General features: G+C 47.6%; 1 protein-coding gene across 2 annotated transcripts; it reads left to right on the top strand.

Moving 5' to 3' along the window:
• The first annotated feature begins 8,905 nt into the window (after positions 1-8,905).
• Positions 8,906-59,893, top strand: SLC14A2 (solute carrier family 14 member 2). Of its 2 annotated transcripts, XM_044921078.1 has the most exons (20): positions 8,906-9,073; positions 14,905-15,085; positions 16,039-16,228; positions 20,582-20,710; positions 24,106-24,298; positions 28,529-28,676; positions 29,743-29,877; positions 31,585-31,634; positions 32,139-32,313; positions 43,871-43,900; positions 46,516-46,638; positions 48,781-48,863; positions 49,547-49,706; positions 50,428-50,617; positions 50,978-51,106; positions 51,967-52,159; positions 54,692-54,839; positions 55,495-55,629; positions 56,721-56,770; positions 59,693-59,893. In XM_044921078.1, exons 1-20 carry the CDS (start codon positions 8,924-8,926, stop codon positions 59,891-59,893), a joined length of 2,793 nt encoding a protein of 930 aa, XP_044777013.1. In that variant the 5' UTR covers positions 8,906-8,923. The 2 variants fall into 2 exon arrangements, with proteins under 2 accessions (XP_044777013.1, XP_021542002.1); XM_021686327.1 differs by lacking the exon at positions 43,871-43,900.
• The last annotated feature ends 9,430 nt before the right edge of the window (positions 59,894-69,323 follow it).

The raw sequence follows: 69,323 nt of genomic DNA, 5'->3' as shown, positions 1-69,323 counted from the left end.
TACATGCATGTGTGTGAGTATGAGCATGTGTTTGTGGAGTGTGTGTGCACGTGTGTATGAGTGTGTGCATATACATGCATGTGTGTGAGTACGAGCATGTGTTTGTGGAATGTGTGTGTGTGTGCACGTGTGTATGTGTGTGTGTGCATATACATGCATGTGTGTGAGTACGAGCCTATGTTTGTGGAGTGTGTGTGTGTGTGTGTGCCTGGCAACTGCACTGGGAAGCAGATCCTAAGCACTGCCTGGGCCACAGGAGAGGCCAGGGTGCCCTGGCGTCAGGAAGGCGCCCCAGCAATGACAGGGCTGGGGCGCGTGGGCAGGGTCAGGTCGTAGTGGAGAACAACACATGTGGAAACACATGGAGCCTGAGGCAGCCCCAGGCCCAGAGGAGAGCTCCTGCTGAGAGCAGGGGCACGTGTGAGAGAGAAGCTGGAGAGTGGTTGCAGCCCAGGTGGAGCCCCGTCACCCCAAGGCAGAGCCGTGGGAGAGCGAGAACACAGCTGCCTTCAGTGCCGCTTCCCCTTTCCCCCAAGTAGCCCCAGCCTGTGCCGAGACCAGACCCGCCACCCTCAGGTGTTCTGGGGACATGCCCGAAGCAGCCACCTACAGGGTCAAAATGTCTTCCTAGAAATTTTTTGTTTTATTTTTTTAAGATTTTATTTGTTTATTAGAGAGAGAGAACAAGCAGGTGGAGGGGCAGAAGGAGAGGGAGAAGCAGACTCCCACTGAGCAGGGACCCCAAGATCATGACCTGAGCCGAAGGCAGATGCTTAACCGACTGCGCCACCCAGGCACCTGTATGTTTTTGTTGGGTGGCTCAGTCGGTTAAGCATCTGACTCTTGGTTTTGGTTCTGCCATGATCTCAGGGTCATGAGCTTGAGCCCCGCATCCTTCTCCACTCAGCTGGGAGTCTGCTTGAGATTCTCTTTTCCTCTCCCTCTGCCCCTCCCCTTCTGCTCCTCCCCCAACCCTCACATATGCACGCTCTCTCTCTCTTTCTCTAATTAATTAATTAATTAATTCTTAAAAATAAAATTTAAAAAAATAAACAAAAACAAAAACATAAAAGCAGTAAGCACCCAGTTCCGGTAGCAAGCCACTCAGACATGCAGCATCTCAGAAGCTTTCTGAGCGGTAGCATGACCAAGTCACGTTTTAAGGTAATTCATCCATCACCCGTGACAAGGTGGAGAGGAGCTGGGTTGCTGAAGTGAGGGAGACCAGCTAGGAGCTGACCTGGACAGGAGAGGACCTGGCCCAGAGGGAGAAAATAGATTCACGCAAAAGAGGCCCTTGACGTGAAATTTGACTGCTCCGTGATTGCTGCTTTGGGGATGTGGAGAGGCAGGACCACTACAGCATGGGGAAGGGTCATCCCACTTAAAGAATGTCAGCCGAGAAGGGTATGGTGACCCCCTCAGAATGTCCTTCCAAACCCAAGGATAGCCAAGATCCAAGGAGGAGATCCAAGCAGGTCCAGCGTCCTCTCCTCTCGCCACTCCAGGCCTTGGTTAGGTCCCCAGCTACAGGCACCAACCCTGGACCTGCGGGAGAACCCAGAGAGATAGAGGCCCCGAGGCGCTGACCACCAGCCATCTCTCACCCTGACAGTCTGCAGATGGCCCGGCTGAGACCATGCTGCCTCCCGATTCCCCTCCCGCCCAACCTGACCTCTGGCCCCAGTGAGTCAGGCTCCTCTCAGCCCACATCAGACTCCCTGGGCTGGAACTGCCAAGAAAAACTCTGAGCTCCCTAACAAGAAGCAGCTCTTGGCCAACCTCTTACGCGAGCCAGCTCCGAGAAAGGCACCTCTCACCTTAGCCTAGCTGCTGACTGGTCCCTTCCCTTGTTCCCTGGCCTATCTGTCGAGGGACCAGGGCCCTCCTGGCTTCATCCCCTCCCTGGCCTCCCTGAGCTACAATCCTTGGATCTGTTCTGCCCCCATTCCAGCATCTACTTGGCCCCGAGCAGCTGATTTCTCCCTTTCAACAGCTGTCCACTCAGCTCAGGGATCAGCAGAGCCCTGGCCCGGGGACCCAGCCTGACTCAGCAAGGTCCTTTCGGAGTCATGTCTCTGCCCCTGATCCTGCTGTCGCTGAGATCCACTAGCAAGATGGCAGAGTCTGGGGGCCTTGGTGGGTGAGCCAAATTGAAGGAAAACCAAGAGTTCTGCCCCAGAGAAAGGAAGATTAGGGTCACTCTCAGAAGCGCTCTCATGTAGGAAAGGGAGTACAGCATACTCTGCAGATAGGATGGACGGAATTAGAACCAGCACTGGGTAAAACTCCCAGGCACTGATGTCAGCTCCATATATCGAAGGGTTTCTAGTACACAGAAGACATTCACAATGAGAGCAGCCTACCTCATGGGATCGTGGGACACCAGCCAACTGTCAGAAGCACTAAAAAGTGGAGTCCTTCATTGCTTGAGAGAGGCGGAGAATATCCTTTTTGGTCCTGAAGTTGTAGAAATATATGGAAACGGTTTCCATAATTATATCAATTGCAAAATCTTGAGCACAATTAATTCAAATATTTTGGAAAACCTGCTAATCACATTTTCTTCTGTAGAGCTGCTGTGACCTCCGTAACTCAGCTGGACAGATGATGACATAAATGAGCCCATTCTAGATTCAGCCCTGGATGACACGTTCACTGGCGTACTTACACCCAGTAGGCCCCCGGGGGTCGGGGGTGGGGGGCCTTGACGCTGCATTAATTCACACCAACTCCAGAAACCCCTCCAGTCACAAGTCTCTGCTCTCCCTTGACACCAGGAATGTGCTAGAGAGGACACAGCCCCTCCCAATTGAGCATGGGCATGCTTTGGCTTTGCTACCAGGGACAGGTAGTCTTTCAGAGAAAAGAACCAGGACAAGCATTTCAAAGTTAGTACAATAGAGTCAGAGCCATGGTTTCTAAATGTTGGAAGAAGAATTGGGGTCCAAATATAGGGACTGAGAACCTTCCCAGTCCGGCGTCTCACCCCCTACCCTCATCATTTTATTGCCTGCTGACACCCTTCCCCATGTTCCAGCAGGTTCTACAACCGGGGTTTCCCGGCCCAAACCACGTATGTATTTTCTTAGGCATCTCCTTGGCCTAGAGTGTTCTCCTCCCTCTGGCTTGCTCAGCCAAGTCCTGACGTGAAAGCCTGGGCCCCAGCCTCTTCACTCCTGGGAGCTGGCCCCGCGTCCCCTCTGCCATGGCCTTCCCTCTGTCCTGAAAGTCCATTCTCTCCCCCTCTCCTGCCCTCCAACGCCCAAGCCCGAACGTGAGTGTGCTGTGCAGGGGGAGTCCAAGGGCACACAGTAGGTACTCAACAGAGAGACGGAGGACTTCGTGTCTGGGGACCCCCTTGTTGGAACACGCAAGACCTGGCTTTTTGGAGGGAGATGAGGCTGATCCAACAGCCCTTTCCATCCAGATTTCTGAGGGAGAAGAGGAGGTGTGGGCAGCCAAGCAGATAATTATGTGTTCTTGGAAGCTGGTTTAATGCACTGGCTCAGCTCTGAGCTGGGAATGGGCTCTGAGGCCTGCCGCCTTCAGAAGGGACGTGGCTCAGGCAAGGATTTTGCCGTCCAGTTTTAACAAGTGGCCAACGCCTTATGGAAACTTCTGAAAGGCATTCTGTTTCAGGACAGCCAGCTTGTACTTCATCTGGCTGCTCTAGCCATCTTTCCTTCAATGTGGGAGCGCGAGAAGAAAGGCAACTAGAAATCACGGAGCGCCCACTACGTGCCAAGAACCAAGTCAGCAATTTCACTGCCCCAAGAGTCCCCCTTTGCCCTTTGAAGAGGGAGACACAGAGGCCCACGGAGCCCCTGGCTGCAGAGAGAGAGGGAAGCTGGGCATCTCAGCTTCCTCAGCCTGTGCTCTTTCCAGACACAGCGACCTTCTCTCTACAAGGCCGTTCCTGCTGCACGTCTCAGTCCTACCCCAAAGCCAAAATTCCCCCAGTCGAACAGGATAAACATTCCCATGGCAAAGGAACGCTGTGTTCCCCAGAGGAGAGGCAATCACGTTGTTCCTGCCGAGGCTATGTGTGCTTATGAAATAGAACTGGGCTGAGGGCCGGAACCCAGGCTCCAGGGCAGTCACCCCTCCCCTGCAGCCCCCAGCCGTGCCCTACAAGGCAGTTGGTGGAACAGAAGAGTGGGGAGCCAGGTCTAATCTTGACTTTGCAGCAAGTCACTGCTTTCCCTGGGTCTCTGCTTCCCGTTGCCATTGCAAGGCGACAAGCTTGCTTTGGAAAGTGCCGAGAGTTAAACCCATGTGAGAAATAATTCTTGTTTTGCTTTCCTGGGCATTAATTTCTCCGTCTGTAATTGTAAAATGTTGTCTGCATACAAGAGAGACTCAGAGGTAGAGATGAAAGTGTCTTTTTGGTGATGTCTCTGGAGAGTATGTCTCTTGTACAATCATTCATTCTTTCCATAATTATTAAACACATATTGAGGGCTTATGATGTGTCAGGTTCTCTGCTGGGCAATGCAAATACAGAAATCAGCAAGATAAAACCCCTGTTCTTAAAGGACTCATCGTGTATAAACTCTTTTTGCATCAAAAAAAAAGAAAATGTATGTGTGAAGTCTCATGTCTAGAAAATAATCCTGAATATACCCATTTCCAACTCCTGTATACTTGAGCCCCATCACTAAAAAATATTTCCTTGACGATATTATATACATTGTTCTCATATTTTAACTTTTCTCAAGTCAATCTGCATCTTACCATTTTGATTGGCAGCATTTCTTCTTCATGGTACACCAAACAATGATCATCTTACAGATGATAACATCTTAGATTAATGAAATACATTTGGGGGGAAAATTTACTTTTCAACTGGACTTTTAGAGGAAATTCACAGCCACTGAATTTAACACAAGGTCTTTCCAGAACATTCCTGTTCATCCAGATGTATGGTGTCACGCAGATCGTGTGTCTAGATACCTGATTTCCCCTCACCTTTCATCAGGATGGCTTGGAAGCAATCTGGAAACAAGAGACCAGGATGCTGTATCACCTCTTGGCCACCAGAGGGAGAGAGCGCATTGGTTCTCAGGCTTGCTAGTTTTCCTTCTCCTAAACCTTTCTGGCATGCCCCCTCCAGGGCAGTCTGAAACTCCACCTGTGGGGTCAAAAGAGAGAAGTCCCTCTTCCAGCAATGGCAGTGAGAAAGAGGAGTTGGATCTGAATGATGTTTGCAAATTCACACTAAAAATCAGCTATGGTTTAAATGAGCAACTCCTTGGGATGAGGACAGGCGTTGGACACGGCAGTTCTGCCTCAAAAATGCAGGACTGGTGGGTGGCCCCATGCCCTTCTTAAACCAATCAAGACTCATGAAACCCACAGTGATTCATAAAGTTCTGCAAGGAGGTTTTCCCACTCTAGCAATTACCTGTAGCCTTCTCTTCTTCCTTCCTCCCTTCCTCCCTTCCCTTGCTTAACTACTTATTTATTGAACATCTGCTATGTGCCAGACCCTGTGCTAGGAGCTAAGGATAAAGTAGTAAACCGAACCGAGAAGGTTACTATCCTCATGCATCTTACATTCTGGTGGGGAGATAGACCCTATACAAATAAGTCAATCATTGCATGGTGCAAAAAAGGCTGTAAGGAAAGATACTGGGTGCCTTGAGAGTATGCGAGGAGAACATGGTCGGGAGCTGATCCAGGCAGACATCTCTAACGAGTGGTAATGGAGCCCATGCCTGAGGGAAGGCGGTCCCAGGTGAAGAGCAAGGGAGAGTCCTTCTGGGCAGAAGGACCAGCATTTGCAGAGGCCCTGAAGTAGAAAGTGCTCAGCACCTAGGCCCTGAAAGGAGGCAAGTGTGGAGCTCAGAGATGAGGCACAGGAGAAACCCAGGATGGGCTAACGCATAACAGGAACATGGTGGTGCAGACCCTTATGTGCATGCTTAAGACCTATTTTTCCATCGGCAGCCATTGAAAGGACTAAAGCAGGAACAGACATGAGTGGCATGGAGTAATGATAGGACAACACTGATGACCCTGGGGAGTATGGCGTGGAGGAGAAATCTGAGAAGTGAGGTGTCCAATTGGGAGTTATTGGAGCAGAGGTAGGATGTGATGGCAGCCAAATGATGGCATCCAGGTGTATTTTTTTTTTTATTTTTTTTGAAGATTTTATTTATTTATTTGACAGAGAAAGACACAGCGAGAGAGGGAACACAAGCAGGGGGAGTGGGAGAGGGAGAAGCAGACTCCCTGCCGAGCAGGGAGCCCGATGCAGGACTCGATCCAGGGACTCCAGGATCATGACCTGAGCTGAAGGCAGTCGCTTAACCAACTGAGCCACCCAGGCGCCCACATCCAGGTGTATTTTAGAGGTAGAATCACTGGATTGGGGGAGGGAGGAAGAGGTATTATAAGGAGTAGCTTGGAATGGAGAGAAGACTTGTCCTGGGACAGGCACTTTTCAGGGAGGACAGGATCTGAGAAGGAAACATTAGGAGCTGTTTCCGTGCATTAACTTTATGCTATTTCTGGAACATCCACATGCAAGTGTAAAGTAGACAATTAAATCTGTGAATACAGTGCTCAAAACTGGGTTGGAAATATTCGATTTGGGAGTCATAGGTATACAGATGGAAGGTAAAGCCATGGTGAGAGCTGATGTCAGCTGGGTAGGAGTATCAGTGAAGAGAAAATGGTCCAGAACAGAGCTCAACAGAATGCTCATATTTCCAGGAGGAGCCAGCCAAGGACAGTGTGAAGGAACAGCTAAAGAGAGGATCGATGTAAATGCCAAAAAGAGGAAAGTGCGGGCGCCTGGGTGGCTCAGTTGGTTAAGCGACTGCCTTCGGCTCAGGTCATGATCCTGGAGTCCCGGGATCGAGTCCCGCATCGGGCTCCCTGCTCGGCGGGGAGTCTGCTTCTCCCTCTGACCCTCCCCCCTCTTATGTGCTCTCTCTCATTCTCTCTCTCTCAAATAAATAAATAAAATCTTTAAAAAAAAAAAAAAAAAGAGGAAAGTGTGTCAAGGAGGGATGGTCAGCTGTGTGGATGCCCTGAGCAGTCTAATGAGATGAAGACCAAACCATGTTTTGGATTTGCCAACATGGAGGACTTAACAGCAAGGGCAGCTGCAGCAGAAACCAGTCTGGGCTGGCCAAAGACAGAAAGGGAAGTGCCAAGAGTCCACCCAAGAGGATGGCAAGCATAAACCTAACGTGATGGCGGCCTACCCAGTTAGGCAGTTTTTCTCACACACTGTTCAGTTGCTTGATGAAAGCCTGGACGAGACGGAGGGTTGGGTTTAGCCCGGCCAGGATTTCACCACACAGGCGTAAGAGAGCAGAGCAAGGGTGTTGAGAGAAGTGAAATGATGGGCTGAGAAGTCTGAGTTGGTTGAGGAGGCAAGGGAGGATACGGAGTGGGTGAAGCTGAGGGACTGGAGGTCTCCTGCAAGTGAAAGCGCTGGGCCGGTGGGCGCACTTGAGCAGGCGAGCTGGAAATCCAGAGGAGAGAACCAGGCCTTTGAGACTTCATAGTTTGTGTGGTATCAAGTCCATGTGGTGACCATGGGAATCAGAGGCCGAAAAGAAGAGGTGGAGAAGGTCCCTGGAAGCGAGGAAGACAAGGGTCTGTGAAGTCAGAGAGTGAAGTGATGAGTTAACATCAGTGAGGTCAGTGTCAATGTCCAGACCATTGAAGTTGCTGAAAGTTATTGGAGTGGAGATGAAGATGACTCATAGGAGCCCCTAAAGTCTTCACTGAACAAGTGAATGACCAGGAAGTCGGTAACACAGCAGTGAGCAGCGAGGGAATAGTATAAGCCTCAAAGAAGAGGGCTTTCTGCACCAGCAAGGTGAGCAGGGGTCTGGAAGCAATGGTGAAGAACAGGAATTCCTGTCACGGGAGTAGGAAATAGCCCCGGGAAGGGGCACTAATGCAAGCACAGGAAGGGGACTTCCTCCACTTTGGAAGAGAACCCTGCAGTCCCTTAGCAGCGTCTGCAGAGGTAAGTGTGAGGAAGGCTAGCACCCATGCTAAGGATCTGCAAACACCGTCCTAAGATATGCTGTCTTGCAACTCGGGGGAGGCCGCGTGGAACAGTAGGGAAAACTCCAGGTCATACTGAGAGGGGACCATGCAGGTCCAAACCGCCTGTCAAAGAAACGGTAAAGTAAATGAAGACATCCCTGAGCCGGAGGAGGCTGAAAAAGAGAACAGCTACGGTGGCCGAATAGGAAGAAGTAGGCTCTCCCAGGCGGCAGCCATAGTGAACCAGGAAACTGAGGACCGCGGCCAGAGGTTGCTCCACAAGCTAGTCATGGCATAACCCCAGTCCGGGTAGTGAAGGGAAAGGGAGCCCCACACGGAGGGACCTCAGCCTGGCACGCATAGCTTCTAGTAGATTATACCAGAGCTGCTTCTTCAGTACTGTTCCTGGGGAAGGAAGAGGGGGAAAGTGCTGGAAAGGGCACTGAGGGCAGAGGGAAGAGAGGGGGAGGACTGGAGGTAGCCCATAATCAATACAAGCTCCAGAGCAAGTAAGAAAATGAGTTTCTCTTAGATTCCCACTCCGTTAGAAGACTCAGGCCTATGTGTGGTTATCAAAGAGAAAGTATATTTGCAACGACTACAGTAAGATAGCACAATGGATAATAAAAAAGGTAGAGAAAATCTATTTCCGTGACCAGAAGAAAAAAAGAGTGGGTGGTCAGGGAACTCTTCACAGCACATGTGGAAGAATGGGGGGATTTTGAAATGCAAGGGCAGCACAGGTGGAGGAATGGCCCCAGGCCTCCCTGGCAGCAGCAGTTGGTCCTGTACCTCTGGAGGCCTCCATCCAGCCTCAGCCACATCCCTCCGGGCCCCATCCTGACTCACCATTGTCCCCCTTCCCTCTCCAGTCGCAGGACCTCTGAGCGAGCGGCCTCTGAGGAAAATGTCTGACCCTCACAGCAGCCCTCTCCTGGCCGAGCCTCTTTCCAGCAGATGCAAACTCTATGAGTCAGAGTTTACCAACCCGAGCTGGCCCTCCAGCCCCCAGGATACACACCTGGCCCTGCCCCTCCTGGAGATGCCTGAAGAGAAGGTGAGGAGTGTCCCTCCCAGCACGTCTCCCAGGTAGAGGGAGGAAGGGGGATGAAAGACGCTGCTTTCCCAGCTTCCCAGGACACGCGTTGCAGAGCGGCCTGAAGGGGCCACTGCCCGGGGACGTTCTGCCCCCCGTCAGCACAGGGTCACACCCCTGGTCGGTCCTATTTGGCCTACGATGGAAAATGTGGTTCTGTGTGCAACACGATTTTAAAGACAAGTAGGGAATGCACACACTCACACACCAGTCTTCCAGCCAATCCCCCGAATCCTTCCCCCTTAGACCTGCTCCCTTGACTTACCTTATCGTCGTCTCCCAAAGTAAGGCCTGTGTTCAAAGTTTAGCTTTTAACGCTCCCTGAACTGATACAGTGGAGAGGGACCCAGGACCACTAAAGTTGCTTTTTTTTTTTTAATGAGATATAATTTATAGACCATAAAATTCACCCCTTTAAAATGTACATTTCACTGGTTCTTAGCATAATTACAAAGTTCGCCCACATCACCACCAGTGAATTCCAGAATATTTTCATCACCTCAAAAAGAAACGCAAAATACTCATTAGCAGTCCCTCCGCATTCCCCCTCCCCCACACCTGTCACCCGCCCATCTACCTTCTGTCCCTGTGGATTTGCCTATTCTGTACATTTCATGTCAGTGGAATCATCTAATATATGGGCTTCTGCGAAATGCTTCTGTCATTTAGCATAATGTTTTCAGGTGCATCCTTGTCGTAGCATTAATCAGTACATCATTACTTTTTATGGCCAAACAACATTTCATGGTATGAGTATACCATAGTTTATTTACCCATTCATCAGTTGATGGACATTTGGGTGTTTCCACTTTTTGCCAGTTACAAAAAATGCTACTATGAGCATTTGTGTAGAAGGTATTGTACAGATACATGTTTTTCTTTTTCTTGGGTATATATCCAGAAGTGGAATTCCTGGGTCATGTGGAAACTGTATGTTTAACATTTTCAGGCACTGCCAAACTGTTTTCCAAAGTGGCCGCGTCACTGTGCGTTCTCACGAGCGATGTACACGTCGTGCCCCTCCGCCTCCTTGTCAAAACTTGTTACTGTCTTTTTATTAATAGCGTGGGTGGATGTGAACTGACATCTCACTGTGATTTTGATTAGTATTTCCCTAATGTCAAATTGATGCTGAGCATCTTTGCCTGCGCTTGCTGGCCAGTTGTATATCTTCTTCGGAAAAATGTCTTTTGAAGTCCTTTGCCCATTTTTTCAATTGGGTTATTTGTCTTTTTATTGTGGAGTTGTAACAGTTGTTTCTATATTCTGGATATTAGACCCTTGCCAATTATATGATTCACAAATAATTTCTCCCACTCTGTAAGTCTTTTCACAGTCTTGATAGTGTCCTCAGAAGTACAGTTTGTGATTCTAAGTCTGATTTATCTGTTATTGACTTCTATTGCTTACGCATTTAGTGTCACATCTAAGAAACCATTTTCTTATCCAAGGTCACAAAGATTTAGTCTTATGTTTTATCTAACAGTTTTCTATTTTAGCACTCACGTGTAAGTCTTTCATCCATTTTGAGTTAACTTTTGTATATGGGTTTTGTACAGGTTTTTTTATACTAAAAACTACAAAACATCAAAAGGAATTAAAGACTTAAATAAATGGAAATATATCCTATGTCCTTGGATTGGACATAAGATTCCATATAACAGAATGTGCCATCCGCAAATGGAGATGGTTTAAGTAGGGGTCTAACTTCAGTCTTTTACAAGTAGACATCCAGTTGTCCCAGCACCATATTGAAAAAGCTGTTCATTCTCCATTGAACTGTTTTGACGCTGCCATCAAAAATCATTTGGCCATAGTGCATGGGTTTATTTCTGGGCTCTCAACTTTAACTGATTTGTATGTCCACCATGCCATCTTGATTACTGTAGCTTTGTAGTAAGTTTTTGAAATCAAGAGTGAGTCTCCCAACTTTGTTTTTCCTTTTCAAGACTGTTTTATCTGTTCTGAGACCCTTGCATTTCTGTATTAATTTTAGGATCTGACTTTCAATTTCTGCAGGAAAAAAAGAGCAACTGGGATTTTGATAGGGATTGTATTAAATCTATAGACCAACTTGAGGAGTATTGATATTTTAACAAGTCTTCCAATCCAAGGACATAGGATATATTTCCATTTATTTAAGTCTTTAATTCCTTTTGATGTTTTGTAGTTTTTAGTATAAAAAAACTTGTACAAAACCTTTAGTTTAGTATACGTCTTTTTTGTTAAATTTATTCCAAAATATTTTATTTTTTTCATGCTATCACAGAATTGTTTTCTTCATTATATTTTTGGATTGTTCATTGCCCATGTATAAAAATAAAATTGATTTTTGTAGATTGATCTTCTATCCAGCAAACTTGCTGAACTTGTCCATTAACTTTAATAGTTTTTTGGAATTTTTTAAATAGATTTTTTAAGAAGATTCCATATAACAGAATGTGCCATCTGCAAATGGAGATAGTTTAAATTACTTTTTTCCAAGCTGGGTCCCTTTTGTTTGTTTTTTTCTTACCTAATTGCTCTGGCTAGAACTTGCAGTACAATGTTGAATAGAAGTGACAAGAGAACCAACATCCTTGTCTCATTCCTGATCTTAAAGGGAAAGCATCCCATCTTTACATATAATACATATAATATTAGCTGTGGGTTTTTAGTAGATACCCTTTATTAAGTTGAGGAATTTCCTTTCTATTCCTAGTTTGCTAAGTGTTTTTATCAGGAAAGGTTGTTGAGTTTTTCAAGTGGTTTTTCTGTGTCTATTGAGATAATCATGTGGGTTTTTTCTTTCACTCTGTTAATAATTATTGATTGATTTTTATATGTTGAAACAGTTTTGAATTCTGAGAATAAATCCCACTTGGCCATAATTATTTTTATATGTTACTGAATCTGGCTTGGTAGTATTTTGTCAAGGATTTTTGCATCTATATTTACAAAGCAGATTGATCTGTAATTTTCTTTCTTGTGATGTCTTTGTCTGGCTTTGGTGTTAGGGTAATACTAGCCTCATAGAATGTGCTAGGAAGTGTTGCCTTTTCTAGTTTTTGAGAAATACTGTTACTAATTCTTTAAGTATTTGGCAGATTGTACAAGTGAAGCCATCTGAACTTGGGTTTTTCTTTTTTTTTTATAAAGATTTATTTTATTTTTTTATTTTTTATTCATTTGACAGAGAGAGACACAGCGAGAGAGGGAACACAAGCAGCGGGAGTGCAAGAAGGAGAAGCAGGCCCCCTGCAGAGCAGGGAGCCCATGCAGGGCTCAATCCCAGGACCCTGGGATCTTGACCTGAGCCAAAGGCAGACGCTTAACGACTGAGCCACCCAGACGCCCCTGAACTTGGGTTTTTCTTTGTGGGAAGTGTTTTGTTTGTGTTTTTGTTTTTGTTCTACTAATTTAATCATTTACTTTGTTATGAGTTCGTTCAGATTTTCTGTTTCTTCTTGAGTCATTTTGATAGCTTGTGCCTATCTAAAAATGTATTCAGTTCATCTAGGTTGTCTGATTTGTTAGCATACAATTATCCATTTCTTTAGAATCCATTTCCTCATAACCCTTTTTATTTCTTGAAGGTTGGTAGTAATGTCTCCTCTCTCATTTCTGATTCTGGTAATTTCAATCTTCTCTTTTTAACTTGGTCAGTCTAGCTAAAGGTTAGTCAGTTTTGATCTTTGCAGAGAACTATCTTTTAGTTTCATGGATTTTCTATATTTTTTCTTCTCTATTTCATTTATTTTCATGATAGTGTTTATTATTTCCTTCCTTCTACTTGCTTTGTATTTAGTTCACTGTTATTTTTCTAGTTTCCTAAAGTGAAAGGTTAGGTTGTTGATACAGGATATTTCTTTTTTTCACATAGGTCTTTACACCTACAATTTCCCTCGAACACTGATTTAGCTGCATCCCATAAGTTTTGATAAGTTGTGTTTTATTTTCATTCATCTCAAAGTATTTTTCTAATTTCTCTTCTGATTTCCTCTTTGATCCATTGATTATTTAGGAGCCTGTTGTTTAATTGCCACATTATTTCCCAAATTTCCTTTTGCTTTTGATTTCTAAATTCACACCGTCATGGTCAGAGAACATACTTTGGGGGCACCTGGCTGGCTCAGTTGGTAGAGTGTACAACTCTTGATCTTGGGGTTGTGGGTTTAAGCCCCACGTTGGGTGTAGAGATTACTTAAAAGTAAAATCTTTTTAAAAAGAGAGAACAGGGGTGCCTGGGTGGCTCAGTCATTTAAGCATCTGCCTTCGGCTCAGGTCATGATCCCAGGGTTGTGGGATGGAGACCAAGTCAGGCTCCCTGCTCAGCGGGCAACCTGCTTCTCCCTCTTCCTCTGCTGGTCCCCCTGCTTGTGCTCTCTCACTCTCTTTCAAATAAATGAAATCTTAAAAAAAAGAGAGAGAAAGAACATCCTTTGTATGATTTTAATGCCTTTAAATTTACTGATACTTTTTTATTAGTAAAAATGTTTTACTTAGGGCAAAAAAAAAAAAAATGTTTTACTTCTCTTATGGCCTAACATGGTCTATACTAAGAATGTTCCATGTGCAATAGAAAAGAACGTATATTGCCTTTATGAAAGAACTTGTGGAGGTCCTTACTCTACCACTTTCACTGATACCCTCAAGACACTGAAGTTTTGATGTACGGAGGAGGTTAGAGAAATCTATAGACCATCAGTGTACAATCGAAATATAATGTGAGCCACACATATATGTTTAAATGTTTATTAACCATATTTTTAACAGTAAAAGGAAGGTAACATTAATTTTAATACTAAATTTATTTAACCTAATATATATGAATATATATAATATTGTTATTTCATTATTTAACCAGTGTAAAGTATCACTGAGATATTTTACACATTCTTTTCTCATAGTAAGTCTTCAAAATCCACTTGGAGCCTATCTCAATTCAAATTAACCACATTTTAAGTGCTCAATAGCCAAGTGTCCTATTGGCTATGATAGTGAACAGTGTAGTTTTAGAACAAGCAGTGCTGACCAAGAGGTCCACCGATAGGCTTGAGGGGGTGTGAACTTGGATGGGGAAAATAATTTACCTTTATTTCACTAGCTTCCAATGAACTGTAGCACTTATTTGAATTATAAACATAAGTGATGAACAACAGCCCTATCCGTACGAGGATTGTTGCCCTTGTCACAGGTTGGGTTCCCCTAGAAGGGTGACTTTGAGATGGAGATTTGCATGTAAGAAGTTTACTGGGGTGTGCCTTTGGGGTCAATACTTGGAGAGGAGGAAATGCAGCAGGATTAGGCAGAAGAAGAAATTGGGCAATAAGGGCCCCAGGCGACCCTATAGTGAGCTCTGGATCTCAAGTGGCCCTATAAAGTTGTCCTGAGTTGGCGTGAGGAGGCCCCACATACTCACACATTGTTACTTTGAAATTATAATAGGTATTAGATTGGCCGCACCTGTATGTCTATCACAGACTTTTTTATTTTTAAATATAACTGGTTTTCTTTGCAATCCTGTTTATTTTATTCACTTCCAAACATCACTTCTGGAAAGAAGTCCATGGCCTTGTAAACTGACAGAAGGGATCCACAGCACAAAAGTTTATGAAACCCTGCTGTGAAGAATGTGTAGTCGTCCTGGAAGACTGGCTTGCGTGTGGCACCCTGGACAGCAATAGAGAGTGGACCGGGGTCTTATGATCGTTTATCTTTATCAGAACAGCTGACAAGCTTTCCTATCCCCAAGTGCCCCTGCTCTCAAAAAGACGTATTATATGATAGTTTGTCATGGTTTCTCTTAAAAGGATCTCCGCTCATCCAATGAAGACAGCCATATTGTGAAAATGGAAAAACCCAGCGAAAGGACTAAAAGGAGAGAAAGTGGGGCAGCCCATCGGGGCTCTGCAGGCTTGGGGGACATCAGCCTCTTCCAAGCAGTGGGCTACCTCACAGGGGAGATGAAGGAGTGCAGGGGCTGGCTGAAAGGTAAGCAAATGCCCAGGGAAGAAGCAGTGCCCCCTCTGGCCTGGGTGGAGGAAGCTGCTCCCTCATTCACCTATTGAGAGGACCCCCAGGTGGAGTGCTCCCGCCCTGAGTTGGCCGTGGGTGGGTCTAAGGTAGCCCACTAACTTGGGATTCCCACAGGTTCAGAATGAAATGCACTTCACTGATTTTAGTTCTTTGCAAATTCTTCACCCCTACATGGAATAGAGGACAACCACTTTAGCAACAAAAGAGCCATTCCCCAGTGATCTTTCCTTCCCTTGTTCCACAGCCATTTACTATGTGCCAAGAAAATACCGACATCCACCTCCCCCATATTCCAACATTCTTTCTGTCCTTTCAATGGCTTTCTTCTCCTAGTTTCCCTCAACTAAATACTGCAACAAACACCCCTATCCTCCTCACCCACACCTGTAGAGGCTGTCCTAGAAACCGAACCAGAGAGCAAGGCAGAATATATGTCCCCTCTTCTAGGCCTGGCTTCCCCCAGGTCCTAACTCAATACAATTGCACTGCTGGGCTGAAACCATTTCTTTTTCAGCTCCTTTTCTCCAGACTCCTTTCTTTACTGCTCAGATACCAGCTCTCAACTGAGCCATACGGCACAACACAAAAAGAGAGTTTCCTTCCCTCCTCACCCCTTCCCTTGGACCAATAAATTCCCCTTGGAATGCTCCCGAGGCTTCCTTGCCAACCAAGCTGATGGCTGGAACGGCGTTAAATTGGTCTCAGCATGGTGCCTCAGTCTATATGGCAAAAGCTAACACCCACTGTGGACTGATTGCCTAGCCACTCAGAGACTTGGGCTGGGTACCAGGCTGAATGAGAGGAAATGTCCTGGCCCCTGCATCCCTGTTTGCCTTGGTTGCCGCGCCAGCCAGTGGTCCATCAGGGAGGCCCAAGCCGACCCCTGCTCACGTCTCTGTCTCTTTCAGATAAGCCCCTGGCCTTCCAGTTCTCAGACTGGGTCCTGAGGGGGGCTGCTCAGGTGATGTTTGTCAACAACCCTGTCAGCGGACTCATCATCTTCATAGGACTCCTGATCCAGAATCCCTGGTGGACGATTACCGGGGGTCTAGGGACAGTGGTCTCAACCTTAACTGCCCTCGCCTTGAACCAGGACAGGTAGGTCCCTGTCTGGTTGGTTGTGGGGTCTTGAGATGGACAGGTAGAGAAGTGTTTACAAGACTGATCAGCCAAAATTATCCTACCGGCCAGCCCAAAGTCTCCTGAGGATCGACTTTGAACCAGTCACTGGAGGTCTCTATAGAATTAAACAGAATTAAATTACTCCTGTGCTCACAGCAGGTGACAGCACTAGGCTCCTTTTGACTGTAGATCCTTCTGGAAACACTCCCTGGGAGGCAGGTGCAAAGGAACACTTAAGTGGCTCTTCCCTCATGGAGCCTACAGTCTATTTGAGGCAAGAAATGTCTCAGAATAATAAGAAACAGTATATACTGGAGAGCTCTAAAAAGACAGACGTCTCTGGGGTGCCTGGGTGGCTCAGTCGTTAGCATCTGCCTTTGGCTCAGGTCATGATCCCAGGGTCCTGGAATCGAGCCCCGCATTGGGCTCCCTGCTCGGCGAGAAGCCTGCTTCTCCCTCTCCCACTCCCACTGCTTGTGTTCCCTCTCTTGCTGTGTGTCTTTCTCTCTGTCAAATAAATAAAATCTTTTAAAAAAAAAAGAAAAGACAGACATCTCTAAGTGTTGGGGGGGATGAGAGAGGGCAGCCTTTGAGATGGAAACATGGGACCTGGGAGAGAGAAGGGAGGGAGAAGAGGAAGGGCAGAGTGGAGGCAGGAGGCATTACCCCCCCCTCACCCCCGCACTGGTGGCCACAAAGTCCAGGAACAATAATAAGTAGCATTTTATGTAACTGGACCATTTCCTCAGACTTTGCGCCACTCTGTCCCAGTGTTCTAGAATCGTCTGGGCTGACTGTTAAGGAATGTGTCTTCTTCAGCCCAACCACTTCTGTTCCCTCAGATAGTCCCATTCAATGGGTCTGGGAGGGAGTGTTTTTTTTTTTAAAAAGATCCTTCTGGGTGCTTCTGATGATCAGAGAAGTTTGGGAATGTGCATATTTTTAGTGTTTTTCAATTTGGGGGTCACCCATCCATTTGTGGATCATGAATTAATTGTCAACAGCATTTTTAAAAATTAAAATAATAGAATAAAACAGATTAGAGTCATTCATATGTAGTAAATATTTTGCGAAATTTTTGTTTCATTAATGTTGGGATGTGTTGTATATGTGGGGGAGATGCACAGGGGGACAGAGAGAGAGAACTGGGTCATGCTGCCAAGTATATTCCCTCCTTACCGTGGGTTACTGCCAAAAGATTGAAAAGCACTATCATGCACTATCATGATTCTCACGGCCATTTCACAAGGCAGAAAGTGAAGGTAAGAGGGTCCACACTTCACAAGTAAGAGAAAGGAGACAGGGAGGTACCACAATGAGTGGATGGCCGGGCTCGGGGTGTGACACATGGCCCACATCTTCTAGGCTGAGGTGAGTGCTCTCCTTGTCACATAGACCGTGTGGACAGCAAGGCCAGAGGCTCCCTGGTGAACCCAGAGGATGGGGAGTAATCAGAATTGACTGTTGTAACCAACACCACATTGCCTCCGGGTGCACCTGACATTCCAGATGCCACCAAGGCAAATTTGTGAGTCGACTTGTCTCCCCTGAGAAGCCATTCATGCACCTCTCAGGTGGCCCTGGGGGGCCCCAGGAGGCCATTCCAAATTGGATGAATGAGAAGCTGAATTCTTTGGAGTGCAGGTCTGTGTGTGACATAAAAAGTAGGCTCCAGCCAGGATTTTGTGTCTCTCTTTCAACCAGTAGGTTCCCTATCCCTCCTTACCATCTCAGGGGCCAGCTGGCTTAGAATTGGGCCCCTGACGGGGTTACCTCTGGTCTCACTGCTTCATCACTGTTTGGTAAAACTCACCCGAACTCTGTCCAGCCCACTGCCTCTTTAGCTATGTGACCTTGGGCCAGTGCTTCCCCTCCTGGCCCCATTGTCCTCGTCTGTGAGAGCTACAACTTACTAGCTCACCTTCGAGGAGCCAGAGTCCCTTCCTGCGCTGACAGTCTGATTCTCCGACTTTCTTCCCAACCATAATCTACTGGTAAACTTGCCAGGCCATTCACAGAGCTGCTTCATGGACCTCAGTATTACAGGGGAGACACCAACCACGCCTGCCTAATCCTCCCAAACATCTTTGCTAAGACAAGTATATGCCAGTTTGGCTTCCAAAGCCTTCTCTGATGGGCCCCACCATATTCCCACTCAGTATCCCACTATTCCCAGTTAAGCACTTTTGCTTCTGCCTATCTACTATCCTTTCAAATCCCCCTCCTACAGGGAGCCACCCCTGATTACCTCAGTGCTCTCTGAACGAACCCTCCTTTCTCACTGGACAACCCCAGAACATACCCCAATAACTCTATGGGATGGTTCTCTAATTGCTTTCTGAGGCTTCTCTCCCTGGCAATGTTGTAAGCATGTTCAGGACAGGAAGTCATTTTGAATGCTCCATATTCTAATCATAACCACCACTGTCCCTCTCCACCATCCCTACTCCCCTACCCCCATTCCCCTGACCACCCCTACTTCCTGTCCACCAGTCCTACTCCCCGCCTCCTCCTCCATCAACCCCGTGTCTCGCCTTATCCCTGCTACCCTACCCCCACTAGCCCAGAGACTGTACTTCACAGAGAGGAACTCTAGGTCATCAACTCTAATGCTGCAGTGTCCCAGTGGAACGTGGTCCTAATGAAGACCTTTTTGGCATTAGGGTTAAACCTACCTTTGTATTTCTGATGGTCAGAGTGGGACATAAGGTAATGAGTTTCATTTTGACAACCAAACCCAAAAGCCACCAAAGGTTTGGTAGAGAAGTGTCCTGGGAGGAGATGTCACCAGGGAGGGGCAACTATGGAGGCAGCCCTTAGATATGGCCCTAATCTTGTCTCCCCTGGGCTCCCTTGTTTGATTCCTACTATTCCCCCTACACCCTGCCCCTGGGGCTACTGGCCAGGCCCCCACGAGGGGCCAGCCGTCTTTGCCCAGTTTGCCTGAAGCAACTGGTATTAAAACCAAAAAAATCCTAAATTCTAACACTGAACAGAAATGGGAAAGTGTAGACAAAATGCAATCACACCTAAAAGTTAAGTATTTTCCCAAACATGGGTTTCTGCTTCCAGACAGATATCCTAGTCCTGAGCATTGTGAACCCCAGTGGTCTTCCCTCCCAGCCCCCCGACCTGTCCCCAGCTGCCCCATATGTTCATGGCCTCGGGAGCAGCCCACCCACTGTCCTGTGTCCCATACAAGTGTCCCCCCACAAGGGCCATGTGCTCAGGTTTTCTTGTTGGCAACTGTCTAGAAACTCCCCCTCCCGCCCTCCAGCTGCCCCACTCCCCGCCCCACTAGCTGAGCGGCTCTCCCGGCCCCTCCAGAGCTGAGGCTCCCCTCCTTCCGGACCTAAGCCATGGCCTCTGCCAGGCAGGAGCCCTTCTCTAGCCAGAGCTCCCTGCCTCCCTCTCTTGGCACTTGTGCTTCTAGATGCCCCTGCTGGGCACAAACGGTCAGTCGATGAAGAGCTCTAGCACTCCCACACAGACATTCAACAGCTTGGCAAGGCCTGGAACCCTCTGTGCACCAGACGGATGCTGTTGTCTGTTGTTACACTGATGTCAGACGGATGAGCTCCAGCCTGAGCAACCCTGGGCAACTTCCAGTCAAGGACAGGGACAGAGCACAGCACACAAAGCTCAAGCTCAGGCGGGGGTCTTGCAGGGATTGGCCCAGTCCCTCCCTTACCCTGCTCCCTGTCCCCCCAGCCAGCAGAGTTATGGCCAGGGTCAAGGGCAGTGTTGTTAGCATCCGGGAGAGAAGCTGAGGTGCACATAGACTTCCCTGATGAAATGAAGAGAGGATAGACTCGGGCTTGGATTCTCCCCACCTCTGGGCCTCTCCCTGCCCTGCCGAGGGGAGAGGCACGTACACATCTCCAGCGGGCTCAGCTCGTCCACTCTGGGACACACTGTCGTCCTCTGAGAGAAGACAGATGACAATTACAGCTTCACACCATGCAGTCAGAACGCACTCTCTCCTCCTCTTTCCCTTCCTCCCTTCCTCCCTGTCTCCTACACACACACACCCCCCTTCCCCAGTGTCATACTCAGGTTTCTGTTAGATCTCCCACTATACTTAGCAGTCAGAGACACCCACCCCTGAGAACCTGAGGGGAGAGCTCAGACACAGTGAGAAGCCTTAATTCTAGAACAGCAGGGTAATCAGGGCTGGGTGGGGGTGGTAATCTGGGAAGGTGCTGGCAGCTCTGTGACTACCCAACATTCAGGGGTAAGCTGACTTGTTTCTGGTAGTACCAAGGGGGGCCCTACAAGCACCACCAAATTCAGATGCAAAGTAGCTGTCCCTTCTCCCCCCACCCCCAGGTCTGCCATCGCCTCCGGCCTCCATGGATACAACGGGATGCTGGTGGGACTGCTCATGGCCGTGTTCTCGGAGAAGAGGGACTATTACTGGTGGCTTCTGTTTCCTGTGACCTTCACAGCCATGACCTGGTGAGACACCTCACTCCTTCTGCTCACAGACCCATGGGGCCCCGGGGTGCTTGCGTCTTACACTGACAGGGACATGGACCCCCTGGAGCCCAGTGCTTCATCATCAGGCTGGCTTGTCCCACAAGACACAGTGAAGATCCGTGAATCTGATTGCGACACAGCAGATCATTTTTTTATTTTGAAATAACAAGGACCCTTTAGAGCAGCAATGAGCACAGGTTTTTTATGGTGCTAATAATCTTCTTTGACTGATAGTTTTAATAATAATGGCTAACATTTACTGAGGATTTCCTACAAGCCAAGGAACAGTGCAAAGCCGGGTAGGGTTACTATTGTCCCCAGTTTACAGAAGGGAAGACCAAGTCATGAAGAGGTTAAGTAACTGGCCCCAGGTCACACTTTTACAAAGTTTTTGATGATGAACCCAGAGTCTCCAGGCTTCCTGGGAATCATCTAAACTGTGGCCTGAGAATAGACAGAAAAGCTAAAAACTCACTGGGGACAGAATTAGAGCTCTCTTGGAGCAGGATATCTACAGTGAAAGCACAGAATCTTTGAACAAGAAGCATAAGTTAAGATCTTGCTGTGCAATCACCTCATTTTGCAAAGGAATAAGTCAGGAGGAAGGGTCTTGGAAACAAATATTCATGCTAGGCCTTAGCTCACCTGTGTCTGAGGCAGGTCTGTGGTGCCTGAGGCCACCAGCACCTGAGGGCAGGAGCTTGAGGTGATCCACGGTTGTCCATTCTGTGCCCCGCAGCTCCAAGAGAGGCTGACAAATTTTTAACATCTCTAAGAAGTACATGTCTTTCTTCGGTGTCTGGAGTTACTAAAACCAGTTAGTTTAATTTAGTTTAAGGACTGTTTTATTACTTTTTAGTAGTACTTGTAAATAAATTACTACATTAAGCATTCTGGGCAATTTATGTTTCTTCTTAGGGTTTCTGTCTTTCTGAAACCACTGGGACAAAAAGCTATAGCAGTCATTTCTGTGGAGTTTTCTCAATGTCCCCGCCTGTCTCCATGTCAGGAGTAGCAGACCTTGTCTTCATTTGCACACATTTGCTTATAACAACACAGATGAAGCCCCTCAGCAAGCTCCGCAGCCATTCTGCACTGGGTGGCACTTTGTCTACAGTGCCCACTCCCCACTTTAACAGATAAAAAATCATGGAGCACCCAACTCTGTGCTGCTATTCCAGTGTGTTCACTAATCTATTCATGTAGAACCCAAAATCCAACCCATAAGGTAGGTATTAGTAGTGCCATTTTCCAGATCTATCCAACAAATATTTGCTGAGTGCCTGCTATGTGTGGGGACTATTCTAGATCCTGGGGATACTTGTGAACAAGAGACGGTCTCCATCCTCTTGGAGCCTATGTTCTTCTTGACAAAGATAGAAACAGTGTCCCCAACTAGTTAATTAAAAAGATCTTGTCAAGATTTGATTAGTGCTGTGAGGAAAGCAAAACAGGGGTGAGCGGGACAGAGAGTGATTCCAGACATGAGTGATCAGGGAAGGCCACTATGTAGAGGGAATGAGGGTGCTTTCCCCTAAATGATAAAAGGCAGCTGCCCTCTGAAGATCTGGTGTAGACCCCAAATGGAGGAGTGCCTGTGTTCAGGAAGCAAGACCATGGCGGGCGGTTATGCCCAGTGAACCAAGAAGGAGTGGGCAGAAGGAAGTGAGAGCTAGACCCCATTCACTTTGAGGATCCAGTAAGCTTTTTGATTTTTATTACAACTGTGATGGGAAGCAGTTAAAGGGTTTTAAGCAGAGATGTGATAGGATATAGTTTAAATTTAAACAAATCACTCTTGCCGTGTGGAGAATGGATTTTAACTGGAGCAAGAGTGGATGCTGAAAGCATCGTCAGGAACCCACGGAGAGATGAGAATGGTCTGGACAAGGGTGATATACAGGAAGGTGGTGAGAAACGGTTGGGCTTGGAGTGTATTTTAAGGAAGGTGTAGGCAACAAGACTCGCTGGGAAGCTATGGAGTACAGGGGGTAAGAAAGAAAAGAAGATTCAGTATACTCCTACAGTTTGGCTGAGCAGCTGGGTTGATGGACAAAACTAAGAGGAAAACAGGTTGGTGGTGGGAGACAGGGCACAAATCAAGAGTTCTGTTGGACATATTAGGCTGTAGACTTCCAAGGAGAGATGTTGATGAGGTAACTAGATGTACAAATCCAGAACTTTGTGATACGGTCAAGATTGGAGGGCAGAAGAATACAGAAGATATTTTATCCATGGGACTAAAGGATATCACCCAGAAAAAAATGAAGAAAGAGAAGACCCAAGGCAGAGCCATAGGATCTTCCAATATTTGGATAACTGGCAGAGGAGGGGAATAACCACAAAGAAGAGGTCATGAGGAGCTGCTGGAGAAGCAGGAAGCAAGCTAAGAAAGGGCAGTGTCGTGGTAGCCCAGACAGAAGGTGTTTCAATCCCGTTGGAGTGTCCAGGTGTCAAATGAAGGGAGCAGGGAATGGCCGTGGATTTGGCAGGATAGATGTCATTGGTGAACTGGACCAGAGCCACTTCTGTGGCATGGGGAGAATGCACACGTGACTGAAGTGGGTCCAGGAAAGAAAGGGGGTAGAAAGATGAGGCATAGCAATCTTTTGAGGAGTAATTGCTATGAAGGGGAGCGGAGAAATGGGGCAAACTAGCTGGAGGGGACATCGGGTTAGAGGAGGAGAATGTTTACAGGTAGAAGATACTAAAGCATGTTGTAGACTTATGAGAATGATCTAGAGAAAAAGGAGAGACTGAAGCTGCAGGAGAGAGGGGAGAGAATTGTAGGAGTGAAGTCTTGGAGACAGAATGGATCCCGAAATACAAGGGAAAGAATTGGCCCAATAAAGAAGGAGGGACACTTTCATCATGTGCCAAAGGCAGAGAGGAAGAGGATGTGGGAGCAGGGCCGTTGGAGTGTGTGGAGCTCATGGTTGGGAAAATGAAGTATTTCCCATCTCGTCATTTCTTATCAGCTGCCTCCCACAAGGCCAGACAGATTTCTAAAATGTTATCACAGCCCAGGATAGAAGCTGTTGTACATCTCGATAATCCAAAGGCAATACGTGATATTTTCTAAGGATGACATTTTGTTTTGTTTTCTTGGTTTAAGAAACAAGGAAATATTTATTTTCTAAAGGTTTCTATTCCAAACAAATTATTATACTTTAAAAATCTGTTTCTCAAAGATTCACCTTAAATTGAACACTTTATTCCCAGTCCCAGATAAATCGGACCACTAGAGTCCCAAAGGAGTCAGGAATGGCCGTGCCAAGGAGAGGAGACAGTGGGTGGCACTGTGGCCAGAGCCGATGAGATGGTGTAGACCTAAGGATGCGCACAGATTAACCTTTTGTCTCTCTCATCTTCAGCCCACTTCTTTCCAGTGCCTTGAATTCCGTCTTCAGCAGGTGGGACCTCCCGGTCTTCACGCTGCCCTTCAACATGGCCATGACCCTGTACCTGGCAGCCACCGGCCACTACAACCTCTTCTTCCCCACGACACTGGTGGAGCCCATCTCTTCGGTGCCCAACATCACCTGGACAGAGATGGAGATGTCCTTGGTAAGTTCCCCAGCGGCAGAGGAGTTGGGACCCCTGCTTCTGTCACACACCTTCTCCATAACTAGCCTGTGGATTACCCAGGCTCTCTGCTTCTCCAGACGCAGCTCCGCCAGATGATGGCCATGGGTGAGGATAGGACAGGGAAGGGATGCTGCCAGCTCTGTATGCTCTTTCACCGAACCCTTATTGAAGACCTGATACGTGCCGGGCACTTTATCAGACACGAGGAATACACGGGGAATAAGAGGACAACAACCTCTCTGCCGTTTTGCAGGGTACACTCCCCCAACCCAGGGAAACAGACAGTAAACAAGCGCACAGACGAGTGCCAAGTTGATGCTACACAGCCGTGGGGTTCGGGGAGAAATACTAAGTAAGATGGACGGCTGGGGGGAGGGGCAAGACACTAAAGTGAATGTTTAAAGTTAGGATTTTAAAGATATTAGCAGTAGAAGATGGGGATGAATTTGCATATACTTTCCATCTCAGTGGCTCTCAAGCAGGGGTGATTTTGTCCTCCTGAGCAGGGCAAATATCCGCAGATACTTTTTAAATTGTCTAAACTGGGGGGGAGGGGTGCTACTGGTATTGAGCAGGTAGAAGCCAGGGATGCCGCATGGATCCTATTATGCACAGGACAGCCCTCCCCATAACGAAGAATTATGCAGCCCCAAATGCCAATAATACTGAAGTTGAGAAACTCTGTTTTACATCCAACTATCATAAATGTACATATTCATTTATTCTACTGACGTCTAGACACTGGGGATGAAGAGATATAATAAAAATCTAACATAAGATTAAATATACAGAATTGTAACATTTGGCCTTGTTAATGAACAATAGAGAAAGCTAAGAGTCCCTCATAGGGCAAGCTTATTACGTACCAGACACTGTTCCAAGCCCTGGACTTGGGAACTCATTTAATCAACCCTCATAATAGCCCAATACTGTAAGTACTATCATTATCCCCGCTCCCAGATGAGAAAACTGAGGCACAGAGCGGGTTAGCTGCCCAAGGTCAAACTGCAGCTAGTGCCTGAGCATGAAACGCCTGCTGCAGAGCCCAGGCTGTGAGCCGCCTCCCACTTCGTCCCAGGCAGGACAGGCACCCTCGGCCGGAACAACCACAGTGAGGTGAAACCCTCTGCTTCTCAGTGCAGTGCGCCCCTCACTGGGTACCTTTACTAAGTGCTGGAGTGTTCTTTACCTTCCTCAGAAATCCATCCCCCTCCATCTTTCACCCATTGCTTCTAGCTCGGCTTTTTGGAATAATTCAGAATATTGTTTCCATGATCATCTTTTGAATGCTTGCAAACATAACCCATGTCCTCAATACTGTTTAGACAGTCTGATTTCTGAGCCCTCACCACGCGGCCGAGCATACCTGTACTGTGGGGGAGGAAGTGGGAGGCGGCCCAGAGGGTGGGCTCAGCTCCAGGACTACGGCTCCAGGGCAGGGTGGGCCGCGGCTCCTCCAGGGCCGGCCACCCTCCGACCCCGAAGCCTCTCCGAAAAGGAAAGGCTCCCGAGCCCCTAGCGCAGACGCTGCTGCCAACCACGCAGACCCTTTGTAAAGGTTTTATCTTTGTAAAGTCTTGTCTGGGCCCAGGGCAGGAGTACGAGGAGTCAGAGTTAGGGTGGAAATCGGAGAGAATGGAAAAGACAGAGCCCTGCCTTGAAGGGAAAGCTCACCCTCTCCAGTGGAAAACAGCAGGGGTGGGAGCAGGGGCAAAACCCTACCTCTGATAGGATCGTCAGGGAGCCTCATCGGCAGTAAGGCACATTGCCCTAGGGGCACAGACCTGCTGGCCCCAGAGCCCTGCCCGTGCGGCGGGGTCCAAGTGCCAGCCACTGGGGCCTGTGGGGCTGCCAGAAGGAAGGACCCCCGGAGCCCCCTCACCCACCCCACACTGTGAGGCTCTGCAGTCCGGCACCGAGGGGAGTGCTGAGGGGAGACAGCCACAGGCAAGAGCTGCCTCTTGTTCGTCTTCACCATAAGCAGAAAGTGGCAGGACGCAAATCCACGTGAGCCCAAGCTCACCGTCCGAGCTCCCCATCACACCGCTACTGTGACCCCCGGCTTCTTCTCTTCCACACCATCCACATCCCAAAACCCCTTCCCTCCTTCTCTTTAAAATAATGTTGGGAGTGACTTCCTTTTTGTCCATCAGGACTATTGTCGTTACTGGAGAATAGTCCCGAGGTGGGAGTAGGAAGGAGGCCGGTTCTCAGTAAATTTCCATGCACACCTAACCGCCCTTCACACCTTCATCCCAGAGTGTTGGAAAGCAGGTGGAGGGGAGGGAGGCAGCTCCGGGCCACAGTTCACCAAGCTAAAATATGGATCCCAGCAGAGGAAGCAGCTTTCTGAACCCAGGCTCCATTCCGAGGCTACTTGTCCCTCATTCCTCTCATTCTTGACTCAGAGCCCTGCCTTGAAGGGAAAGCTCACCCTCTCCAGTGGAAAACAGCAGGGGTGGGAGCAGGGGCAAAACCCTACCTCTGATAGGATCGTCAGGGAGCCTCACCGGCAGTAAGACACATTGCCCTAGGGGCACAGACCTGCTAGGTCGTGTTGTAGTTGGAGTTTTCAATTCTGTGTTCCTTCAAACCTGTGTTCCTAGAGGGGAAGGGGGAAGTTGGAACCCCCTCAGCAGCCTGCATTCCTCAGACTTCGGGAAGTCATAGAATATTTACTGAGTAGACTTCTAACCCATTCCCCAAACAGAAGCTGAGTTCCCTGAACTGGCACAAAGCTTTCTCGGGGTTCCTTTAAATAAGATGCACCCCACCATGTCATTCCTGGCACAGGGCTATAGGCTCTGGCCCAATGGGTCTTGGTGATTGAAAGGCCACCCATCTAGAGACAAGGATGAGTAAAGCTTAAAAGCTCAAAACACTATTCTCTAAAGAAATCAGACTGACTCCAGAATTAAATCAGTTTGTTAAAATGTCCAAAAATTCACCCAAAGGGAGACGTGCAGTGAACTCCCAACATCTACAGTAGGTCATGTGTAACTAACCCAGTGGTCCCCAAACTCGGTTGCACATTATAATCTCCTGAGGCCCTGGTCAGGCCCATACCAGTTAAATCATGATGTTGGGGAGGAGCCAGGCATCAATTTTTTTTTTTAAAGATCTCCAGGTGATTCCAATTACAGCCAAGTTTGGAAACTGCTGAGCGAATCAATACATATATATGAAGCACCTAGTATGTACCCAGCCATAAAGGAGACCTCAAAGAGGTCACATCACCTAGTAATGGAGTGAAGACCGCAGAATTTTAAAGCTGAAAGATTATCTGATAAGGCAGGCTCCTCCTGTTACAGAGGTGGACACCAGAGCCCAGCGTGAAGAAGTGACATACTCGCCATCAAGCCATGAGCTCACGCAGAGACCTCTGAAGGCTGGAGCCCTCAGCTCCCAGGCCAATGCTCTCCCTAGCCTGCCAATCTCCCTCCTTTCCTTCTTCCCCTCCTCTGTCAGATGGGGATGGTTCAGCTTGGGCAGAAAAGGGCCATCTGGCTGCCAAACTAACCATCTCCAATTACACCACCAAATGACTCTTAAGCTCAGGGATGTTGGCTTTGTTCTGTTTTCCAGGGTTGCGCACATTACCCTCCTGCAATGCTAAAGGCTCCTCGAGCAGGGGAAGTCCCACCTCCTTCCCAGAGCCCCACAACACCCTAGGTAGCTCTGAATCTACAGCAACCACCTGTAGACTAGGGGTCAAGTTCAGAGGCTTTAGCCTGGCCTTGGCCACCAATAAGTTGGGTGACCTTAGATTAAGTCAATCGTCAGAATGGCCTAAAATATTTCCAGTATTCCTGGAATAGTTGTAGGATTTCGGAAGGTCTAGTGGAAATACCTTAGTGCCCCAAAACCTCCAATGGCAGTCTAGAGAGGAGGTGCCCTCTGGTCCCCTCAGAGTTTCTCCTCTCAGAGCAGAAGCCATGTGTCCCTTAGAAGCATCTGTGTTGGGGGGCCCTGCCCGGCTCTGCATGAGGGATACCAGATGCCTGCTAGGTGGTGGAGTGAAGAGCGATTTGTTCCGGCTGGCATCCTGCCTCCCAAGGTCTCTTACACACTGGAGGGTACCACCGTCCCCCCACCCCACCCTGTTCCAGCCCATTACCCCCACCAGGAATGGCTCAGTCCCGACCCTAAGGCCTGGTCTTTGTGTTATGTGCCCACGCTCCAATGACCCGGATTCTGTTGACTTTGCAGCTGCTACAAGCCATCCCCGTCGGGGTCGGCCAGGTGTATGGCTGCGACAATCCCTGGACAGGCGGCGTCTTCCTGGTGGCTCTGTTCATCTCCTCGCCACTCGTCTGCCTGCATGCCGCCATTGGCTCCATCGTGGGGATGCTGGCGGGTAGGACACTGTCCCATCTCTGCAAGGAGGGCTTGGGCATAATCTTCCTAAGGTCATTTCACCCCTGCACGTGGCAAATGTTCTAGATCTATGATCTTCACCAGCGTTTTTGAACACTGTCAGGAGTAGGGATGTATTTTTCCCTTTCTTGAGTCTCCAAAGGGAGCACACTGCCTCAGCAGGATATGTGGGGAGACGCAAGGGACTGAAGACCTGATCAGCCTGCTAACTGAGACCCTGGGAGCTGGGGGCTGGAAGGAGGGGAGGGGAACTCAGGGAGGAGGAGAGCAGTAGCACACCAAGAGGTATAAATGACCCAGCACTTGAAAATGTCAAGGAAACTAAAAGAAAAAAATTTCTCAAAATTTGTGTTGCTATTTGACAAATGTGATTTAATATTTCTACATGTATGTGTATGTATGTACATGCACGTATATATGGATATGTGGACAGCAGAGCCAGAAATTGGAGTTGGACATATGGGACTAAGATCCTGTCGACTCATTCCAATATTTGTCAGAAACATCTTGGAAACAGAACTTAAAAAAATTCTTTGAAAATAACTTTGAACTTACCAAAAAATTACAAAAATAAAAATGGTACACAAAGCACCCCATACATTCTTTACCTGATTCACCTGTTGTTCACATCCTACCGTTTCACTGTATTATTTCTCTATCTCCGTGTTCCTATATGTGTACATACGTACTTTTCCTCATCCGTTTGAAGCAGACCTTTCTCAGTTGAAAACCTTCTTACTAAAAATGCAGTTGCTGTGGCCAAAGGAGTGGGGAAGGCCTAGAATCCCAACACGTTGACCTCCCTTCACCTTGAAAGTAGTCATACCTCTGTGTGAAATCTCCAAAACACAGTCTGGAAATCACTGCTCTCTTCTTGTTGTTGGTTCCCGAAGACCAGATGCCATTTGTAGAAGCTCCTTTCATGGGAGGAAGGGGGCGGGGGGGGATGCCAGGATTGAGGCCACCCTGAGACCTGGCACCAGCCACAGGGTGGCCTTTGTGCTGGAACCCGGGACTGGCCAGAAACAACACACCTCGTCCCACAGCCCTGACGGTGGCCACGCCCTTTGGGAGGATCTACTTGGGCCTCTGGAGCTACAACTGTGTCCTCTCCTGTATCGCCATTGGGGGCATGTTCTACGCCCTCACCTGGCAGACCCACCTGCTGGCCCTTTTCTGTGGTAGGTATTTGGGGAAAGCCATGTCACTCTGCTCTTCCTTCCCTCCCTGCTTGGTTACGTGAAACTCATGGGGCCCACTAGTCAGAACTCACAACAGTGATAGAAGGACCTGTGGCTTGGGTCCCAACACCAGGAGACTTGAGGTTCCTCTTCTGGCAAGTAGAGTCGCAACCATGCTTACTGCTATTACAACAGTGTTGGAAGTTTACAAGGAGATCACACATGCATTTCCTCATGTGCTAGTGGCAGTGTCCAGGTGTAATAACTTTTCATCCCACAACCCATTACAGAGCACCACTAAGTGCCAGGCCCTAGGCTAGACACAGAAGATGCAGTGGGGACCACATCCTCATGAAGCCACATCTAGTGGAAGAGAAGTAATCACACAATTGTTAAGGCTGTGATGTCTGAAAAGATTGTCGGAAAGACCCAGGGAGATGATGTACTTGGGAGCACTGAGGTCTCAGAAAATCGGACCATGGGAGCTTGATTCCCATGGAGTAAACAGCGTGCTGTTTGGGAAGGGAAATGGGCTGCAGGCCTTATTACGGCTGCCCCCAGCACCACATGGGAGCTCAGTCCAGGCATAGATTGTCGGCCCATTTTATGGGACAGGGAAAGAAGCCCAGAAGGGTTCACGAACTTGGCGTCGAATGCAGCTATTAAAGGCAGAAGCAAGAATCAAACCACAACCCCATCTTTCCACCAGTCTTCCTGCCCTGAAGTTGCCTATATTCTCTGGAAACAGCACGACCTTAACCAGCAAAACTAAAGACAAGTAAAGGGCAGAATACCATCCAGGAGAACTTTTGTTTTTTTCCCCACTCATGTGTGGCGACTGTAAATGTCTTCCGTGTCCCTTATAGTCCCCTCAGCAGCCAGCAGGGAGACGGTAGGCTCGATAAATATTTGTCAAGTCAAAAGTGCCAGATATTTTGAAGCTAAGACTGTAACTGCATTTGGCCTTCAGAGAAGTGGCAGATTCTTGTGGCTAGAACCATCTGGGAAGGCTTCAGGAGGAGGATGGGGTTTATCTCAACATTGCCAGGATGGGAATTGGGTGGGGGGCAGGGAGCACAGAGAAAGTGTTCTGGACAGAGGAACAGAAAGAGCAAAAGTGAAGGGGCAGAAGGAGCCTGTCCAGAGGCACAGGGGTGTTGATGAGCTACCCTATCCTGAGGGCCACGTCCTAGGGTGAACTCAGATGCCTGGCTCCTAAAGACAAGCTCACAGACCAATAAGGTCCAGCCCTTGTGAGACTTGGTGCAGGTCCAAAAAGGTCTATCATAGCTGCTCAGAATCTTGGACGGGAGGGGACTTGCTGGGGGCTCATATAATCTGACCCCTCAACCCCTGGACAGATAATAATCCAGTGACCCGGCCTGTGCCAGACCATCCCCAAGGTCAGTATGACAAGCAAAAGATGCTTACTGACCCCTGACTCTATGCATGCAAGTGGGGACTCCCCATGGAAGTGGGGAAGGGATAGAAGGCTTTCATCTCTGCCCTGGGAACCCACAGTCTGCTGGGAGACTGGCCACACCTACCTGCAAAGATAACTACCATAATAATGTCAAGCAAATATGCCAGATGTCAGGGTCTGCTGCAGACACTGAGGCTGCTGGAGACAGGATGGGCCCCCCTGCCCTTGGGGAGGGTGGGGGCAGACCCTGGGAAGCTGACTCCATGGGCCTTGTTTTTCCACAGCCCTGTTCTGTGCATACATGGGAGCGGCCCTCGCCAACATAATGTCGGTGGTAAGTTTGGATTCTCCTGAACATGCCCCTCCCCCAGCCAGGGCTTTAGGACATTTGCAGTTTGTGGAAGAATCCTGAGTGCATTATGATAGCTAGTACCCACACAACGTCTTTGTCAACGTTCATCCAGGGTTTGTCCAGAGAAGGACTGGCAATTGCATGCATGTGCCTCTGAGGTAGTTGGGGGTGGCTGTGTGTGTGCGCAAAAGGGAGATACAACCGGCAGAGGAGAACCTAGATGGACAGATGGAGGTATTGGTGTGTGGCCGGATGTGGGAAATCATCCCTAGGCTGATTTTCAGCTCCATCATTAAAAGATTCGGATTGTACCCAAAAGTGCCAACATCTCAAATTCCTAGACCAACTCCTCTGATGTTATGAACCCAAAATCCAATGTCATCACTAGGGAAGAAGGATCCCCATCCTCAACTCCTACCACATCCTTCTCCCCCAGGGTCCCTGCAGCCTAGGACCATTTTCAGACCCCAGTGTTTCTTCTTCCAGGTTGGTGTGCCACCAGGCACCTGGGCCTTCTGCCTCTCCACCCTCATCTTCCTGCTCCTGACAACCAACAACCCTGCCATCTATAAGCTCCCACTCAGCAAAGTCACCTACCCAGAGGCCAACCGCATCTACTACCTGAAAGTGAAGAGCAATGAAGAAGAGAAGTCCCCCAGCGGTGACTAGCCAACTCCTAGGCAGAAATGCTCTTTGCCTGGACCTGGTGTCTGCTCCCTGTGGTCTCAGCTCTGGGTCAATCAGCTGCAGCACTCCCCTTCTGTGCCTCTCCTGTTAGAACCAAACACACCTGTACCTCCCTTTCCCTGGTGCTCATTTTTCTCTCTCTGCCCAAATAGCCATAACTATCCATATATGACTTTAGAGGAAGTTGGTATGAGCTTGCAGAGTTAGAAGTAAGACATGTGCTTTCAATGTCATTGTCTTAAAACAAAAACATTTCTCTTTAGTCTTTTAGGAAGATGATTACAAGATGGCCTTCATGGCATGTTTAGCTGAATAATAGATGCTGTAAAATTGAACTTGCTGAGTGGTTCCCAGGCAGACTCGGAGTGGGTGAAAATTCAGGGGATACACGCAGAGTTGAAGGTGCATTGAGTTAGTGGCTGATGAGCACACCCAGCATTACATAAAAGGGAGGGATTTCACATTGATAGAGTTTTAAAGTCAAAGCAGGGACAATTAGAGCACTGGGAGTGTCTAAATAGGAAGTCTCGAACATTCAGTGGTCAGAGTAAGGGCAAGATGCTATCTCATAGCAGGAAGCAATCCATAAAAATTAGAATCCCACATATGACTTCTATTATTAAAAAAAAAGATAAGAAACTTATCTCATTCTCCTATTTGCCTGTGGGTGTTAGAAGCTTTATGAGGTCTATGATACTTAAATGGTTAGCCTGAGTAGAAGGACAAACAATTATCCATGAAGTTCATAATTTGACTTCCCAATTACAGTCATTAACTTACATTCAGTCTCCATTTATATGTATATCAGGGCTCAGCAAACTTTTTCTGGAAAGGGTCAAACAGTAAATGTTTTTGGTTCTGGAGACCTTATGGTGTCTTTAGCAAACACTCACCTGCGTGTCTAAGGCATGAAACAGCCTTAGACAATATAGACATGCATGAGCATGGTTGTGTTCCACGATCAAGCAAGGAAACTAGATTTGACCCAGGTCTGCCAGTGCCTGACATGGATGCTTGCCATAGTAACAGTTCGGAGCTGGTGGGCAGAGGGCAGGCCCAAAGGACACCGCCAAGTTCTTTGCAACAGACACCCACATAGCCATTTCTATGCTGGGTGATAGTAGAAGATTATAGGAAAGTGAGATTAGTATGACCGGAATCAGGAAGATCCGCTCTGAGTCTCCTTGACCCAGTGCACCAGAGGCTGCCATTTTCATCCAGGCCCTCCTTCCCCAGCAAGGTCTGGGAACCACCCCTCCTCTGTCCCCTCACTCTGCTTCCACCTCTGCCAGCAGGCACACCACTGTAAGAGTAAGGAAAAACTGACCTTTGGTGCAGGCGTTGCCAGTGGGAAAAGCAGGGAGGCTCCTAGAATCGCAGGCGTGGAGCGGAGTGTGAAGGTCAGGTGGTCTGCGGAGGATGGGGGTGTCAGTTCCCTGCCAGGCTTCCAGACAGGGCTCAATTACCCAAAAGGGAGGGGAGACCCCCCCAACTATTCTAACAAGAGATAACAGAACCAGATTCCCCATTCATTCACTATGGACAAACTGCGCCCAGAAATCTTTCCTTTCCTTTAAGCCTGTGAAACTCTCCACCCCAAGAACTGGATCTGATAGGAACTGGGGTTTTTGTTGTGTTTTTTGTTTTTTGTTAAGATTTTATTTATTTATTTGAGAGAGAGAGAGAGAGAGCATGAGTGGGGGTGGGGTGGGGGAGAAGCAGGCTCCCCAGGACCCTGGGATCATGACATGAGCTGAAGGCAGACGTTTAACTGACTGAGCCACCCAGGCGCCGGGGAGCTGGGTTTTAACCATGCTTTTATATTGGATTTCCAGGACAGGAAAACTATTTGGCTATAAAAAATCCTTTCAGTTCACTTGGACAAGATTCTCTCTTCTCCCTTCCTTTCCCAACCCACGTCTCTGTCATTAACAAGGTCCCACTTTGGTCACAGGTGTCTGGGTTGCTTTTTTTCTCCCAAGTTCCCACTTCCACCCCTGTAGAAATTAAATGTTAACTGCATTGCCAGCTGCCAAATTCATGGGAGGAAAAATGGATAAAAGCTAAGTGATTCAGAAAGAGGAAAAAGCATGTCCAGCAAGTCTGGAAAAACCACAGGGCCTTAGAAATTCTATAATACATTATGATCAAGATGGCCAGATATTTATGTAGAAATAGGAAAACATCTACTAATTTGAAACAAGAAAGAACTGCCTGGATGAAGTATTGTTAATCACTGAATTCGTTTGCCAAGATATGTCCAGGAGTGATGAAATGTTTTTAAAAAACATCTTTTGGGGCTAAGAGGCAGAAAATCGATGGTATTTCCCAAATGTGGTCAAACAAGCTCCTTCTGGAGCAGAACAAATCTTATTAAGCCAGTCTGGCAGGCAGATGCCACATCTCTCTTGTGGGCATGGACAAGGGTGGGGCAGAAATGAAAATCCCCACCCCTCTAAGAAAAGTCAGCCCCGTGCAGGTCACCCTGCCCGTGGGCCATGGACAGAAGCCCAGATGTCCTCTGAAGTAGATAAAATAGTGGTAGGAGGTTTGGAGAGCTCCCTGGAGTGACCCTGTCCTGCCTTCACCAGCACTTTCCCATCCCACTGATGAGTAGGATGGATGAGTAGGGGCAGGAAACTTAACCACAGAGACACCACCAACATGAGACTGCAGAGGAGTGAGCCGCCAAGAAAGAAGGGAGAAGAGCTTTTGGGTCCACATCCCGGCTGTTTTGCTGTGATCACCCCCAGATTCCGGGTAGCAGCTCTTGGATGTACAAATGGTAGTTGAACATAAATATGGCTGAACATAGTCATTAAAAAGAGTAGGAATATGCTGGCACCAGGGGGTGGTAGAGGAGGTGCTGTCTGAAATTGTCCCTATCACACCATCCTCTCCCTCTCTCCACTGTCCCCTCCCTAGATCTTCTCATCTCCTCCCTCTGACCTCATCATCTCCCCCCCCATTTCCATCTGCTCTCCCCCATGAATGAATTCTGCTGTCAGCCATGAAGTGATGTTGTCCTGCCATATTTTTAAATCATCAATCTCAACTCATCTGTCAATGTCTTCTATGCTAACTGACATAGTCAAGTTTTCTACTTCTTCTTGGTCAAACTTCAGAGTTTGTTTGCTAGGGAATAATCCATTTTCTTTAGATTTAAAACATTGTTGCCCTACTGTTACTCATAATGTTCTCATACAATAATTTCAATCTCTCTTCTTTCTATGGCTACGTCTCCTTTCTCTTCCCAATCTTATGGACTTTTGCTCTCTTTTCCTTGATCAAGTTTGTGATGGGTTCATCCATTTTATTGGCTTTCTCAAAGAAGCAATTTGAGATTTATTTGCCCTACCTACAGTTTTGGTGTGTTTTCTATTTTATTGATTTCTTTTTCTAGTTTTTTTCATGTTTTCTCAAATTTAAATGTTCCTTTTTCCTAATGTTTTAAAATTGATGTAAAGTTTCTTCATTTTAGACCTTTCTCCTTTAACAACAAAGGCATTTTAAGGCTATTAATTTTCCTCTGAGTGTAGCTATAGCTGTGTACCATAGGTTTGGGAATAAAGTATTCTGCTTTGATCAGTTTCAGATAGTTTGTAATTTTAGTTTTGATTTCTCTTTGATCCAAAAATTATCTAAGAATGATTTCTTAATTTCTAGCACTTGGGACTTCGTATATTTTTTAAACTTTCTATATCTAGTTTTATTATGAGCAGAGAAGATGGCCTGTGAAACTATTTTAAAATTATATGAATTCTTCTTTGTAGCCCAGTACTTAGTTGATTTTGGAAATGCAAATGCAAATTTTTGATTTGAAGGAAATACATATTAAATTGGTTTATTAATTGCATCATTCAGTTCTTCTATGTGCTTATTTATTTTTTGTCTATGGGATCTTAATTCTGAAAAGGGCTTATTAAAATTCAACTATGGGGCACCTGGGTGACTCAGTTGGTTAAGTGTCTCTTGATCTCAGCTCAGGTCTTGATCTCAGGGTCATGAGTTCAAGCGCCACACTGAGCCCAGCATGGAGCTTACCAAAAAAAAAGTCAACTATAAATGTATAGTTTCATGAAACTCTCTTTGCATTTCTGTAACATTTGTCTCATATATGTAGCAGCTACATTGTTTGGTGCCTATTGACAATGACTGTCATTGATTTTTCATAAATGTTCTTTTACTATTACATACTACCTATTTTATCCTTGTTCATGCTTTTAACCTCATTCCAACTTATCTGGCCTTAATGTTGCCATACCTACTTTCTTCCTAGTGTTTTCTTATCCCTTTGCTTTAGCCTTTATCATTTTCTTTTAACCGTGTTTCTTAAGAATAGCATTTAGCAATGTTTTATATTTAACCTAATCTTAGTGTTTCTGTAATTTAGTAGGTAATATAACCTCTTCCTGTTTAGTGTAACCATCAATATGCTTGTTTGACTTCTTCCACCTTACTTTACTTTTTACTATTTATTGGTTATTACTGCTTTTGCTTTTTACTCCTCATTTTGCAAGTATGATCATGTTACTTTTTCTTTCTTCCCTTTGTTTATTTGGAAAGTCTACTATTCTTTTCCGTTTCACTAGTTGTTCTGCTTCTTTCCCAACACTCATGATCAAAAGTATATGTCTCTATTATATAAAAACAAGATGTCAAATAGTTTACCCTGGCAAGAGTTCCCATTTCTCTGATGCTCCTTCCCCACCCTGAGGAACTAAAGCCCTTATATACCACTTTCACTATTCTCCTCCCCGGAGCCCCCACTTTTACTTTTACAACACTTTTATTTCTCCAGTATCAACCATCCCTGGATCTTGCTGAGATCATTTATAATTTTTTATTTTTTTCCCTTGCCTCGCGTTTTTGCAAAAATCCTTACTCAGCCCCTATGCCCCACATTCCCAGTAATTCTATCATTGTTCATTTGGCATTTACTGTGTAGAGCGGACATGTTACCTTTTATCACTGTTCCCTTTATTCTTCACCTTCCTTTGTTTCATGATCTTTGTTATGATTCATGTATTACTTGTTTAGAATTCTTGTTTGAGTATTGAGTGTTTTGTTCAATACTATATGAGAGAATATGGGTGACATGTTCTCTGACTCTGCATGTCCACAAAGTTTCTTTCCCTTGCAAGTGAATGGCATTTTGGCTGGGGGTTCCTGGACCACAGCCCTTCCCTCAACTGTCTGTAGCCATTGTCCTTCCATTTTCTGGCTTCCAGGTGTTACAAACAAAAAATCTGATGTCAATCTCATTCTTTTTCCTTTGTAAATAACCTGTTCTTTCTTTCTAAAACATCATAAGATTTTCTTCTTATCAGTAGATTTCAGGAATTTTATTAAGTCAAGCCTAAATGTGTGTCTTGTCTCATCAGTCCTGCCTTTCAATCTGCAAACTCAAGTCTTTCTTCAGCTCAGCAGCTTTTCTTCTAACATTTGTCTGATTATTGCTCTTTCTCCATCTTTTCCTTCTTCTATCTCTGGAATGCCTATTATCCATATGTTCAGTCTCCTCGAGCTCTGCTCTAAGTTGCTTGCTTCCTTCATAATTTTTACCATTTGTATTTTTGCTTTGCTTTGAGATACTTCTTCCATTTTGATCTTCCAGGCCACCAATTCAGATCCCAACAGTAACCTTTCTTTCCTTCAGTTCAAGAGATAGTTGAATTTTTAGTTCAAAAATCTATGTTTCATTTCAGAAAATCTTAGAGATTTTGAATCTTGAATCTCCATGTATGTTTATATTATTCTTTTGTTGTGCCCAAGGCCACTTGCCAACTTCCATGAGCCAAGCCCCTAGAAATTTTGCCTTATTGTCTGACCTCATTCACTCATTCATCTAGAAGACATGTATGAAGAACTGTTAATATGTTACTCAGGACCCTACTTGACCAGGAAAGAATCCGCCGAGTTCCTGGCTTCAAGGAATTCGTTTTATGGGAATTTGCCTGGCCAGGTGAGTAGTCTCACCTGAGGTGAAGATGAGGGTAACACCACAGATTGCCTGAGCCATGTAAGTTCAGAGTATCAGTTTCATTATTTTGAGTGAATTATCTGGTTGGATTGGTCTTCTGTTCAGGAAGAGTATCAAGCATGATGTTAAGGGTCCCAGGAAGATTTCTGTGCCTCATCTCTTGTCCTCTATCTTGCCATTACCTGATGCCCAAACATTCCCAGCCATCCCTTCAGTTCAAGCTTTGAACCTGTTAAAATGTAAACAGTCCTAGAAAGATAACACGGTAAGCATGATCAATCATTTGCATCTTAGGTTGCAGGATCATTTCTGAGAATAGGTTAGATGGAAAAGAAACAAAGAAAAAAAATGGGTAGCATACTTTGAAAGACTCTTTGGCAATGGAGGACATACTAGGTGAGGCCAAGCTGGATGAATGAGGTCTGAAGCCCCCTTGTTTCATCAGGAATGATGATGACACTGTTATATTTGGCTTGGAGAAGAAAAGAAATGGCTAGGGTCATGGCTGTCTGCAGTGTGGAGTAATGCATGTGGAAAAAGTCAACTTACTCAGCATTACTTCAGGGGATAGAACAAGGATAACAGTGGGATTGATAAGCAGGCAGACTTTGAATCAGTAGAGAAGAGCAGTTTTTCACAATGGAAGTTGAGAAATAGTCCTGTGGGACCCTGAGTTCCCTGCTCTGGCAGTGCAAGGACAAGGGCTAGAGGCCTATTGGGAATGCTTGCTTTGGGTGGGGGTAGACCAGCTGACCAGGTAGCCTCTCTCTTCCAACCCTAGTTTCTCCAGTACTCTGGCCCTGGATCTCTACAGAGGAATGGGAAGGAGGCATCACTGAAATGGCAAAAAGTTAATAACATGGAGATCAAATGTACCAAGAGCATACCACTGTTGCCTTTACAGCTTTTCCTACAGTTTACCAAAACGCTCAACGTGCTTGTGTGGATGCAAGCTGAGATGCCAACATCATTCAACTGTGCCTTGTCTTTGAACTGTTCCCTCCTATCATTCTCCCCTCTCAGGGAGTTCTTCTTTGGGTTGGTCTTCAAGATCTGCCCATTTGGAAACGCAAATCTTCATGGCCTGTATTTGTGGTCACATCAAACCCATGTGCCCCAGTTTCTTTGTGCTTCTTATCTGAGTCTGAGCTTTGTTTCCCTGGGTCATAAAGGTTGTGAGGGTCTGGGGACAGCTGTAATCTAAACTAGTTGGGAGTTGGCAGTTTCAGTGTGGGTATGAGTTCTACTCAATAAACCACAGTCTCATTTGGTAACTTGAAAGGCATTCACTTTTTATGTGAGATTTTTTTTTTACTTGCCTGGCTTTTCACACCTCTTACCATTCAGAGAAGATAGAAGAATCCATAGGGAACACTTCTGTCCCTAGTGAAACTAGAATTGCAAGGCCCCAAGGAGGGAGATGAGGGATTGCTAGAAAAGTGTTTGTTGCCCCCTATAAATTGATAACTAGGAGTCCCCAGCCCCCTCATACAGCTGAACAAGCTGATGGAACAGAATGAAGTAAAGGAAGTAGCTCTTTGTAGAACGTCTAGCCCGGCATGCATTTATTCCACCTGAACTCCGGCCTATTCTGGAGAAATCTGACCTCCCCAGCAGTCAGTGCAGCCCTCCTCCTTCTACAAGATTGGAAATATGGAGTTGAAGGGAGCTATGAGCACTGTGAAGAAAACTTAGTTCTGAAGTGAATTCTGATTGAGCTTTCAAGGAAATAATCTGTAGGCATAGACAGATGTCTTGGGGAGCCATTGGTATCTGAACTGCAGCCTTCAGTAAGAATCGTCTGGGACAAGATTCCATCTTGATCTTCTTACAGGACAGCACTTGATTGCCCCACCCTTAGTGTGTATCACAGATACTCTACACGTCTAATTTGGCTCATGAGCTGCATATGAACTTGTGAATGGCTCCTCAGGGAGACTTATTTCCAGTCTTTTCAAACTGGTTAATGATGGCATTTTTCCTGTCACTTCTTGGGCAGATGGATGATTAGGGGGCTGAAGGGAGCGCACCACAAGAAGTATAGGAACCTTCAGGAAAGACCAGAGCAAGAGGGTAAGGGATAGGGCATGCAGAACTGAGCCAAGAGCCGCCAGGTGGGGAACAAGGAAAAGTGTTGTTGGCAGACGTCCATGGGCCCTGAACTAGTAATACCAAAGTAAAGACCCTGTACAGGGGACTGATCTCTAGTCAGCTCCACACCTGTCCCTGGAATGTGGGGCTCCCCAGCTCCTCCCCCCTCTGTTTGCTTTCTTTCTTCAGAAGGACCTCTGTGATCAGGTCCCCTCTTTGGCAGTTCTGAAACACCTGGAATGGTGGGAAGGGGGCCTTTGACGTCAGTGGGGAGGTTGTCTACTCAGGTGTAGCTAATTTCCTCAATGTGGGGTTTTGTTTCTAAACCTGGGTAGGCTGCCTCACAGCCCATCAATAAGTGTGTATGTGTGTGTGTGTGTGTGTGTACTTGTGTGTGTATGGGGGGAAGGTACACAAACCTGGGACGGGCTGGGGGCGGGGGAGGGGGAGTGATGCTTGACCCATCCTACCACAAAGCCAAACAAAACATGTTTAGATTGGGCCCCCCTCCTCAAACTCCAGCCCACCAGACCCCACAGCCCCACGGGATGTGGGAGGGTCACCTTTCCTAATATATAGACCTCAAGTCCTTTCTGCAGGCAGTGGTTAGGTCATGCCTTTCTTGCTCTGAGCGGGTCCCGTGGTGAGTCCTCAGGACCCCTGTCAGCATAAGTCAGAAGGAGGAAAGGTCTGAAGATTTCCACAGAACCAGAAAGACAGCATCTAGTATTGGGCTGTGCAGAAACTTCTGTCGAGATGGCAATATTGTCCCCCAGTCTGTGCCCTGGCTGTACAGGGAACTAAGGGAGTTTATTGAGGTTGGAAGAGAAATTGGCCCCCTGAGGAGACAACACTTAGATGATTGCTTTAAAGGCAAGTACTGGAGCAAATTTCTAATGAGAGGAGCAACTGAGGGAGGACAGGGAAGCTCCTACTACATGATCTCTGGCTCTGTCCCTTTAAAGGAAACCTGCCTGATCAAACCAGGTGGGGCAACCATGGTAGCCAGAGCCAGTCTTCCTCGGGGAGTGTAGAAAGAATCTTTTGTCAGGAAGGCCAGAGTGAGAGTAAGCTGCAGAAAGAACATTTGTCTTTCCTCTCCCTCCTCTTCCATGATACCCTTTCTCAACTGGAAGACGTGTGCCAGGCATAGGGTCAGGGAATGCAAAGTGAACTTACAGAGGGTCAGCAAGAGGATGGGCAGGAGGGCCCCAGGAAGTGAGGGGCTTTGGGTTTAGGGACCAGTCCAGCATCCGGAGTTGAGGACCAGAAACGCCACCCAATCGGAAAGAAGCTTCTTCCCACATCCTGATGGTCTAGATTCCTCCAGCCCTGTGCAGGAAATCAGAAAGAGCCCAGGTAAGAGGTCTTGTGGGGGAGAACTGAACCATAGACCAACCCCCCCCCCCCCCCCCCCCCCCCAGCCAACAGGACCATCTGACTTTTCAAAGGAAGAGAAAAAAAAGAAAAGCCGATGTTTTTCTGTTCCTTTCATCTGTTGAGCTATGGTGTCTGGGGAAGCTAGTCCTAAAACAGGGAACATTACAGAGAACTCTAGAGAGAATTTAGATTCTGGAAGCTTCAAAGCCCTTACCTTGTAGATAAAGAAACCATGGTTTTTCAAGGACCTGTCCAGGTGATAAAAGAGCCTGCACACAAGTCCAGGGGTCCTAACTCACAGATCTGAGCTCTTCTTGCTCACCTGGTGATGGAACCAAGTTAATCCATCAGCCCTCAAATCTCCTTACCACACTTGCTGCCCACTGGGTGAGTCTTCACACTATTTGTCATCCTTTCCACAATTTTGTGACCCACAACTCTAACATAGGATGGTTCCCAGGGCAGCACCACATGGAGTTGAACTGTGGGAGGCTAATGCACTGAATTTGAAAACTTTCTTCCTAGGAGTCATTACCTGCTGCTTCCAGGGTGGAGGTACCTGGTCCAGGCATCTTGGCCTTTCCACTCAAGTCCTGTACCCCTTCCTCAGACGTGCCAATAGAGCTAGACCATCTCAGCATCTACAAACCTCTTAACATCCCCGCTTAACAACCTATCTCTTTGGTGCCCCTCTCTTACACAGCCATCTTAGATTACTATAGACATATTCTATGTAGCTACAGAGAGTAGATGTTTCTGGAATATTCCAGGATATTGAAGTTATCTGATCAGAGAATGGACAACCTTGTATGGTATGTGATCTCCTCCAAAACTGGCACCAAAGGATGTGAGGTTTGGTGAATTGCTGAGGGAAGGCTGTCCTGTGAGGCTTGAAAGGGCCTGTGGCCAGGCATCTCCTGGATAGCAACACCCTGGCCTTGATACACCCCTTCTCTCAAGACATAGATACTTGTACAGTATCTACACCTTCCTTTAAGGCTGGGGGAGAGGGGAGTAAGTTTACTTTCAAGTGCCAACTCTAATTAGTATTGGTTGTCTGAGCACTGTGTTAAGAAGGAGTCTGAGGCTGTTTTGGAACTTACTGGGAGAGTGCTATCACTAATTAGCTATGTTTGCCATAGATAATGGAGAGGAAGGGGGGCGGGGAAGAGGAGGTAAGGAAAAGGAATATAGAAACATGGCTACAAGAGAAGAAGCTGGTGTACAATGGCCCACAACTTTCCTTGGCCTTTTATTGGGTGTCACAGATGTAATGATACACAGGTGGTTTGGAGTGGGGTTTGGGGGAGGTAACTCTTGTTTTGGGGAGGGGTGACAAATGGGTCTTAATGATGGGTTCCAGATGCTCCATATGTTGAACATTGCAAGCAATGTATGGATGGCATCGATCCACCTGCAAGAGACAGTAACATCTGTTCAAAATCTGAGAAAGAAAACTTATAGAAAGAATTTAGGCATGGGCCTGTCCAAATAAAGATTGATTTTCAGTAAGATGGACTAGATCAGTTTTCCTCTTCTGAACGATGTCATACATGGTTTGGGTTTGTTTAGTTCCTCTCAAAGAAAATGCACTAGGTTTCAAAATTGTATTTGACAGGTCGGGTCCTCTACAAAATCTTTTTTAACGCTGGTATTTGAATGGCTGATGTTTTCTGGACATTCAACGTCAGTAAAGGCAGAAGTACTATGGGGCACTACTCTCCAGGAGCTGCGTTTCTGAACAGATACCATGCCTCATAATTGTGCTTTCTTTCTGTGAGTCAACGGGAGGAAGGTGCTGCTGGACCCCTGCCTATAAAAACACAGGATGGTGGCAGTCCTCAAGGGCAAGGGCCATACCCCTGAAATGGCAGTGGGAAGCCACATGCATTGGGACACTTAATAAGGCTCTTCAGGGAAGGAGAGCCATGACTCCTTCACCAGGCAGGCAGGCCAAGGAGTTACTCAGCCACTAAGGTTTACCCATGGGCTATCAAGGACTGAGCTTTCCAATCGTGGGCCACAGCTCATGCCACGCTGGGCCCACAGAGCCCCCACTGGCCCTCTAAGGACCCAGGTGGGCCTGGTGGGCCCCAAGTCCATGGGGGCAGGCCCTCTGGCCATAAACAGCATTATCTGTTCACTGCACCATGCCACACACTATTTTCCATGTGTGCCATGATGTTAGGGAGAGAAAAGTTGAAAGAACCCCAAAAAGTAAGTTATTATGAACAAAATTATTCTTGGGCTATAGAACACCCAGCCCCACCTCTGAAGCGCTTAGGGATTTGTGGCCACCCAGAATGGACTATGTAATATATGGTTTCCCATAGCCCATAGAGCACGATCTCTGTCTTCAGTGGTCTGTTCTCCTGTCTCCTTAACTGAGTTCTCCCAGCCACCCTCGCAGGATTCCTGGGTTTCTGGTTGGTTGGTCACAGATGGTCAAGCATTGTATGACCATCTGTAAACTTCCTTTCTTTTATCCAAGTGCCACTGAAAATAATCAGCTCTTATCCTGTAAGCTGCAAAACCCTACTCGACTCAGCCATTACCTTTGTCAACCAATGAAAGGCTCTCACCTTTATTTCAATATTTATCAAGTATTTAACAATGACAATGAGATGTATTATTCTTAAAAATAGCTCAAATCCTGCAATAGCCAATGATTGTTCCTTATAGCATTCAGAAACTAAAATGTGTAGTATAATTATCCCTCATTAATTTATTCAGCAAATACTTCCAAGTGCCTACAGAATACCGGGCTTAGGGCGCCTGGGTGGCTCAGTTGGTTAAGCACCTGCCTTCGGCTCCGGTCATGATCCCAGGGTCCTGGGATCAAGCCCCGCATCGGGCTCCCTGCTCCGCAGGAAGCCTGCTTCTCCCTCTCCCACTCCCCCTGCTTGTGTTCCCTCTCTTGCTGTATCTCTCTCTGTTAAATAAATAAATAAAATCTTAAAAAAAAAAAAAAAGAATACCGGGCTTATGCCGGGTGCTGGGGAAACCAAGGTAATCGGGTATAACCTGGGCTGCCGAGGGCTTCACCATCCTGTGGAGGTGACAGACGAGAACACATAATTGACACTTGGCAAGAGTCAGTGCAGGCTGGTGTAAAATGCCAGGTGTGCACTGGGACAGGGAGTCCTCCTGCCCTCCTGCCTGCAGCCATCCGAGGGCAGTGGCCTCATCGGAAAGGGATCTGACATGTGAGTGCTGCAAAATTATTTTCCAGAGCCTCTTGCAAGCATTGTCTCATCTTCATAACAACATGAGGAAGAAACGGAGGGTGTCCCTCCAAAATAACTGCCATCGTTCTATAGATGGAGTTCACAAGGGCTGCCGACGGGCGTCTGTATATTTCTGAGAGCCATGCATGCAGTGGGGAAGCGTCAGTGAAAACAGCATGTGGAGATGAATGACTCTGGTTCTTGGCCAGAGTTACTGCTGCTTTCTTGTTTCCCCACCACACCGATGGAATATTTATTTCTAGAACATTTGAAAGATGTGTTCAGGATATTCTTGAAATCACCTTTATCCATTAGGAAAGTCTTGAGCATCTGTCCCAAAGGTAGTGATAAACGGCTCTCATCTTAGCTTTTAAGTATTTTCACCGCCTCGGGAATTTGTGGCCTAATCTCCAGTTCTTGGTGGCATCTGCTCCCACTTTACCTTCTCAGCCATTGGCCAGCACGTCGGGTGGGGCCACTGCCCTCCAGGTAGTGCCCCCCACTTCAGTCATACCCACAGGAAAGCCGGGACCAACCCCGTGTCAGACCCTATTTGGTGCCACCTCCCCAAAGAAAGACCAAAAACAGTGTTCAAGGGAAAGAAATATACTTTTGCTTTTGTTTTTTGTGGCTGGGACATCAACCCCAGTAACATACAGTAATATGGGCCCGGCCCCCACTTTCCTGGGCCCTGAGCAGGTAGCAGAATCTGGGGTGCTAACAGTGAAGGGCCAGGGCATGGAAGGTGGGCCAGGCCTCCTGCCGCCATTTCCAGAGCCTCTGATTGGATGTCAGGAGACCTGGGAGCAACTCCAGGCTGTGCCATGATTCATGAGCTGTATGACTCAGTTGATTTTTCGGGACACAGGAGATAGACTGTGATCTTGTAATTTCGTGCAATTCTCAGTCTAGGAGGCTAAGGTCAGAATATTGCTGTGCCCGGCGGGGGGTGGCTGGGGTAGCTGACACTCGGCATGTGAGAAACGAGAAGCAGCGGGCCAGGAGAGGTGCCCTTCCAGCCTGGCAGATGAGCACTTGGGATTGGCGTTCCGGCAGAATGCCCCGCTGTGTCGGACGATGCATGCTACCCCCTCAGTCCTCGTTCCCCTGCACAAAACCTGTCTGCCAAGGTGTCCGAGGGCAGGCTGATGTTCCAGGTGTCTCTGAAGCATGGGATCAGGGGGCTCCTCCAGGTCCTCAAGTAGTTCCCCACTAGAGAAATAGGGCAGACTGGCTTATCTGTCTCTTGACATGTATACGTGTCTATGACACGGTTTCTGCGGGGAAAGGAAGCGCACGTTTTAACGGGGGGAATGGAGAAGCTGGAGGCTCTACAGCGACACAGATGTGATTCCTACCTGCAGCTTCAGAGCCACCGCTCCTGCCTTTCCAGCTTCTGCACGTGACATCCCCCCCTCCCCCCCGCCGCTGCTTGGCTCTCACCGGGTGCGGACCTGGGCAGACACTAACCTGTCTTGCTTTGTCCCCGGCCTAGGTGGCAGTAGGGAGCAGCCAGCCACAGCAAGCCCCAAGGTCGATGAGGGCTCGGAGGCCGTGCCCCCCAAGCCCAGGAGCGTGTTCCACATCGAGTGGTCATCCATTCGGAGGAGGAGCAAAGGTGGGTGCTGCTCCCCTTCACTCTCGGGACCTCAATTGACTCATCTCTAGAATGGGGACAGTGGCAGTACCTACTTCATAGGGCAGTAAGGAGAGCCACGCGGGCCAGGCTCATTTTTATCACACCCAACCTCTGACCACAGCCATGGCCCCGTTGTCTGGACCCTCCGGGGGGTGCGGGTAGGGGGATGCTGGAGCTGGGACAGGCAGCCGACTCAGGAGGTCTCCAATTTGACTGCATATTGGAATCACCTGCATCCCATCCCTGGAGACACTAATCTAATTCATCTGGGGAGAAGCCTGGGTGGGCATAAGGATCTTCCAAAGCTCCCCATGAGATTCTAATTTTTGCCAAGCCACAAACCACCGGTCCATTTACAAGTCGAGAGGTGAAAGTCCTCACCTACGGTGGTGGTCAAGATGTCAAGGCCAAGGGAAGAGCGGGAGAACCATGGAAGGGAGGGGACTCCCACAGGCCAAGAGGGGCAGCCAAAAATGAGCAGGTGGGGAAGCCAGGGAGGAGTCAGGGGCACAGGGAGGGACGCAAGAGGAGTCCTCCTTCCTCCCCAGTCAGATGCAAAAGTAGCCACGTGAAGAGCCAGAGCAGAGGGGTAATCTAATTCTGCCCCTCAAGTCCCAGGGAGGGGAACCGAGTCACACAGCTGGCAAGGGACAAGGGGCAGGGGGAGGACTGGTTAGTGTCCTTTTTACAACATCACATGCTTCCCAGAAGATGTGTTCGTGACATTCTTGCTCCAGTTCATCTAAGCTTCATCGTTTCTCACCAAAAGTGGCCGACCCAAAGAAACGGGCCTGGGGGCTGTGGGAAAACACAGTGGAGGTGAAGGTGGAAAGGGCGTTGAGCCATCTGGCCCAGGGGTTTGTATTTGACAGAGGCCACCAGCATGGCAAGAAGAAAGTGTGGCTTTCCTCAAAAGGTTAACAATCCCCTTCCAAACGTCCTTCGTCCCAGGGGTTGGGGGCTGGGGGTAAGGAGGCCCTTTCAGGGAGTGCAAAGGAGCCTGGGACGTGGATCAGTGGAACTGCTCAACAGCAGACCCAGGGCAGCTTCACGCACAGGAAACGGCTCCATCAGGACGCCACACACACTGGCCTCAACATCTAGAGGAATCTTTGCTCCTACTCTTTCTTTCAAATCTTCCAAAATTAATTTTTCCTGCATAGTGTAACTTCCCAACCATACTGGTATTTGCAGCCCCTGTCCCTTCAAAAATGGACGTTTTTGTGCCATTCAGGTGCCATTATTGCCATTGATGTATCTTAGGTATCCTGCAAGCTCATGAATGCCGTGGGAAGAGCCAATTCAGTCTGAAAATACCGGGTGTTCAGAGCCTAGCCTGCCATCCTCAAACTTGACCACGAGAGGGAACCAAAGCACCAAGACCGAAACTTCCAAAGTTCTTTTAGGATGCATAAAACCCTACTAAAATTGGTCATCTTTAAAAATAAATGATCTGGTAATAAGAAAAATATGTTTACAGCAACGTTACAAGAGTTTTCTAGAATTACAAGATCATACCAAAAATCTGTTTCAAGGAATGACGTGGACGTCACTCGCCTTAATCCAACCAGCAGTTGCAGCTAAAATACCTGAAATTCCCAGATATATGTCCAAAACAAGAGACCAGAACAGCCTGCAGTCATCCAGTTGAAGTCACAGTCAAATTCAAACCCAGACCTTACATGGCTCAGGCAGCTTAATACTTTAGGAGAAATAACGTCCAAGTTTTCCTTTCTTTGTACACTTACAAGTTTGTGCAGAGAAAGAACCCTAGATTTGGGGATCACGGCCAAGGCACTATTTCTTCATCTAAAAAATAGAGGGATTGAGCTAAATCAGAGGCTCTTCACTAAAGGTCAGTCGAGTCTCTGAACTCCCTAAATTCCTGTAAAATGTCCTGTTTACATGTGGGTGTACATTTTTTACCCAAAGTGAGAGTCCAAATGGGTTCTTGACCAATAAAAATTAAAAGGTGCCTTCCAGCTGCAAGACATTGCAGTTCTGGGCTTCCTCAAGTGGAATAGGAAATATTGAATATATCAACTCAACTGCAAGAAATTTGCTGCTAACGTGCCTGGGTAGAGCTGTCCTAATTGATGATGTGCTTTCCTTCAACTCCAGTGTTTGGAAAAGGCGACCACCAGGAGAGACAAACCAAAGACCCTTCCCCCTATCAGTACCGGAAGCCTGCAGTTGAGCTGCTGGTGAGTCACAAGTGGCCGAATCAGGCAATGTCCTGAGCCACAGAGTCTGTGGCAGATTAGGGAGCGGACGTCCAGAAAAGACGCCCTCTGATATAGGCAAACTTTGCTTGAATTCATATATCCAGAAACATAATTACCTGGGATAAAAATGCCTATTTTTCATAGTCTACTTTATAAAATTTCATATTCCTTTTATTTGAATTAGTTATTATCTGTCTTCCTCTAAATCTGGCATTCAAGCATTTAGGAAACAAGCTGGTGCCAATTTTCAAACACAGAATATTTACGTGTTTAATTTTATGGACAGTTAAATTTTAAAGACGAGACATGCTGGGGGTGGGGAATAATTTCTTCTGGAAAGAGTGCGGTATAGAGGTAGTCATGGTTGAAATAAAGAGTCTAAAGATCTGTGGTTAAATATCAATTCTACTGTTTGACCTTGACCTTTGCCAGTGAGAACCCTCTGTCTGTGCTGGAGCCCTCATCCCCAGGATGAGGATAAATACGGTGTCTTGTACTGCAAGGTTGTTGCCCATAGTCAATGAGGTAACACGTCAGACAAGACAAAAGGTATTTCTAAATACCAAATGAAAACGTTAACTTGGTCCCCGAGCTAGCACAAATGTGGCTTCTCAGCGTGGGAAGCGCAGGGTGTGGGAGCTCCTTGTCTTGCCCCTGGACAGGATCTGGACACCATGGAGGACACCGCTGAGATAAAAGCGGAAGCGAACACTTCCATGGCTTCCTGGATTCAGAGTCACCTGACTGCCCACGGGAAGAGGGTCAGCAGAGCCCTCAGTTACATCACAGGGGAGATGAAGGAGTGCGGCGAGGGGCTTAAAGGTAAAGGTCCTGCGAGCGAAGCCCTTGACCCTGCCCCTAGAGTGTCACTTCCAAGCGTCCCCAGCAGGCACCATGTGCCGCAGTTCTTGGTAGATTAGACTGAGTACCATTTCTACGGTCGCTCAGAAGGAATAGGAGTTTTGCTGTGACGGCAGACATGCAGACTCCTGGGAGGTGAATACAATACGTGTCAGTGTGCGAGCCCTCATTTCCAAACCGAGCAGCCTTGCTCTCACACATATCCCATCGGGCATTTAGGCCTGGGATTCTAGAGTCACCATTCCAAAAAAAAAAAAAAAGCCCGTCCTATGGACGACTCTTGGGAGAACTATGTCTACTAGTCCAATAAGTTCTCTCTTGCAATCCTCCCAGAGCCCAGGCCATGGTTTTGACACCCTCTGTGCAGCAAGAGAATTTTCTTTTTGGATGTATCTTCTTGAAAATTCATGCCGCTCTCACAGGGGGACAGATAGCTCAGGGTACCTTATCCCCACTGCTTGAAAAACATTGCCACAACCAGCTGGCGATGGGTCTGAAGAGTTTTCTGGACCGTCAAATGCCCTCTTGGGTTCCTGGCTTATCCCCCTCTGTGGCAGGTGACAGTAGGGCCCTGCGAACCCACTTTGGATGCGGAGCTTCCCGCACCTTCCCCCCACCCACCTGAGTCCCACGCAGGACCGGCACACCTGAACATTGACTCCCTGCCCTGGTTCCATTTCAGACAAATCCCCAGTGTTCCAGTTCCTCGACTGGGTCCTACGGGGCACGTCGCAGGTGATGTTTGTGAACAACCCCCTCAGCGGCATCCTCATTGTGCTTGGCCTCTTCGTCCAGAACCCCTGGTGGGCCATCTCGGGCTGCTTGGGCACTGTTGTGTCCACTTTGACAGCCCTCATCCTGAGCCAGGACAGGTAAATTCCAGGAGACCCAGGGCCCAAGCATGAAGCCAGAGGTCGCTTCCTGCAGGGACCCTATGCCACCTTCCCATCGCCTTGCTGCTGGCCTCCAAGCTCAGACACTGTTCAGACTAAGGACACTAATAAATAACAACAGCCACTCCCTCATTATTTGGTAACAGCTCCACATCGCCCAGGGGAACGTGAAGGGCTGATGTCTTCCCTTCCCATTCCCAGTGGGGCCATCTGCTGAAAGGTGTGTGCAGTCGGGCCCCCAGCTGAGAAAAATCTGGGTCAGAAGGGAAGTCAAGAAGGTAGTGCCCCTCCCGAGGCCCTGGGGGACCCTGCTACCCCAGCCCTCCTCCATCCCTCCAGGTCGGCCATCGCGGCAGGACTCCACGGCTACAACGGGGTGCTGGTGGGGCTGCTGATGGCCGTGTTCTCAGACAAAGGCAACTATTACTGGTGGCTTCTGCTCCCCGTCATCATGATGTCCATGTCGTGGTAAGTTTTCTCCTGAGGCTGCAGGTGCAGTCAAGGGCTGCCAACCTTTCCACCTCAGCTCCCTGTCTGTCTAAACTCAACTTTAAGGGGGCATGGACTTCGCACATCAGAAGCATCCACTGGAAATAATTATTAATGTCATACAGTGACAGACCCATGCTAGGTTATCTGTGGACAATATCTCAGTACCTACCAGCCTCCACTCTTCTTTTTGTGAGATCTAAAAGGGTTTCTGGTCCTACTCAGCCAGAGCACAGAGAAAGAACTGAGGCCCATATATAGGTGAAGAGCCATACCACAGCATCCTATCCATTTCTAGAAACCTTCTCATCCTCCTGCTGCCCCCCACCCAGCTTTCCCCCATCCTCGGGACCCCTGACAAGCCTGGAACAACCTCCTAGTGCAGGCTGAAGGACCAGCCACTGAGCAGAGCCCTTAGAGGGTCAGGGCTCAGCTCCCCTTCCCCTCCAGAAATCAGCCATGGGGCATTCTGGGTAGGAGGCTTGGTGCTCTCAGCTGCTCAACAAACATTTGTGGAAGGAAGGAAGGACTACAATTCTGCTCCTGTCACTCCCCCACTCTCCTCATGCCTGAGCATGGAGCTGCATGACTTTTCAAGGAGCTTCTGTGACTCTTTGCCTTAGGTCTTCCCCCAGAAAGCCCTCTTTCTAAAGCTGAGCCTGGGCGTCTACCCTATCACCGCACCAGGCCCAGGGAGGAGGCCATGGGGAGATGTGCTCAGGGGCCAGTCAAGCTCAGAGAACATACCCAGCAGGCTGCTTTTCCTTGGGAAAGTGCTCCTGTTCAGCCTAGTATCAGGGCCTGAACTTCTTGAATAGTCTCCTGTGCTTCTGCCACAGCCCCATCCTCTCCAGTGCCCTGGGGACCATCTTCAGCAAGTGGGACCTCCCGGTCTTCACGCTGCCCTTCAACATAGCCGTGACCCTCTACCTGGCGGCCACCGGCCACTACAACCTCTTCTTCCCCACGACGCTGCTGCAGCCTGCATCCTCCACACCCAACATCACCTGGTCAGAGGTCCAAGTGCCCTTGGTAAGTGTCTGGGAAGGCAGAAGGGCAGCGTCTGTCCGAACGCCTGTTAATGTGGCATTTACTGCAGCCTCCATGGGTAATGCCTATTAACAACCGCACAGTGTGAGGCACTCAGCATGCAGTCTCTCTTTAGCCACCATCCTTTTCCTGCCTCTCCGTAAGAGCTAACAGGACCATTTTTGGTCCCATGCTGTCCTAGCACAGAGGAAGAAACTGAGGCCTGAGGTCACACACCTAATCAGTGAAGAATGGAGTCAAGATTAGCACTCTGACCTCCTACTGCTACACCTGGGTTCTTTCCTTTTTCCTTTTGGAAAAAAATCTTTTTGATGCTTTTCTCCAGTTTTCCTCCAGCTTACACTGTATATTTTCTTCCATCAGTCTTACTGAATCACTAAAGACATACACATTACAAGACCACCTGTGGGCTAACGAAGTCTCTCTTGCAACCTCCAGAATGGGTTGCATTCGCTCTCTGAGGCATGGTCACACCATAAAGCACAGGTGTTCCTCCATTAAGAAATGTCTAGATATTAGAGCTTTTAACATTTTTTTGCAAGTATTTTGTGTATAACGCTGGCCTCTGGAAGTCTGCCAAGATAATTAATAAGACACGTTTTAGCTGAGGTTCTCCTGCTTTCCATTACACTAGACTACTCTCCATGGTCTGGGGCTCGCTCTGGAACTTTGCTATTGACAAGTCATCATCTAACCACGAAACCACTTGGGCTTGTTGAAAGAACTTTCAGAAATAACAATGACTCATTTCTTGTAGCATTTCATAGAATACGACGGCATGGTAGAAAGGCCCTGCATTTGCACTAAGAAACATTATTTAGGATGAGAAATAATAATAATAATAATACATTATTTAGGAAGAGAAATATTCGTGTTGGCCTCATCCTTGTGTCTGTGTGTGCGTGTGTGTGTGTGTGTGTGTGTGAGGACCTTTGTGAACCAGATGTGAGAAGAGGTTGGTAACTCACCCCTTAGGCTTCCCTTTCATGGTATGTACCCCACCAATCAGTTTTGAAGGCACAGTTGCTCTAACCGGCTGGCTATGGGGAGATGGTGTTAGAAAGGGCAAGTTGAAGATATTATGCATTCTCCATGCCACATTTTCATTGGAAAAGATACCTAGGAATTTTGTAGAAATGAAAAACAATTAGGGAATCCCGTACAAATACTTTAGAACCCCAAAGTTCCAGAAAAGAAAAATTCAGTTTTTGGTGGTTGCCTTTTAAGAAGTAACTCTAGCCAGTTAAATGGATTATGATAATGACTAATATGTTTTGTCTTTTTGACCACTCATGAGAGCCTTGAGTGTTGGGGAAACAAGTAAATGTCAGGAGGAGGGTCTAAAACTCCCAACAGTGTTGAAGCCCCATGAGTTCCTCTGCCCTCTGGTCCCCGGAGGGCCCCCTAGATGGTGTCACCAGCTGGGACTACACTGCCCAGCACTGCTGCCTCTGTGTCGAGCTCTCCCACCCGCCCGCCCGCACCCACATGGTAATGCCAGAGCCCCCACCCTGTTCCCTGTTCCTGGGGTCACAGGAGATTGAGTCTGAAGGGTTAGCCCACTAAGCCACCCCACGGGCTCCTGCAATGTCTTCCTGTCTCCGCATACCTCCAGGGGCAGAGTCTTCTCGGAAGGCAGTGGGTTGAGAGAAGAGCTGCTTCCTTGTAATATATAGATACCCTGGCCCAGGACTCTGCTTCTTCTCAGCTCACTGCCCCAGGGTGAGACGAACCCCAGTATACCCTGCATGACCACTCCCTTATGCACTTTCCTAACTCAAGGGCCTTTGGCCAACTTTCCAAACCATGGGACCAACCCCAGTCGCTGGGGAAGGCTGCATGCCCAGGATGCTTCTCTTGAACTCCAGAGCACGTGTGCAAGTGCCCACAGGCAGTGGATCCTGCCTCCTCAAGCCCTTCACATTGGCAGACAGGCCCCGCTTCCCTGAGCTACGTGGAGGCCTGACGCAAGCTGGGTGCTCATCTGTCGGTCACCATTTCATTGGCTTATCAACCAAAAGAGCAGAGACCATACTACCTCCTCGGAGACTCTTCTGTGAGTCCAACTGCTCACCCAGACCAGACTAACACGACCACAGCCCAGACACTTTACTCTTGGAAACACAAAAGACCATTTTTTCATAGCATATTCAGGCTTCTAGTCATAATTTTAGGGTTTTTTTTTTTTTAAGTTACAAGAGAGTTTTTAAACCCCAACCTTGATCAGACATCTCCTCATTTTAAGTTTCTAGTTTCTCTTCAGTGGGGGTTCAGTGCCTTACACTCACGTTTCTAAATAAAGGAAACTTAACATCTTAAACTATTGTTCTAAGAACTCAAGATTAAAACAGAAAAGCTTGTGTTCCTTTCAGAGTTCATCTATTTGGATACAAATATCTTGGAAACCTGCTGCAGAATGTTAGGGTAGAGACTTTGGCACAAATCTTTTCCAGCCAAGGTTCCAGTTGTCTCTGGTCTCCCTCTGTAACCGCACGTGATCCTTTGCCCCCACAGCTTCTGAGAGCCATCCCTGTAGGAATCGGCCAGGTCTACGGCTGTGACAACCCCTGGACTGGAGGCATTTTCCTCATAGCTCTGTTCATCTCGTCCCCTCTCATTTGCTTGCACGCTGCGATCGGCTCCACTGTGGGGATGTTAGCAGGTTAGTCTCATCACTTCTCCCTTACTAATGGGCCATAAGGATGTTAGTGTCTGGAGTGAGCTCCAAAGAAAATGGTGACACGTGTCTTCAATACCTGTGGCCCCCCGACCCCTGCTGATGCCCGCCCACTTTCGCTCCTTCCATTATACCCTGTTTCCCCACTTCGGGTGCCAGTGCCCTCATGCTTCTGTGAGCAAAAGCTGCCCTCCAGAAAGGCTTTGGTGTTAGCCGTTTACACCTTAGTATAAATTTAAAGTTTGAGAGAGGTTAATTACAGGCATGTTTGTGTTTTACGTCTTATCTCGAGAGATGATACTCCAGTAGAGAACATTAAGATATCAATGAAGAAGGAAAAGTCCTCTTTCTTGGCAGGGGAGGGAAGTTCTCTGGACTGCTTCAAAAGGCCGCAGAGTCCTTACCCCAAAAGCTCTCTTCTACCATAACAGCTACACCACTAGCACTCATGTGGCTCTATAGCCATTTCTTCCCTTTAGTTATTTTTTTCACTGAATAAGATCAGAAGTTCTTTTTTATAAATGCCTAAGAGAATGGCTGGTCTGGGCTTTGAGCACTATGGTGGTTTTGGGGGCCGGCAGGAGAGCCCCACGAGACCACCCCTGCCAAACTCAACACCGATGCCTGTCTTCTCTCGTAGCCCTCACTATCGCGACGCCCTTGGACTCCATCTACTTCGGCCTGGGCGGCTTCAACAGCACGCTGGCCTGCATTGCCATAGGGGGCATGTTCTACGTCCTGACCTGGCAGACGCACGTCCTGGCCGTCGCCTGCGGTAAGGACCGCCACCACGTCCCTTTGCCCCTTGCACGCCCCCGTGCCTGTCCTTTTGGGAAAACCGCACTGAAAACCCTGTGGATCCTCCACAGATAAATGGGAGGATTGTTTGCTTCGTAAAAGGCTTTTTATCTAAAACTGTTTTTGAATGGTTGCTTAATGATTCACGCAGTAAAAATTATTTTCATGGAACACAAAGCGCTCAGCCACATGAAGACAGAATTTTGAGCTGGTGGTTGTTTGGTTGTTGTTCCCGGGCTGTCTCTGTGATTGCCACTCTCCTGGCTGGTGATTGAAACCAACCGACAGAGCAACTCTTCCACGAATTAATCTTTTTATATAGAATTGGGTGATTTACATCAGTTACAGCAATTAACCTTAAGCACCCAAACACTAATCATAGGACCTTCAAATAATGCTTACGTTGTAGAAATGCTGAAGGGTGTGGGTACTCAGTGACTCTCTAATAAAGATTTGCTGTTGTTAATATCCTAGGGACAATTAGGATGCTTTCAGTTGAGAAACAGGATTCAAAAGCAAAGCCCGATTCCACTGGCTCATTTTCACAGAGCCTCCTCACCTCTTACTGGCACTTGGCTCTTCCCAGTGGCCCAGTCTGGCCATCCCTCTGCAGGCAGAGCCTGGAAGACGAGGCAGTGGGCCTATGTGGTCTTCCTCAAGCTTACAGGTTGCTGCTCCTCACTGGAAACCCATATTCTGTTAATAACTTGGGATGAAATAGTCCAGCAGGGAGTCCTGGGATCCACTTGGCCTTGGCCATATAGTAAAATTTTCATGTATGGTTTATGCTGCTAAGTGTTCCTTTGCTAGAATGCAAGGTGGTGGGACCCAAGAGAACCATAACGGCTCCATTCTGGCCCTTTTTAACAAAGTTCATCTTCCGCCTTAGCTGTGCTGGCATTTGCCTGGAATGTAACACATTTCAAAGCTGTCAAGTAATAGAAACATAACTCAAGTTTTATTTAATCGGCCAGATAGCATTTGTGGCCTAAATGTCTGGGGGGATAACGTGCAGGCTGAGCTTGAGGCACCAGTAGTCACTGGACTGTGTCCTGGTTCTCTTTGCAGCCCTGTTCGCGGCCTACCTGGGCGCCGCCCTGGCTAACGTGCTCTCCGTGGTGAGTCTAAGAATGTGCCACAACTCCCTTCCTGCGGTTCCTTCCGCTCCCTGAAGCCAGTGCAAACCTCTCCCCTGGGAACCCTTCCCCAATTCTTCCCTCTCGTCTCCAATCACACTGCCTGCCTTGGCACCTGCAGACAGAAGGAACTGGGTCTCAAAAGTTTCAGTGTCAGCTGTTGGCCCAATCAGATCCCATTAGCCTTGGGCCCATGGAGCTTCTTACAAAAGGACAATTTGACGAGCATTATCTTGTAAATTGAATTCTGTCACCTCATCCTCTAGATTCCGTTTTAAATCTTTATTATTTAATGTGTGTGTGTGTGTGTAGAGAGCAAGTGCCCAACTAGCTTATGGGCCAGTGCACATCTTTGTTCATCCCTTGGCAACTCGGTGCTGAGGGGGTCGTGAGGGAAGCGTTCGGGGAAGACAGGGAACCAAGCTGCAGCCATACCTGAGAGAAGGCTGAGCTGGGGGCTATGAGCACATGCAGCCATCCAAGAACCCCGGCTTTGTCTGAGCACTGGTGAGAGGAGGTGTCGGGGTCAGGAGGAGCCGCGTGGCAGCCCCAGCAGAGGGTTAAGGCACATGGCCCGGCACCGAGGGCTAGCGGCTCAGCCCACAGTCAGTGCCTCCCCCTTTTGGATAAGGTTTCAAGGGCACATTTTGTAAAAGCATCCAGGAAAAGTCCCAGTGGTCCTGAAAATGGGGATGAAGGTGGGCATTCTACCCACACCTGCCTAAATCCCTTCTTCACCCTTAGTGAAATTGGGCAGGTTGAACTTAGCTTAGGAAAGAATTTTCTAGGCAGGAGAATTGGCCTTCCCTGATATCATCCTATGTCCCCCAGTGGACTAATCTCCCCCTGGGCCCCAGCGAACTGTGTACGTTCCTCTGCTGCAACACTTGGAGTACGGTAGTGACGAGCCTCGTACACATTCTTCCTCGAACACCTTCAGCCCGTGTGTTCCTTCAGAACCAGGGCCCGGTCATATTCTAATCTTTATCTCTAGTTCCTATTGCAGTACCCAGCACATAAGAGGTGCTCAAGAAATGCTGAATGACTGAAACTCTAGGGGAGCAAGCCGCCACCATGGGGGGCATAAGAGCTGGGGCTGAAGCGTCAGCCATCAGAAACACGGACGGGTAGCAAGAGCATGGAGTATGGGCTCTGTGGCTCCTTGTGCTCCGGGCTTTCACATCCTGCGTGTACCCATCCTTACAGCTGACTGTCCAGGCAGTGACTGGGTGTCACGTGCTTTCCTTGGGCAAGGACTAGAAGAGATGCCAAACAGGATCCCAGGCACTTACAGGATGATTGACCCTTTCTTCTGTGTACAGAGAAGTTAGAGGTTATACCACTCAATTTAGGCTTTTTTTTCTTTCCTAAATCAAGGTTATTTTCTGTGTGCCTGTGATGTTTAAGACACTGTGCTGATCACTCTCAAGGATATGAAAAAGTGCAGGCTATTTACTCACTCTGAAGGAATTTCTAATATCCTTGAGGCACAGGATATAAAAATGTCGAGTGACATTTATGAGCCCCTTCAAGCCCTCCACAGACGAGAGCACTTAGGAGCTGTGTTCCTCTGCTTTCTCACCAGCATGCGTATCACGGCCTGTGTCTTCCACAGTGCCACCCTCTACTCCATGGTCATGACCACGTGCTGAGGGCTATTTATGGGGTCCTTAGTACGCATGAGGCCCCAACTCTCTGAGTAAACACTGTTATCCCTACTTAACTCCTGAGGAAATAGGTCTCAGATGATTGAAATGCCTTTAACAAGGTGGTTGGAGCTGAGATGTGGATCTGGGCCCGTGGGACTCTAGACCGACGTCCTTTCCCACTGTGGGACTCCAGGGGGTGCTTCCCAAAACACACTGTGTAGTGTGAGCAGGGCTTTGGGGAGACTCTTTGGGTGGAATTCATTATGCTTGAGTATCTTATGGCCACAGTTCTGGCTGCCATGTTCTTCCCCAAGTCCCATCCAGCAGCACCATCTTTGACCACACACATTATGGGCACATGGTATTACCTGAGGTCTTCACTGCTTATAATGAAATGAGGTTGGAGGTGAGGAGGACATGATTTGGTCTGCCTCATAGTTGAGTCTGAAGGCTCCTTGTCAGCAAGCTCTCCACTCAAGTGGTCTCAAGTAAGAGTGGGGAGGCATATCACAAAGGCTCAGGGCATCTTAAGGAATAAAAAACAGGTCAACACCATGAGAAGGGGAGCTGGGAATGGGAGAGCCCTTAAGAAGAGAAGTCGCTGCCCTCCACTTCCAGGCCCTGGGACAAGGACAGCATGTCTCTGCTTCTCTCCAAATGTCTGTTCTATCTCCCTGTGTCTCTCTGCAGTGCACACAGTCCCCCAGCGGCCACTCAGCACTGCTTGGCTCTCCAGTCCTTTCAGACCAAGAGCTCAGTCTTTCTTAGTTCAAATTCTCAAAAGAGGGATCCAATTCCCAGGCCATCTGCCTGTGGAAGTTGCATGTGAGTCAAGCGCCTTGCTCTGGTCCAATCGGCTGTGACCGGAGAAATATCGTGAACTACAAAATGGCTGCCAAATCTGCTCCTTCAACAGGGGCTATGGGAGAAGGCAGACAATGGTCAGAGGTCCTAGAGTTGGAGGTATAGCCTGGCCAGACAGCCTAAGACAAAACAGGATTTCTACATAAAGCCATATTGTAATAGGGTTTCAATGGCTGCATTATGAAGAATGTGTGTCCACCTGTTACAATGCAGGCAGAGAGCACTGACAGGATTACATTGGCCAAGAATTAAGTATTATTCCTATCATTGCCCATGAAGCATCCTGTCCTCTACCCAGGGCTGTATAGGGTTGTTAAAGGCTAATGAAACAAACACAAGCATGTGATATAACCAAGGCTTCTCTTGTGTCTTCCCCCTGCCCCTTGCTCAGTTTGGACTGCCACCATGCACCTGGCCCTTCTGCCTCTCGGCGCTCACCTTCCTGCTCCTAACGACCAACAACCCCGCCATCTATAAGCTTCCGCTCAGCAAAGTCACCTACCCAGAGGCCAACCGCATCTACTACTTATCCCAGGAGAAAAACAGAAGAGCATCAACAATAACAAAGTACCAGGCCTATGATGTCTCCTAGACTGCCTTTTCCAAAACATGTCACTGTACATTCAGCCTTCAGCAGGTTGTCCAGGTCTCCAGGCTGAAGACCATGCAACCTCCCTTTCTGTCTGTTCTGCGATTTTCCCCTTAAGCGAGCCTACACCCTAGTTATTCCCCCACATAAGGACATACGTGTGTAGTCACCATTTAGGGACCTCTCATTTCTAAGATGTACAACACTTATCAAAGATACAGTTAGTTTGGACTTCATACCCATAGCTCACTCCGGAAGAGCTCCCTTTGAGGTGATTTGCCCTCCTCTGCAAAATAAGTCACATCCCTAAAAAGAACTCATCAAGAAGGAGACAGAGATTGGTAGCATGGGCCTCCAACTCAGGCATGTCATGGAGCCGTGCACAGTACCAGGGAACATGCATCAACCTGGAAGGTGATGGGATGGTTCTGCCCCAGCCCTGCCTCTAGTGAGCTCCTGCCATCTTGAGTGAGCACATCCCTGCTCTCAGCCTTGACTTCCTAGTTTCATGACAGGGAGGGACTCTACAGTTCTCCCACATCAGAAGTGTTGATTCTTCTCTCTCTCTCCCATAAACTGACGAAATCAGCATGACCATCAAGTAATTACTTTGAGTAAGTAATAGATGGAGGGCTTCCCTGGAGAAGAGGCAGGAAAACGTTAATATTCTGAGATTTGTTCTTGAGTCACAAGCAGATACTCTCCAGACTTGGTGTTAGGAAACTAAAGTCACTGGAAATGCCAACATGCCTTCCTTTACAAAATAGAAATATTTCTGGAAATGTCATAAGATGAAAACTGATCTTTTTCAACATTCAAATCATGTTTTAAACCAATGTATTTTCTTTGATAGTATTCATAAGCATTCTCTTATTAAATGGTTAAGTTCACAAGATGGTATCAGGGTCTTCTTAAAATGTGGTTCACCTACTCTGTTCACACATTGCCCATTTGAGGGGTTTTTCATGGTCAAGCCAGTGTCTGACTGAGGTGAGGATGGGTTACAAATCATCAGAAGAAGGTCTGATTCACTTACAAAGAGAATTATATAGAAATGACCACGGTCATTGTTTTTTGAGTAGAAGCACGGGTTATTAACAACACACCTTACTTTTTAGGGCATAGTCTTTTAGTCTTGCATCCCCAAATTACAAACCCAGCCCCTCTTGAATGGCCAGTAACTCTTGTTATTTAGTTACTCTGGTTACAGCATAGAGCTCCTAACCCGCAGGACCCCTCTGTCGGAAGCCACGTGGCTCAGCCCTCCCACCCTTCCTCCACAGGATAGGGATAAACCTTCCCCAGCACCTCAGGGGACACCCCCCCATCTTACACTCCCAATTCAGTGTGATGGGGTGAGGATATAAGATGGGGGAAGAAGGCAAGGGGCAGGAGACACACCCTCTATAAATGCAGCTTTAAGGAAATAATTACATTTGACCAAAATCCATCATTTGGAAAAAGCTGGTGTCTATATTTATGTTTTCTTTCCTTGTCTGCCCTGAGATCCCAGCCATCTCCACTAGCCCAAGAGCCCTGGGCTGCCTGTTTCTCTACCACATCATATCCAGCCATTATGACTTCTCCAGGAAATTGGAACACTTCCTGCTGGAGGAAAATCCCCCACATGGGAAAGGGGAATGCGTCACACTCCAGAGGCTACCTCTGAGTTTGTGATCACACCTTGAGGCCAGGAAGGTCTCAGGCTATATTTTAATGACCATGGAGTTGTGGCTCTCTGAAGATCAGGCATCCAGGAATTTCCCCAGATGGCTGCTTCTGTTCACAGCTCACTCAGCTGCCCCAGAACTCTTAAGTGATGACATCGAACCATTAAAATAGCACTTTTCTGTGTGTTTTCCACCAAAGTGTTATAATCTGGGTTTATGAAGAGCAGGAAACCCTCCACACGCATACCATTCTGCTTAGTGACCACTAACAAATCCCTTCAGCTGTTCTAAGGATTTCAATATCCTCATCTATAAAGCAAATTGGGTTGGCCCAGGATATCAAGCAAGGTGGGAAGAGATGGGATAAAAGAATCCAACCCAAGAAAATGTATGAAGGCCGCAGGATTTCAAGTCTGTGTCAGCACCTCAATTAGGCGCCAACAGAGGAGAGAGGAAGCCAGCCCCCACCAGTTCCCACGAGTCGGCTGTGCGAGTGAGTGCATCTCTCCCGTCATACCTACAGCTCGAAATCAGCTGCAGGGGTAGTGTTTCCACCACAGAAATCCACAAACTACAAATCTGGGCTTTTTCCCCCAGACAGCCAGCTTACCAGCACACCACTGCCAAGCCAGTGTGGTGGGAAGAAGATAACTGTTGTAGGGCTCCAGACCGGAGGCTCGGAAACTAGGTACTCTAAGTACTTGATCCAGCAATGCCATGTAGATGCCATTCCACGTACAGGAGGCATCTTCAAGGACAGCAAACATGTTCTCAGGCATTAAAAAAAACTCAGAAGATTTACCCATGGAGTCCGACACTGAAAACACACCAGATGGAAGCATCCAAATAGAATAAATCCAGGAAATGTTGCAAGGGACACAAGGAGTGCAGGGAGATTGAACACTGGTAATGTTTGTTGTTCTTTAGGACCAAAGAGGGGAGAAATAGAAGGAAAGCACCTGTAACAACCTAAAGTGGAATATGACATGATGGGGGTGGGGAGAGGAATACAAAAGAGGCAAGAAGAGCCGGTTAGAGTACTTGGCTTGTAGAAAAACTGGTAAGTTTAAAAAGTCCACAAGGAGGAAGAAAAGGGTGATAAAAGCAATCACCATGAGAACAAAATTAGAATTCAAATTTTGAAACGAGAAGAAAATTCCATCTTTCCAATTAAAAACAGCAAAGGAGGGGGGGAAACGTCCTCCCCCCCAAAAAAAGATAGTAAGTACAAAAAAATAAACAGAAGGTAGAAACTGGTCATAATATAACAGTAATTGACTGAAAAAATGTTAACTATTAAATTTGCCACCTGGAAGACAGAGACCCTCAGGTTGCACTTTTGAAAAAAGACTACACAATTTGCTGTTCACAAGAAAAGCATTTAAAACAGAAGGACATAAATGTTTAAATACCAAAAAAAATGCGATAAGATAAATAAATAAATACGGACCAAAAGAAAGTTTAAGGCCTTGAAAAGTGAAATTTAATGGGCATCTGGGTGGCTCAGTCAGTGAAGCGTCTGCCCTTGGTTCAGGTCATGATCCCAGGGTCCTGTGATGGAGTCCCACATGGAGATCCCCGCTCAGCGAGGAGTCTGCTTCTCGCTCTCCCTCTGCCCCTCCCCTCTGCTCATGCTTGCTTGTGCTCTCTCTCTCTCAAAATAAATAAATAAAATCTTCTTAAAATTTTTAAAAAGAAGAAAAGTGAAATTTAAGGCAAAAAAAAGTTAAAAAACAAAGAATGATCTATGTCATTAATCATCAGGAAAATGCAAATCAAAGCCACAATGAGATATCATTTCACCTGTCAGAGTGGCTAGTATCAAAGCCAAGAAACAACAAGTGTTGGCAAGGACCTGGGGAAAAGGGTACCCTCGTGCCCTACTGGTGGGAGTGCAAACTGGTGCAGCCACTGTGGAAAACAGTGTGGAGGTTCCTCAAAAAATGAAAACTAGAACTACCTTATGACCCAGCAATCCCACTTCTGGGTATTTATCCAAAGAATACAAAAGCACTAATTCAAAAAGATATCTGTGCCCCTGTGTTCATTTCAGCATTATTTACAAAGCTGAGACATAGAAACAACCTAAGTGTCTATTGATAGATGAATGAATAATGAAAATGTGGAATAAATATACAACAGGGTCATTTGTGACAAGATGGATGGACCTCAAGGGCATTCTGCTAAGTGAAATAAGTCAGACTGAGAAAGACAAATACCATATGTTCTTACTTATAGGTGGAATCCAAAAATAAATAAATGATTTAAAAAAAAAGCAAGTCCATAGAGACAGAGAACAAACTGGTGTTTGCCAGAGGTGAGAGGTGGAGGGTGGGAGAAATGAGTGAACTGTTTTTGGTTTTGTTTAGTTTAAATACATTTTTAAAAAAGAACAAAGAATGATGTAAAAGGAACATAGGACAAGAGTACATAATTATCACAAACACATATACTACATAAACAACCTCGAATGCATCAAGCAACAGTTGGCTGAACTTCAGGAGAAATAAATCAATAATTGTAGCTTTTACCAAAACCTCAGAAACTGATATATCAAGAGAACAAAAAGTGAACAGAGAGATATCAGAGATACAAACAATAGAATTAGTAAGTGTGAGCTATTATTTACACACAAGATTCTAAACCCTCCCACTCAACATCCCCCATCCTAAAAAACCAAGCAGGGAAAACACATTTTTCTCAAGCATCCCTAGAATATCAACAACATAGACCATGTTTCATCACACCATAAAGCACAAAAAGCATAAATCACAAAATGCTGGTGGGACATTGGCGGGGGCAGCCACTTGGGGAGCAGGTCCTCAGTATTCAGTCATGTTAAGTAGACACACCCTCTGTGACCTAGAAATTCCCCTCCCAAGTGTGTCCGGTGCTCAGGGAACGTATGCCCTGCTTCCACGGTGGGCCGCCAGGAAGGCTGTTTGTCCCAGCGTTCACCGTAGTGGGAGATCTGGAGAAGGCGGAGGCAAAGCGGAGTGGGGCGCGCCGTGCAGCCCCCGCAGCCGGTAGTTGCCCAGGACCACAGAGCAATGTGGATAGATCTTAACCTAGTGCTGGACTAAAAATCAGAACGTGACATTTATGATCAATATCATTTGCATTAATTAAAAATGCATGCACATCAAACAACAATGCACGGTTTGCAATTACTCCTACAGACAAAATAGAGAAAAGGCAGTGGAGTATAAAAAGGAAAAGACATGCACACTTTGATATTCAAGAGAGGCGCCTTTCCTGGGCCGATGAAGATCACAAGCAAAGAGTAAGCACACGGGTAACTCAGCTCTGCCAAAAAAAAAACAAAAAAAATCTTAACTGGGTGGGGCTTAGAGTGTGCTCTCCTCAGCCCATCAGAGCCTCTGGCTGGCAGTGTCCCAGCGGCCCCAGACTTGGGGCACGGTCAATCCTCAGAGCCCCCTAGTGCTCCATGCTGCCTGCACCAACATTTGGAAACATTCTGGCCAGGCTATAACATTTAAAATATGTATTTTATATATTAAATATAATTTTATATATTAAAATAATTCTGTGCTTTGCCTCCAAATTAGATGAACATTGTAATCCCAAGAGTAACAACAGTAATGAGCTTGTTATGTATTTCCGCTTCTCAAATGTTTTAGAATCTCAGATGAAATGTGGAAAGAAAGGGAAATTTTGTTGTTGTAGAGAATGAAAGCAGTGGAGTTGAGATTATCAGCTGGGTTCACAAAGAGTGGGGAGCTCAGAGATAATAAATTCACCTCCCACAGTCATCAAACCTAACTGACGAGTCCACCAGGTTGGGTGTGGAAAGGTCCCAGCTCTGAAGTCAAGCAGAGCTGGTTTTGAACGCAGCCCTTCTCTGTTCCTTACTGGCTGGGGGTTAATCTCTCGCCTGCAGCGCATCATCTATAAATGAGGATGATGCCCGCCTAAGCGCACTGTTGATGTAGCGCTAAGAACCCCTGATATTAATGGGTCCACACCAGGAGTCATCCATGTGTGGTGCTGGGGGGAGGGAGGGTCTCACACTCTTACGCCCAGTCCCCAGGCAATCCCAGTGACCAGAAATGCCCAGGAAAGCCTGGACATCATCTTGTAGGTTTCCTTTAAAATGTGGGTGTTCAGGCCAGAGGGGCCAGATCAGAACCTCTTCTTAGCTTTAAGATGCTAAGGAAAAGACTGGCTGGACACTGGACATAGCTCAGGTGTGACCCAAATGGGGGTGCACCAAGGCATCCCCTCATTTCACCATGTGGACTGTCCATCTTCCTTCCTCTCCTAACTCACATGTTTTAGGGAAACTTTCTCAAAATGAGCTCCCCAGAGGCCCTGGTTCCTTAAACCCTTAAGGTCACTGCTAGGACACAATTGTTCTCTGCTTCAATAATATGGGTCTTTTCTCCAGTTAGATTGTAAGTCCTATGAGGATAGTGGTTGTAATACACAAACCCACACATGTAACACACATACACACTTATGCACATGCACACATACGTACACACATGTATCTACACAGAGATACATAATACATACACATGCTATCACGGGAGTACGTACACATATGAACACACACAGAGACGAACCCGCCTATGTATACACACACATTTATGCATTCATGCAGAAATCATACATATGTACCCACATATATAAGTACATCTCAGACACACACACAGTTGTTTTTGTTTTTTGTGTCTCTTCCGAGGACTAGCCACAGATGGGCACCTAGAGGCCCTGGGAAAATAATTGATTGAGGGATGGAAACACCTCTTATCCCCACTCGGCCTCCTTCTACAGAGCCCATTCGCTCAGACTGGCTGGATCTTGTGATCTACTTCCTGCATTTAACCACCTGCACATAACAGACACACAGAATCTCAGGCAGGCCAGCTGCCTGAATCTTGCCTCCAAAACTTCCCAACATATACTCCCTGAATAGTGTTTAGGGAAGGAACTCTTCAGAACAGACCCACCATCCAACCCTAAGCATGTCATCATTTGATGGGTAATAAATTCAAGCCACTACAAATGTCCTTTGCCACCATCCTTTCCTTATAGAGCCTCCATGGTTTGGACCCAGATCATGAAATGGTCTTAGGTGAGGCAGGTGGATGGGAGACCAGTAGCCCTCAAACTTGACACACAGCAGAATCACCAACCCCCAGATTCTGATTCAGTAGGTCTGAAGCAGGGCCTGAGAATTTGCATTTCTAACAAGTTCTGGCATGATGGGGACCAGGGACCATGCTTTGAAAACCAGTGGTATAAACTCAGAAATAGGATGCTGCCTCCAGTCATCCCTTCCCCTTGCTCTGCTAGTAGTAATTCCATGGTTTGCAAACTTTTATGCATATAAGAATCATCAGCAGTGCTTATTAAAACACAGATTCCTGGCCCTCACCCCCAAAGATTTTGATTTAGTAGATTTGGGTGACACCAAGAATCTGAACTTCTAGCTAACTCTCAGATCATACGGATGTTGCTGGATCAAGGTCCAGACTCTGAGATCATTGCCTGGGCTGGATTAGAATCACCTGACTCCAGATCACATAGGTCCCCAGGGGCCTGGGGCCAGGTAGTTTTAAAGCTCCCGGTGTGCAGCCAGGGTGGAAAACAACTATGTTGAGCCCCCGCCATCCTCAGTCCCCAGTGGGTTTTGATAAGGGGCAGCAGGGCCGACGTGGGTGCAGTGAGAAGCACGGGGTGCCTGGAGGCGGGAGGGGTATGCGCAGGAGGCAGAGAGAATCCTCAGAAGTGGTGTTTGCCTCTTTCTCGGTGTTGTTGGGTCCCAGCCCTGCACCCCAAAGGAGACTACTTTACAAAAAATGAAACCACTAAACAGGAAACATCTGGCCCAGGAGGCTGAGCGACAAGCAAGGTTTTGCATTGGCCCCGGAAACCTGCTGCGCACGGAGCCTGGGCCCTAGAAAGGAAGACACTGAAGCAGCTGGGTCGCCCGCCACACCTCCGCTCCCTGAGGTTCTCAGGCAGGGGTCTCCCTGGCCCCACGGCAGAGGCAGCGCTGGCCGGCGGAGAGGCGTGGTGAGAAGCTGCAGGGGTGCTGTGTGAGCAGGTATGGATCCTCCGTGGGGATGGAAAGTGGAAGGGGTGGGGAGGCAGGGACAGCAGCGGGTGCTGCCGCAGGGGGACAGACAGGTGGGCAGGTGGTAGACTAGAAAAGGCGCTCCATCGGCCCGGTAGATGTTTGAGGTAAGAGATAAAGAAGAGTGAGAAAAGCAGAACACAGAGAAATGTGGGAGAGCGGGTGCTGGGAGCCCAGGCGGTCCCATAACAGGAAGAGGGCCAACAACAGGAGGGTTTCAGGGGTGGCATGAGGCTCCTCCCCTCTGTGAACTGCCCGGTGGGGCCAGGACGGGATAGGGACAGGGACAGGGGGCAGTGCTCACTCCTCTCCCCAGGACTCGCTTCTTGGGGAGTCAGTGTGAGTCAGGAGGACCCACTGGAACGTTGGAGAGAGAGTGTCACCTCCAGTGTGGCCTGAGCCTATGTGGCAAAGAGAGTCATGGGGGTGGGAGGTGAGCCAATCAGGCAGCCGGGCATTAAAACTCCTGGTAGCCAGACCAGCTCCCTCAGAACCTTGGGGTAGGGGAACAGGCAGGAGCAGTTTTCAAAGCTCCCCAGGGCATGCAGCCAAGGGTGGATGCCCCCGTAGTGGAAGGTATAGAGGGGCCGCGGGCCAGTGCCCTTGAACATAGTAAGTACGAGGGAAGCTGCAGCAGAAGATCCTCTAAAGGGTTATTAGGTGGGAGATACCCCCAGGCAGCATTATTTTGTCAAAGGAGGGTGTCCCTGCCCCCAGGGTCAGAGTCGGCCTGTTTCCATGCAATTCTTAACCTCTGGAGCTGGACAAATTTCAGCTGTGGTGCCGGCCCCACAAAAGAGCTGTCACATCATATTCGGCCCATCGGATTGCTGAACAGAGAGACACTGGCAGAGCCCAGGACCCAAGACTGAGGTGAGGACCCGGGGGGCAGGACAGGGAGCCTGGGGCCGGGGCCAGAGGACCCAGCGCCATTCCTGGGCCACCAGCTTCCCACTCTCCGGGGTCCCCACCTTGGCTCCTTGGCCTCAGCCCCAGGACCTCAACAGGAATAGACTGAGCCCCTTGTGGAGAGGGGTGGGCTCCATCGCTCCTGGTCCCTCCCCCGCCGTTCCCCCTCCTCAGTGAGAGAGTGACACAGTTACAGTAGAGTAGACCCCCTAATATGTCCAGAAATAGGCAGCACTCCCACCTCCACTGTCTTCTATCTCCAGTTCTACCTCCTTCCCTCTCCTCCACTGACCACCCCACCCCTGACAGGCGAGCTATTTGCAAGTTCAAGTGCTGTGCTGTCCCTCCCGTTTCCAGCCTCGTAGGACCCGTGCACTTACATGGCCCTCTCATTTGGTTTAATGCTCTTCTGTCACTATCTCAAAGTCCTTAATAATGTCTGCACGGGACCCTGTGAATTATGTAGCTGGCTCTGCACTGGGCTCTCACTGGAGACTGGAGATCTCTCTCCCATGGAGACAGCATCATAGCTCCCCCCTCTGCTCTTCAACCCCCTCCGTCACCTGTGACAGCATGGGACAGCAACATGACACTCTCCATACACGAAGGGACCTCACCAAGGGAAGGGCGCACACCCAAGGCAAGAGGCAAGCCGGAGAGAGGTGGCACCTGCCATTCTGAAGGCCCAGCACACCTGGGCTCGGCGGTGCAGGGTCTGGAACAAGCCAGGAAGACACCCAGGGACGTGAAT

The sequence above is a fragment of the Neomonachus schauinslandi genome, chromosome 14 (assembly GCF_002201575.2).
Source record: "Neomonachus schauinslandi chromosome 14, ASM220157v2, whole genome shotgun sequence".
NCBI lineage: Eukaryota > Metazoa > Chordata > Mammalia > Carnivora > Phocidae > Neomonachus > Neomonachus schauinslandi.
Note: the sequence above shows the minus strand (reverse complement) of the source record. Positions and strands in the feature narration are given on the sequence as shown.

What these genes read in the sequence shown, in the direction of transcription:
- SLC14A2 (XM_044921078.1), top strand. Translation starts at nt 8,924, where the DNA reads ATGTCTGACCCTCACAGCAGCCCTCTCCTGGCCGAGCCTCTTTCCAGC. An exon ending in CTCATCCTGAGCCAGGACAG is followed by an intron (nt 50,618 to 50,977) that starts GTAAATTCCAGG and finishes CCATCCCTCCAG; the next exon opens with GTCGGCCATCGCGGCAGGAC. An exon ending in ATCATGATGTCCATGTCGTG is followed by an intron (nt 51,107 to 51,966) that starts GTAAGTTTTCTC and finishes CTTCTGCCACAG; the next exon opens with CCCCATCCTCTCCAGTGCCC.